Source organism: Vidua macroura, chromosome 14 (genome assembly GCF_024509145.1).
Source record: "Vidua macroura isolate BioBank_ID:100142 chromosome 14, ASM2450914v1, whole genome shotgun sequence".
Lineage (NCBI taxonomy): Eukaryota > Metazoa > Chordata > Aves > Passeriformes > Viduidae > Vidua > Vidua macroura.
The window spans coordinates 4,547,288-4,615,704 of NC_071584.1; the positions used below are offsets into that span (position 1 = coordinate 4,547,288).

Genomic DNA, 68,417 nt, shown 5'->3' on the forward strand with positions numbered 1-68,417 from the left:
TGCCCAGAGCCTCAGCCCCTGAGCCCCCTGGCAAACCCCTGGCACAGCAGGGCACCGGGAGGCCCCAGGGAGGCAGGGCTGGCACTGTGGCACCTCCCAGCAGGCCCACGACTGTGGATTTGCCCAGCAGGGACAGTGGCTCTTTCCAGAGCCATGAGCCCATCCAGGCCTCTGGAGGAAGCCAGGAGGATGGAGGGAGGGAGCGGGGTACATCCCTCTCCCCAGGGATGCACAACAGGAAGAGCAGGACAACATAGAAATAGTCCAAACCAGTGTTTAAAAAAAATATTTGCAGGTCCTGGCAGCTTGAACACTTCACAAGTGAGCCCAAGAGAGGCTGGGATGGGATGGGATGGGATACCTGGCACTCCCAGCAGTATCCACCACCTGGGAAGGGCAACAGCAGGGCTGACCAAGTTCTACCTGCAAGGAGAAGAGAGGCACCCACAGGAGCCATGTCCTGGGCACTTGGACCCCTCCAGGGCCTCAGCCAGCTCAGTGTCCCATGCTGGCAGTGGCAGCACCAGGAGATCTGGACTTCTGCCCTACTCCAGATTCCAGAAGCTACCTTGGCCAATTTATCTGTCTGCAGTTCCCTGGGTTCTGACTGCACAAGACACCTGAGAGCTCCTTGTTTGTAACCCGCCACCTCATGGGATGGGTTTTCATCCTTATCCTCTCCATCCTTACCCTCACCCTCCAAGAAGCTCCAGTGAACAGCCTGAGTGTGTTTGTGGTCACAGAGAGGGAGTGATTTCTGAGAAAATCTCGAGAATCCTTTGCTTCCCAGAAATCTCTGGAGTACTCAAAAGCCCACCCATTATTCAGGAGTGTCAGGGTCTGGGTGGATAATCAGAAATATTTCCAGACTGGGGATTAAATAGAGCAGACAGCAAATCCTTTGAGCCTCCAGGGTGGCAGAGCAGCCTCTTACAAGAGAGGCTGGAATAGTACCCTGAGCTCTCCTACTTCTCCAGCTCACTTGGATCCAGCCAAGGATAAATTTGGGCTTGTAGAGAGAAAATATTGGCTGGAGCAAGGGGGCCACCCCAAGAGGGGGCTGGAGGCATCTTACCAACAGTTTTCACATGAGTTCTCCCTTCTCCGGCACCAGACGAAGACACCTGGGGACAAAGCAGCAGCATCAGAAAATCCCAGAATCCCAGAACCGTTTGGGTGGAGGGACCTTCAAAGCCCATCCAGTTCCAACCCCTACCATGGACAGGAACACCTTCCACTAGCCCAGGCTGCTCAGAGCCCCACCACCATCATCATCCAGCATGACCTCCTTGGACTGGGGACAACCTGCTGGAAACAGCAGCTGTCACAAAACCCAGCCCCTGCCCATGGGATGCCAGGGTAGGAGAGCCAGGTCCTGGCAGGGATGTGCCACATGGGACCCTTTCACCCACCTCTGGTGGCCACAGCAATTGCCATGGCACCCACCAGCCAGAAACAGGGCAAAGAGTCACCTCAGCACCCACCTGCCCACCCCAGCACCCACCTGCAAGTGAGCCGATGACAACACAGGTCAGGACCACAGGCAGCACCACGTTGGTAGAGTCTGCAAAGGGGAGAACACAGACCCTCTGCACCAGAGCAAATTTAACCTGAATTTAACTCACCCACAGCCTCACATCAAACCTGCCTGTTCAGCACAGGCAGGGAGAGAGAATCCCTTTCTTGGAGCGGTCCCCCCGTTTTTTTCCTGGACAGGGAAGGAATGCACTCACGGTGGACCTTGAGTAGGAAGGAGGTCTCATTCTGGCTCACGGCGTTGCTCACCACGCAGGTGTAGTAGCCGCTGTCGCTGATGGACGCCCGCAGGATGCAGAGCGTGGTGTTCTCCACAAACTTGATGTGCTCACTTTCCACGAGCAGCTCCCCATTTTTCTTCCACCAGTAGGCATCTGCCTTCCCTTGCAGCACTTTGCAAAGCAGTTTGGTGTTGACTCCTGCCTTCACCAAGGAGTTGCCCACAATTTTTGGCTGGGACAGCGGCTCTAGGAGAGGCAGAGGCAGCGTCAGCGCTCAAACCTGTGGCAATCCCAGCTCCCAGCCACAGAGGAGGGTTCTCCGTGGCACCACTCACCCACAACGTGCAGATGGAACCAGGTCGTGGCCTCCTCCAGGGCCCTGAGGCGGTAGAGGCGGCTGTCCCCGTGCTGCAGCACCACCTGCAGCGACAGGTTGGACTCGTTGAACGTCGCACGGTTCTTGTAGAGCTGGGACATGTTGGGGGGGTGACGGAAGCCATAGCTGAGGATGACCCCCTCCTCCGAGCCCAATCGGTACTCCCAGGACACGGCCCTGCTGCCCCGTAGCACAGGGGCAGTCAGCAGCACGGTGCAGCCCACGGCCGACACCAGGCTGCCCGTGGCCGGGCGCAGGTCGGCCAAGTAGCAGGGAGCGAGAGTGCGGGCTGGAAGAGAAAGCAGGAGTCACCCCACAGCCGCAGGGATCCCACTTCATCCACCTGGGAGGTGCTGCAGGAGCCCTTCCTGCCTCAGCTGCAGAGGGAATTATTTATAGAATCATGAATCATGGAAGGGTTTGGTTTGGAAGGGACCTGAAAGATCACTCAGTTTCATGGGCAGGGCTTCCACTATCCCGGGCTGCTCCAAGCCACAATGTCCAACCTGGCCTGGAACACTGCCAGGGATGGGGCAGCCACAGCTCCTCTGGGAAACCTCTGCCAGGGCCTCACCCCCCACACAGGGAAGATTTTCCCCCAGTATCCCATCTAACCCTGCCCTCTGGCAGTAGGAAGGCATTTCCCCTTGTTCTGCCCCTCCATCCCTTGTCCCAAGCTTTCCTGGAGCCCCTTCCGGCCCTGGAAGGGGCTCTGAGGTCTCCCGGGATCCTTCTCTTCTCTGAACACCTCCAGCTCTCACAGCCTGGCGCCAGAGGGGCTCCGGGCCTCAGAGCAGCTCCGTGGCCTCCTCTGGGCTCTGTCCAGCAGCTCCAGGTCCCTCCTGAGCTGTGCCGAGGGTTGGGGCAGCTCTGCAGGTGGGCTCTCACTTGAGGGGGCAGAGGGGCCCAATCCCCCCCACCCACGCTCTGGGGCTGAAGCTGCGTTGGACAGGCCCTGCTGAGCTTCTCACCCACCCACACCCCCAAATCTTTCAGCAGGGCCATGGAAATGCTCCTTCCTGCTTTGGGGGGCACAGACGGAGCTGCGGGACCCCCAGGCACAGCCGCCCCCCGCCCCGCGGGCCCCTGCCGGGAACCCGCGCTGAGAGCCGAGAAAAGCCGCAAGTCCCTTCCCGACCTTCCCCTAAAAGCTTTACTCCGGGATTAAGGCGTGCCCGAGCCTGGAGTCGGCGTCGCGTGTTAAATCAGGCGCCAGGAGAAGATTCCCAAAGCCAAAGCCGGGAGTGGCTCCATGAGGGGGGCCCAGGAGGTCCCGCCCGCCTCCCCCCGCGGCCCAACTCGGCCCAGCTCGTTCAAACCTTCCCAAAACGGCCAGGGCAGACCGTCGGGCACCCGGCCCGGGACCGACCCGGCCCGGCCACCCCTGGCCCCGGGGCTAACACTCGCCTGTGACCCCCGGGGCGACCGCGGCGCTGCCGGGGGCGAGGAGGAGGGGGAAGGAGGAGGGGGACGGGGAACATCTGCGGGGCCGCCAGGCGACAGCTCCGCCACCAGCCTCGGGCAGCTCCTCTGGGCGGGACCCGCGCGGCGCCTGCCCTCCTCCCTCTCCTCCTCCTGCTGCTCCTCTTTTTCGTCCCCCTCTCCTCCCCTCCCCTTCCCTCCTTTCCCTCCCTTTCTTCCCTTCCCCTCTTCGTCTCCTCTCCTCCTCTTCTCTCTTCTACTCCTCCTCTTCTATTTTCCTCCTGCTCTTCTCTTCTCTTCTCTTCTCTTCTCTTCTCTTCTCTTCTCTTCTCTTCTCTTCTCTTCTCTTCTCTTCTCTTCTCTTCTCTTCTCTTCTCTTCTCTTCTCTTCTCTTCTCTTCTCTTCTCTTCTCTTCTCTTCTCTTCTCTTCTCTTCTCTTCTCTTCTCTTCTCCTCTCCTCTCCTCTCCTCTCCTCTCCTCTCCTCTCCTCTCCTCTCCTCTCCTCTCCTCTCCTCTCCTCTCCTCTCCTCTCCTCTCCTCTCCTCTCCTCTCCTCTCCTCTCCTCTCCTCTCCTCTCCTCTCCTCTCCTCTCCTCTCCTCTCCTCTCCTCTCCTCTCCTCTCTCCTCTCTCCTCTCCTCTCCTCCTCCTCTCCTCCTCCTCTCCTCCTCCTCTCTTCCTCCTTCCCCTCCATCCCCTCTCCCCTTTCCAGGACTTCCAAACGCAACACACAGAGCCCCCCCCCCAAGGCGCTGCCTCCTGCCGTCTCTCCTGTCCCTCCTCTACCTGTCACGGTGTAAAACCCTCAAATCCCAGCTCGGGGGCACTGGGGGAATGGCCTCACCCTGTCCCCTCTCCTCAGGATCCCAGCTCAGCCACAAAAACTGGGGGTTTAACCATTTCCTGGAGCAGCTCTTTCAGCTCCCGACAGGGCTGTGGGAAGGACAGGACATGGCTGGGATGCTGCTCCTGCAGGATATTCACCTCGGAATGTTCCAGGCGGGATCGGGACAATGTTTTTTTCCTTCCCCAGGAGGTTGGGCAGCTTGGAAAGTGCTGGGGGCTTTGTGGCAGCAAAAAACAAAAATCCCATGGGGAGGAGGACGAACGGGGACACAGGTGTGGCCAGGCAGGAGCCCACGCAGCCATCCCAATCCCACTAGAGGGAGCGAGGAGATCAGCTGTGCCCGGAGCCGCGGAGGCGCTGGGACCGGGGAGCCCAGCCCAGGGAAGGAGCTGCAGCAGAACTTGCCTCTCGTTGTCTGTCATTGTCTGTCCTGTCATTATCTGTCATTGCCTGTCGTCCATCGCCGGAGCGCGGGGACGCTCCTGGCCGGGGCGTGGATGTCTCGGGAGCTGCTGTCCTGCCTTGGGATGTTCAGAGGCTGCTGCTCCTCATCCCTCCTGGGAAAGCTCCCGGGTTCAGGGATTTATGGGGCTCCTCCACCCATCCCTTCCCTGCCAAACTCCCGCCAGCAGCACAAGGAGCACCCCTGGGTCCCACACAGAGCCTTTCTGCTCCTCTTTTCCCTTTCTCCCTACACCTCGGCTCCCAACCTCCAGAAGCCATGAAGGGCTGTGAGGACCAGCTTGTGCCCATCCAAGCCAATGTCCTGTCCCACCTGGGTGACCACCCATCCCTCCATCCCTCCAGCTGGCACGTGTAAGGCTGGAGCAGCTCTGGAGAGGCAGGGAATGTATCCACCCGCTCTGTGATAACAGGGACAAACAAACGCTGGACCCAGCCCACGGGCAGGAGACAGCCAGGAAGGGCTGGGGTGCTCCCAGGGTTGGAGGGAGGAGGCTGGACACCGGACCCTCCCACTGGAAGTACGGTGTGATGAGGAAGAGGTTTTTTCCCAAAAAACATCTCAGCACAGGAACTGATGGGTTCCAATCGAAAGACAAATATCTGAGGGCACATTCCAGGGAGGTTACGGCAGCTCCTGAGCCGCACGCGATGACTTCATGCCGCAGGGGCTGCTCTTTCCTCAGGGAGGACCGTGTGGTCAATCCTGTTTGGAGTCATCAGCTGCCGGAGGCCAGCGCCGGGCTGGGCTGGGCTGAAAGGAGTAGCGCGGGGAGCTGAGAGCCAGCCCTGGGACCTCCCCTGGGGGGAGCATCCTGCACTGACCCAGCTCAGGGGGTCTGCCTTGGCCATCCCAGGAAACATGGAAAACAACTAAAATTGCACGTTCCACTATCCTGCCTGAAGCAAACTGAAGCGAATCCAAGGGACAGGCTGGGAAATCCCAGACACAGCTCCATGTCCGAGTCAGCATCTCCTGCCGAGTTTCCCCCATCCCAGCCTCACTGAGAGCACCGGGAAACCCTAGCAAGATCCTCTCCTACTCCCCTGCACTTGCTCTGCACCACAGGCACTGAGGAAACACATTTCCAGGTTCTGCCTGACCCAGCTCACCCAGTGCACAGACCAGGAAACATTAGAAGTGAAAAACAACTCCTCAGCCAGGATTGAGGCACGCTTTTCCCCCTGGCTCCCACCCAATTTTCTCTGCACAGCTCCAGTTCTGGTCCTGCCCTGACTCACAGACAAACTTTCTCTCTCCAAGAGGGCAGCCCCAGGCTCTGGGGTTCTGATTGCTCCTGGTTTCCCTCTGCTCCTCAGCAGAGCTCAGCCATGCCTCTGTGCCATCCCAGGGAGCAGCACAGAGAGCAGTGGTCTCAGGTTCCTTCAGTACAAACTTCTATGCCCCAAATGGCAAATCATAGAATCGTGGAATGGATTGGTTTGGAAGGGATCTGAAACCCATCCCATTCCACCCCCTGCCATGGACAGGGACACCTTCCACTAGACCAGGCTGGCAGCTGCTCCCCAGATGTGCCCTTTGCAGCTCTTCCCCCCCTCACCTGGCTCAGCAGGTCCTCAGACCTTTTCCTGAGAAAAAACAGGAGGGTTGAGTTATCACGGGATTTTTTTTAGACATAATTAATCACCTCCCTCCCAGATCCCAGACTCCAAGGAAGACACCTGGCCTGGGGAAACTCCATGGAAAATCTCCATGCCAGGACATTGGTGGGGCTCTGGCACTGGGTAGACACTGAGCTGGCAGAGAAGCAGGGAAATCAGTCCTGGGCCTGGCAGATGCTTTGGGGTGGGAGATCCCCTGCTCTAAGCCCCAAGGGGTCAGAGGAGCCCTGGCTTCATGGTGCTCCTGGGGACACTGCAGGGTCGGTGGGGAGGGGATGGCCCATAGGGCAGCCACCTCCTTGATAGTCTGGGGGCGGCTGAGCTGGCTGGAGTCTGGGCTGAGGCCACCCACCCTCCCCAGGGCCCAGGGGACAGGAGAGAGCGGTTCTGCAGGGACACCAGTGCTCCTGTGCTTTCTCAGGTCTCACTTTCATTTCACAGGTGAGCCACAGACTCACCTGAGTGCCACGGCAGCACCAGGGAACAGCAGCTTGTCCCACCTTTCTGCTTTCCAACCTGCTCCACGTTTCTATTGTGGAGCAATGGGAATGTGAGCCAGCAGCAGGACAGAGCCTGGGGCTCAGCAGGGCTGGGCAGCCCTGTGCCCAGTCCAGGAGGGCAGGGTGGGCACAGCCCCCCCCCGCAAGGCCTCCAGGAGATGCTCAGCAGCTCTTGCCCCCCGTGCTGTAAACCTGCACCTCTCTGAGCCTTTTGCTGGTGGCCAGAGCTGACGTGAGGCCCATCACCTAAATCCAGCTCAGGTCATGTCCCTCCAGCCCTGAGACTCTCTCTTCTCAGCCCAGGGACACTGGGGTCTTCTCGCCTGGGGTCACCCCAGCAGTTCCCACACTGTCCTGTGATGGTGGCATGAAAAATATTCATAAATCATGGAATGGCTTGGGTGGGAAGGGACCTTAAAGCTCACCAAGTGCCACCCCCTGCCATGGGTCACCTTCTACTGTCCCAGGCTGCTCCAAGCCCCAGTGTCCAACCCGGCCTTGGGCACTTCCAGGGATCCAGGGGCAGCCACAGCTTCCCTAGGCACCCTGTGCCAGAGCCTGCCCACCCTCGCAGCAGAGAATATGTTCCCAAATATGTTCCCAATATCCCATCTAACCCTGCCCTCTGGCAGAGTGAAGCCATTCCCTGTGTCCTGTCGCTGTGTACCCGTGAAGTGACACTCTGGGGCTCCCTGGGGACACGCTCTGTCCCCGCGACACCGTTGCCTCCCGAATCACAACCCCGAGACCGCCACCGCTCCCGGTGTCCCCTCGGTGGCTACGAGAGACCCCGCCCCTTCGGTCACAGGCCACACCCCCAAACCCGCCCCCCCGCCCCGCCCCGCCCGTCCGTCCGTCCCGCCGCGCTCGGGCCCGGGGCAGCGGGACCGGGACCGGGCCGGGCCATGGCCCCGCACCCGCCCAGCGCCGGGCAGTACCTGCGCTCCGACAGCGGCGGCTCCGACACGCCTATGCTGGCCGAGGGTCCCGCTGCCGGGCCCGTTCCCGGTGACTGTCCCGGTCCCGGTGCCGGTCCGGACGGCGGCCCCGGTGCGGCGCGGGGGCAGCGGCGGCGGCGATGCGGGCCGCTGTGGGGTAGCGTGGCCGTCATGGCTATCCTGGCGCTGCAGATCGCCTCCACTACCGGCCTCTTCGTCTACTTCACCATGGCCATCTCCAAGGTGAGCTTTACCCCGGGACCGGCGGCGGGGCTGCGGCCCCGGGAGTCCCGGCTGCTGCCAGAGGGCTCTGCCCGCTCCCGCCCCTCGCCTCTGCCCGCCGGGCGCGGCAGCGACCGGGTCCGGTGCGCGCTGCGAGGTGGACACTGCCCCAGTTCCCCAAGGAGCCGCGGGGCCAGATGTGGATTGGGGGGTGGACACTGCCCCAGCTCCCCAGGGAGCCGCGGGGCCAGATGTGGATTGGGGGGTGGAAATTGCCCGAGCTCCGCCCGGAGCTGCAGATCCAGCTGTGGAGGCGTGGGCGGAGGCGTGGACACTGTCGCCGATGCAGATGTGGAGAGACGGCGCCTTTGTCCTGGGCCCCGCCTGGGGCTGATGTTTGCGCTGGGAGAGGGGGGCTCTGCCCTGGGATCCCATCGGAGTTTCCAGCCCCATATGGGGGTGCGGGGGGACTTCCCTGGGCTCCAGGCCCCACTGAACCCTGGTTCTGGCTTCATCTCTCCCTCCTCCCATTCCCATCTCCTCCACACTCCAGGACCCCCAAATCCTCCTCACCCCCTTTGTGAGATGCTGGGACCCCCATTCCAGCAGCTCTTTGCTTGCTCCAGTGCAGCCCCACCAACTGTGCTGGAATCCTGCCATTCCCACGTCCCACGGGGTCAGTCGAGCAAAACCACTCCCAAACTTGGCCGTGACGGGTCTGATCCTTTCAACAGCCTCGCCAGCCCCTCCCCTCATCTGCTGATTCCGACCCACAACAACCCCTCAGCAGCGGGAGGGAAACGCCAGTCAGGAGATCCAAACACACCAGAGACGGGGAAGAAGGAAAAGCCCTGCCACGGATGCAGGGGGAATAAACAGCCCGTCTGGATCCAGCGGAGGATCCTTCGGAGTGGGCTCCAGCCCTCCTTCGGGCTTTGTCTCCATCCCTGGGTCACATGAGGTCCCGCTGTGAGGGATTTACATGAAAGGCGGGGAGAGGAGGGGAATGGGGAGATACAGCCCCAGGGAAGAGCCGGAGGGAGGAGAAAACCACTGTAGTGGAACAATTTGGGCTAATTTCAGCGGCCGGTCACTGGATCTGTGCTGGGAGTAGGGAGTCAGTCTCCTGCAGCCCCTTTAGGCCCTGGAAGGGGCTCTGAGCTCTCCCTGGAGCCTTCTCCAGGTGAACACCCCCAGCTCTCCCAGCCTGTCTCCAGGGCAGAGCGGCTCCCGCCCTCGGAACATCTCCGTGGCTTTTCCTAGAGCCTCTCCAGCAGCTTCCCGCGCCGGGCTGGCCCCGGTTCCGCGGACGGGCGCACGCCGCAGTCAGACCGGAGGAGCTGCGCGGGCGGCCCTGCCCGGACACGCACCCGCCGCGGGCATTCCAAGGGAGCAGCCCCATCCCGGGGGGATTCCCTGCCTTGGCAGCACCCGGCACTCCCACCTGGGCGGGCAGGTGTGCACAGGAACAGCCTGCGAGCCCTCCCGCAGCCCTCCCGCGGGGAATGGCCAGGGGCAGGGCCGGCCGGGGGACCTGGAGGGCAGAGATGAACCCAGTCCTTTCAATATGACCTCATAGGATCGTACTGGTCCTATGGATCCTGCGGATCCTGGCTGTCCTGTGGATCTAGAGGCTGAGCTGATCCCAATATCCTGGTTGTTCTCTGAGTGCCCAGGTGCTGGAGGAGCCGGGCTGAAGGCAGCTGCCCCTGCTCACATCCCAGCAGGATCCAGGCTGCTCCCTTGCTCTGTCCCAGTTTGCCATCACTCTCTGTTTCCATCCCAGCTGAAATCCCAGGCTCTGGGCAATGTGGAGGAGCTGCGGTGTCTGCAGGTGCTCAATCAGCAGCCTGAGGGCTCCAGCCTGGAGAAGCTGAGCAGCAGCCAGGGCTGCCTCAAGCTGGCCAGCACCATCAAAGCCTATGTGGCCACGGTGAGCCCGGGACCAGGGGAGGATGGGAGAGCTCCTGGTTGTCCCTGTGCCTCACCAGAGCACACCTCACCAGACCAGTGGGAGGGGGGAATAGCCAGGATGGTTCAAGGTGGGAGTGGGACTCAAGCCCTTCACAGCGAGGAGGTGGTGGGGCCCAGAGACAGCGTGACAGGGAAGGTGATGGAGGCTTGGAGTAGGAGCTCAGGCATGGGGAACCCCTGTGTCACCTTTAACCAGGGAATTTTCTCTTCTCTGTGGCACAGGTGACCGAGGACATCATCCGCAGGAGCATGGTGAAGGGTGAGTCCCTCCTGGGACAGAGCCTGATCCATGGGAGCTGTGACCCACTGGAGCTGTGACCCATGGGAACTGTGGTCCAGGGAGCTGGGATCCATGGGAGTTGTGATCCAGGGAGCTGGGATCCACAGGAGCTGTGGTCCAGGGAGCTGGGATCCATGGGAACCAGGATCCTGGGAGGCCAACAGGGGGTGGGGGGGGCAGTCACTCCTGCGGCAAACTCCAGTGCTGTAAGCTGGGCAGGAGAGGGGAGAACCAGGATTATCACTCGCCATGACAAGCACAAGTTCTGGGAATGGGCCGGGGGACAGCCACGTTCATTTGTCCAGAGGCTGGGGAAGCAGGGCCATGGCACACACAGATGTGTTGGTTGATGATTGACGAGACATTTCCATCCCTCGATAATCTTTTGCTCTGGTGGGTCAGTGGGGCATTTTCTGCCCTGCTGGCATGGGGCCGGGTGTCCCCACACTGTTCTTACAGCATCTGTCCCTTTCCTGCAGAGGCCTGGCGGAGCTACTTCAACACCTCGGAGGGGCAACTTCCTCCCAAAATAGCTGGGAAACCCTCAGCACATCTCACCCTCCGCCCACAGAACCTGGCTCAGGATGGTGAGTTGGGGAATCCCTCTGGGCACTGCTGGGTCTCCAAGATGGGAACAGGAGAGATCAAAGGGCAGGGGGCCAGGATGGGGGCAGCTGATGGGGAGAGGTGTCTCCTGTTCACTCCAAAAACACTAAGCTCCACCCTCTGAGCTGGATGACTGGGAAGGAGTCAGAGCCACCCCCTCCCCTCCGTGTGACCGTGTCAGGTCGCTCTCCTCAGTGACTGTCCCTTCCCTCAGGACGCTCCCAGCGCTCCGGGAATCTCTCCCAGTCGTGCCGCCACGCCATCACGCACTGGGGGCACAGCAGCCTCCTCTCCCACGTGCAGAACATGACGTACCGGGCCGGGCGGCTGCGCGTGGAGCAGCCAGGCAAGTACTACGTGTACTCACAGATCTACTTCCGCTACCGTGGTGCCGGCCGCGACTCGGGCCCTCAGCTCGTGCAGTGCATCCAGTGGCAGCCGGCCCACAGCCCGCCCGTGCTGCTGCTCAAGGGCGTGGGCACCAAGTGCTGGGCGCCCGAGGCTGACTACGGGCTCCACGCGCTCTACCAGGGGGGACTCTTTGAGCTCAAGGCTGGGGACGAGCTCTTCGTCTCCGTCTCCTCCTTGGCCATCGACTCCAGTGACGCAGCAGCCAGTTACTTTGGGGCCTTTCGGCTCGACCTGTGACACCCCCTCCGCTCCCACCTGGCCCCTGGACAGCGGCCAATGGCCCGGGGTGGCGCAGGGCTCTTATGGCTGCCTTGTCCTTTGTGGTGAGGGATGAGCCAAGAAGGGCACAGGGGTGGCTGCCCACAGGGCCCTGCTGTGCTCCGTGCCACCCTCCACGTGGGAGGCAGCTGTGAACCAGGAAGGGTCTCCGAGGGCCTACAGGGGACATGCACGAGGAGGGACATCCTAGCCCTGGTGGCACAGAACCTCCCAACGGCTCCCTGCAGCAGGAAAGGCACCAGGGCCACACCTGCCACTGCAAGACAGCGTGTCCCCATGGCAGGGTGAAACCCATGAGTCTGACCCCACCTTGAGCAGGGCTGTGGGTGCCAGGACCTGGGGCTGGAAGCACCCTGGGACACAGGGCTGGCACCCCTGGGGCACACGTTGTGGGGATGGGTGCAGTGTCCGCCTCTGGAAGGGAATGAAGGCGTTTCAGTTTGGGAGATGAAAGCCTGGGACAACAGCACCGGTAGTTGCAGGGAGGGCAAAGGGCAGGACCGTGACACCGCAGCAGTCACCAGTCCTGGCACCACACCCAGCACGTGGCACTGGGGCACGTGGTGACTGAGCCAGGCTGCACAGGACCAGGAGCTCAGCATGGCTGCTGACGCAGCACCTCTTCCCGTGTGGATTTTGTCCCGCCCAGCCCTCATGGACAGCACAGTCCCCACTTCCTCACACCTCCAGCCCTGGCAATCCCTGCAGGATTCCAGCTCTGGGAGAGCCCCATGGTCACAGCAAGACCTTGGAGGGACCAAACCAGCCCTTGGGTGATGTGATGGAGCCACTCCAGAGGCCAAAGGTGGGTTCAGGCAGGGCAGAGCAGGGCCCAGCTGGCTCAGCCCATGGACACTGGGTGGGCACAGCCCCCTTTTCCAACTCTCCCTGTACTCTCTGTATCCTACTAAGCCTGGGGGGATTTACACAGTGGCAGCCTGGGCTGCCACAGGCATGGGGCTCCCAGGGAGGATGGAATAAAGCCTTGTACTCCAGCACAGGTCTGGCCCCTTTGAACCAGGGTGGGCCTGGACAGGGTGGGCCTGGAGCCAGGTGGAGCAGGGCTGGGCCACTGCCAGAGCCCAGCAAAGTCTCCTGCTCATCCTGCACCCACAGCACCTCCAGGGGCTCTGCAGCTGCCAGCCCCCATGGGCACCCAAGGTAGTCCCAAGGGGATGTGTTCCTGCTTCTCAGCCCAGAGCCTTCATTCCCATTGGGCTCAGCTCCTGCAGAGACCCCATGAGATCTGAGCCCATCCCAGCTCCTCCCCTGCACCCATCAGCTCCCAGGGGGTCCCAGTGCTCCTCCTCTTTGAGTTTGGGATTGCTAAGCCCAGCCCAGGACACAGCCAGTCCTGACTCTTGGCCCTCCACATCCAGCCAGGGCTGGGGGCTGAGCCAGGCAGTTCCCACATCACCCCCACCCCCAGCTGCTGGGCATTCCCACTCTCCAGCCCCCATCCCCTGCAGGCTCCCAATCCAGGGGGGTTGGTACAACCCCCACAGGACACGGTGCCACCCTGGCACCTGCACACAAGCAGCTGGACCGGCCCCAATGCAAGGGAAGATTCCCCAGCTCATCCAGAATCTCCAAAAGCTCATCCAAAGCCAGAGAGCACCAAGAGCCGCCTCCTGCAGCCTCCAGGGGGGTGACAGGGCTGATCCCTCCATGGCAGGGCTGCAGTCCCATTTCCCCAGCAGGGCTGAAGCAGGGAGCTGGGGCTACAGGAAACGCAGCAGGTGGTTCCAAGATTTCCTTTGAAAGGGAGTTGAACATGGACATGGCCCAACGGGGCCAGCAGAGGCTGTGGTTGCCATGGAGGAAGCAGGGAAAGCAGTGAGTGGGGAGAGCCGGGCTCGGCACCAGCGGGCAATGGCCCACCCTGCTTTCCTGGAAAGGAGAAGGCTCATGGGTGGGTGGATGGGAGAAGGAGAACTCCAGCAGCATCAGGGCAAAGGGCAGCCTCACCCTGTCTGGGGAGAGCCCAGCCGGAATTCCTCACTGAGAGGAACTGGCACAGGTTACCCCGAGAGCTTCAGCCCATGTGGCCCCTCTGCCTCCTCCATGGTCCTCCCTGTCCCAGTGCTTCCAGCAGAAGGGCTGGACACCCCCAGCCTGGCCAGGGCTGGGCTCCCACCTGGACAAGTGGATTGGCCACCAGCAGGAGAACCCAGCAGCATGAAAACCCAGCCTCCATAAAAACTGCCTGAGGCACCTGTGCCAACAGTACCTGTCCCAGGATGTGCTCCAGGAAAGAAAGAACCAAGTGTGGAAAGACCTGGATGAGGACACACCACTTTTCTCTGACTAAGGAAACAAAATCTGCTGTGCAAATGGAGCAAAGTACTGAAGATTTCTCATACAACTTTTCTGTTGTTGTTAAAATTGTTTATTAGAAATTACAACTCACTATTTTAACGTGTGTATTGCTGACAAGTTCATTGTAACTCCTGCTAGAAAGCGAAGTCAATGGTCCCTAAACCAACTCTGCAGCCCCTCACACAGCCTCCTCTGCCAGCACCTCCCTCAGCTGGGGAGAGCCACAAGAATAAACAAGTCCCCATTATCCCTTCTGACCCTGTCCCCCAAAACTGAGAGCTCCAGCTCCCCAGGCAGCACACCCCTACAGTGTCCCTACAGTGACAACTCCGGAGCTGTGGCTGCCGAGCTGTGGCTGGATCCCTGGCGGTGCCCAAGGCCAGGCTGGATGGGGCTGGGAGCAGCCTGGGACAGTGGAAGGTGTCCCTGCCATGGCAGGGGATGGAGCCGGACAAGCTTCATGACCCTTCCAATCCAAACCATTCCAGAATTCTGATTCCCTCCTGCTCTAACCCAGCCTAGGAGCTGGGGGGGGGGGGGTGACTGCAGCACTAATAAAATCTCCACACTGACCTGATTTCCCATGGCCTCATCCTGTGGATTCAATCCAGACAAAAACTGCTTCCTCCAGCCGCTGCCAAAGGATCCTCTTATCTCCACTGCTGAGGAGCTGCTTCTACCTCAGCCCAGGGCGTTCACGGCCCTGAGCCTTCATCTCTAAATAAATCCTGGGCCAAAGGCTCTTTTTTTCCCTCTTTGTTGTTATGAACCAGCTCCCACTTCCAAGTCTCCATCCCTGCCCAGACACGATCTCATTTTACTTTCAAATCCCCAGCCTGGCTCGAATTCACAGAAGGGAGAGGAAATCCACGCCGAAATCCACATCACCCCGGCAGGAAATCATTCCTTGGGACACTGTAAATAAAGCACACAAAGAGAGGCAGCGGGGTGTGGTGAGAGCCCAGCAGCGCCCCTCGCTCTGCCCCAGGGGCACCTCACCAGCCACAGCTCCCCCCAGGCAGGAATTCAGCCTGGAAAAAAGAGGGAAACAAAACAGAAACCTCTTTCCTACAGCACGAAGAATTCGCGGGATGCTCCTTAAACCCTCAGGAAGGCATTGATGCTGGGGCGCTGTGAGCGAGCAGGGGGGCCCGGTGCTGCTGCAGGCAGGAGGCTCAGCTCATCCCTTGAGGAATCCCAGATGGTTTGGGTCGGAAGGACCTTTAGAGGCCATTTAGTGCAATCTCATCCCAGCTGCGCTGCTCCCAGCCCGTTTCCCACGGCCCCACTGAGAGTCCAGAGGAAAGAAGGGGATTTCTCTCCTCTCCAGGAGCAGTTGTCTTTCCCCTGCAGCCCATGGCTCCCAGCAGCAGCGGAAGCCCGGTTCCCTCTCGGTCTCAGCAGCTCCGACCCCAGCTCTGCCCACGGGCTGAGTGAGCTGAGCACAAGGGAAGCGCTGAGCCAGCTCCAGCCGGGTGCACGGGCCTCCCGCACCACTCACACACGCCTTTCCCCTTTTATTCCCCCATGAGACAAGCTGGAGACATCGGAAGGAATAATTCCACATTTAAAGAAAATTCCTCCTTTTGTGTCCTGTTCAAACCCCTGCACTATTCCACAGAACCAAGAAATCAGACTGGTTTGGGTTGGGACCTTAAAGATCAACTCAGTGGGAGGCTCAAAGTCGGCTCCCTCCAGTCCCATCCAGCCCTTCAAGCATCCGACAGCCTTGTCTCAGAGAGGTCCCCAAAGTCATGGGCCATAAATGGGATATTGCAACCCCCCCCGGTCCTTCTGGGTCGCTCATGCAGTGGATGGACCTCCCCGGCTGCGTCCTGCATCCCCGTCTGTCTGCCGAAGGGAACCACAGGGCTCCTCCTGGAGTGAAGCAATGGAAGAGCAAGAGCTGGCCTGGGCAGAGCCCTTCTCAGGAGCTGGAAGTTTGGCACCGTGAGGACTCCAGATCCTGCCGGCACCCAAAGTGAGCCTCCCTAAAGCCCGGCCCTACTGGGCTGTTCCTGCCCTTCCCACTCCCATCCTCCTGGACTGGACTTTCTCCGGACAGCATCCCCAGGAAACCTCTCCCACTGAAAAAAACATCCACGGGACAGACACAGCAGCAGCTGAGGAGAGCCAGGAACTGCTGGGCAGATGTTTCCTGCCCCAGGCTCCCATCCCCATTCAGCAGAACAGCTGCAATTCCCTGTGACAGCTGCTCCCTGCCCTCCTTCCCCAGGAGCAGCTGGAATGAGCCACCAGCCAGCTGGGATGGTCCATCTGGGAGAACCCTGCACAAGGGTTTCCCTTTTGGCACCTTACCTTTGCACTGGGCTGCTGCAGCCTTCCCACAAGGAGAAGAATCCTCTCATGGATCTAATTGAAACAGGACCACATTTCCCAAGCTGGGACCCTCCTGAGGATGATAAGGTGAGCAGAAAATAGAAAAGCTTTGCGTTTCTGGTATTCCAGGTGTGCCACAGGAAGAGAAGCATACAGGACAAGCATTCCCAGAAAGGAGCTCCCAGGGGACTGGGAGAAGGCAGCTTCTTCCCTGAACTCAGCCCCAGCTCCCAGGAGCATCCACCTGCCCTCCAAAGAGAACAAAAAAGGACATTTAAAGGCAAAGCTGCTGCTGGCACGGGCTGAGGCAAAACATGGAGAATTCCAACCATCTCCTGCTGCACAAAACCACCACAGACCAGTCCAGGCATTTATTTTCCAAGCAGAAAGAACTGGATCCATCAGTGACACCTCAGGTTGAAGCAGCTTTGAGCTGTACAAGGATTGAGACATCAGGTGGAAGCAGCAGAGCAGAGACTGGCTGCTGAATGGCTTTGGAAGATCAAGAATCTGGCTTTTGCTCCTTGGAAAGACAAGGAATTTGTTTGTATCAGAGAGATTTTGAGAGGGACCCAGCCAAGTCAAGCCAGAAGTCCCCACTCCCCACAGACATCAAACAGCTGAGGCCAGGATGAAGAACATCAGTCTCCCAAGGCATCCAGAAGCCTCCCAAATTCCAGTAAATGGGCACAGTTTTATTAACAGGAAAATCATTTGGTCAGTGCTGGGACAGGGACTGAGGAACAAAGGGGGCCATGGTGGGAAGGGTTTCTTGCATAGTTGTTGGCTAAAAGAGACCTGGGAATTCCCTGCTGGGAATCCTCCAGATGGGATCCAGGGACAGGAGGGATCAGGGAACAGCATTCGTGTGCCAGGCACCAGGCTCTCCAGTGGGACAGGGTGAGGAGGAAGCCACCTGTGCCATGTCCAACACCACCAGGGTTTGGGGAAGGGCACGAATTTAGGACTCAGCCTCTGGCATTTTAGTGACATGCCCAGGGGAAATCAAGGAGAAGGAATCCTTGGGAATGGATCAGAGAAAGGCAGCAGGATGGGAAGACACCTGTGAACTCTTCCTACCTCCTCCTTGGGGTTCTCCTGACAAGGCAGTGGTAGAGTAATTAATACATTCACTAATTAATCAAAACCAACATCTTCCCAATTAGATTCTGGGCCAAATTTTAAGGAGATCTGACTGGGGGGAGGGTTGGTTTGCTGGGTTTTTTTTTTTCCTTCTTTCATCCAAGCAGCCTCAGCCGGCCAAATTTTTCTTTTTCTCTCCCCTATTTTGGCTTCCCAAGGTTGTGATTTTTCCCAAGTGGACAACTGGAAATACACAACCCTGAGTTCAGCCCTGTCCCCCTGCCACCACCTGAATACTGTGTGCAAAATCATCCTGCTCCTTCCACACCTCTGGAAGTGCACAAACACCTTGGCTTTTCCTCCCCACATTTGTAACAGCAGTTCCAATTAAAGAAGAGAAGGAAATACAATTCTCTAACATTTTGCTTTTACTCCTTCATGGAATCTTTCCAACGCAACTTCACAAAAGCAATGTAAATAAAGTCTCTTTTTTTTCTTCTAAAAAGAAGATCATGTTCCACAGATTCCGTAGTGCAATTCGTTATCTGGTAGAAAAAAAATATCTTCTTCAGCTCCATGGAGGAAAATGCTGGAAACAGTTCCATGGTCTCAATAAAAATAGGAAAGTCTACCCAGGATGGGCTAGAAAGTTTCAGGTATGTGGGACACACAATCCCTACAGTCTGCCTCTAGTTGAAGAGGATGGAATCAGGATCCTGGTTGGCCATCTGTGCAATGTGCTTTAGTACATCCTTTTTGGTAATGATCCCCAGTAGCTTCCTGGAAAATGAAAAAATGCTTTTAAGGCACCAACACCGTCAGAAGGGACCCTGGCAGGGCCACTTGAGTCCCTTGCAGCTGCTGAAGAGTCTTTTGGGATTCAAAGTGACACCCCACAGAAAGTATTGCACCCTCTGAGGGTGGTAAAACACTGACACAGGCTCTCAGAGCAGCTGTGACTACCCCATCCCTGGAAGTGTGCCGGGCCAGGTTGGACAGGGCTTGGAGCTGGGCTGTCACAAGCACCTTTACCAGGCAAGAACTGCTGCAGTATCCAGCCCCAGATGGATCCCAGTCCCCTCTGCCCTGGGAGCAGAGGAGGTTCTGACCCCAGGCCCCGGGCTCCTACCCGTTGTGAGTGACCAGGCACTGGCGCAATCCCAGCTTGCGGAAAATGTCCACCACGATCTCCATGGGCGTCTCGTCTGTCACCGTGAAGGGACTGAGGTCCAGGATGCTCCTGAGCTTCAGCACAGACGGGGAGCTCGGAGGCAGGGGGGGACAGTAGTCAGTGAAACAAATAACTGAGGTGCTTACAATCCCATCCTGCTTCTTACAGGCATTTTCTGAAAAGAGAAATATTTAAATCAATATCAGCACTCTTTTCCAAACAGAGGAGCGTTCCTGTTCCTCAGCTCACATTTAATGGCCTTAGAAATCCTCTCCTTCCCTTTGCCAGAGCTGTTCCCATCCAAGGAGGGCGTGATAGGTTTCCAGCCTTTCTTCTAAGGGAACCATGGAATCATTAATGTTGGATCAGATCCTTAAGACCATCCAGTCCAACTGTCGACCAGCACCACCACCATGGTCACCACAAACCCATGTCCTAAAGTGCCACATCCACACATTTTTTTGAACACTTCCAGGGATGGTGACTCCAGGACAGCCTCTGCCAGGACTGGACAACCCTTTCCATGAAAAAATTTTCCCCAATATCCAACCTAAACCTCACCTGGGCACAGCTTCAGGTCTTGTCCTGCCACTCGTTACCTGGGAGAACCTCCAAGATCTCCCAAGTTCCACTGCAGGATCAGCACATCAGCTTTGCCCAAAGCCAAGGTTGTTGCATCTCATTGTACTCCGGCCAGGTAAATACAAGTTCTGGAGACCTTTTAACTTCCCAATTTTTAGAGGAGGTAAATAAAATGCTTTGTACCTTTATGAGTCACTGATTTGGGTCCCATGCAGAGCAGTTAAAGGACTATTTTTAAGCATTCAATGATTGGCACAGGCTCCATGGACGTCATCAGGGTCAGGAATGGAGAACAAGTCAAGTACTGGCCATCCCTCAGACCTTCACAGCAATGCACACAGAGATACTGTGGGTACCTACCACACTGCAATCTGATATCAGCATTCCAAGGCTTCCTGGGAAGGGCCAGGTCCAGCAGCCCAAAAACCAGCTGGATATTCAGAATACTTCAGAATATTTGGGATATTTGATCATGAAAACCCAAATCCCATCCTGTGCCTCACTGTGCACAGCTTGGGGACAGGACCACTCTTAATGAATCCCTGGAGATTCCAAGGAACCCAAGTGCAGAAACTCAAGTGTACAACAGAAGGCAGGCAATGCACATAAATATCCTGATGCCCTTGTTCCTGTATTTTATTCCATATTGTCCCAGACAACCAGTGACAGGGCAATAGGACACAGCCTCAGGCTGTGCCAGGGGAGGTTCAAGTTGGACATCAGCAGGAATTTCTTCACAAGAAAGCTTGCTAACATTGGAAGAGGCTGTCCAGGGAGCTTGAGTCCCTATCCTTGGAGGTGTCCAGGGAAGGCCTGGATGTGGCACTCAGTGCTCTGGGCTGGTGACAAGGTGGAGATCGGACACAAGTTGGACTCAATGATCCTGGAGGGCTTTTCCAACCTAAATGATCCTGTGACAAGCCACCCTGTCCTTCACATCCAAGGCAAGCAGAGCCCACCCACACTGCTCAGGGATGCACCAGCTGGCCCAGCCACCAGCACCAGGAGTGTGTGACCTCCCCAGGTCAGTGACAGCTGGCATTAATGACATCACCTTCACCTGGGCAGTGCCACCCCTTACCGATGGAAATTATGAGGTCTCTCCTGAGGACAAAGCCCACCAGGCGCTGGGACGTCCGGGACACCACCACAGGGTAGCCGCTGTAGGTGGTGCTGGTGACAATGGTCTCCACATCCTCCACGGTCATGGAGTCCTGCGTGATGACCGTCAGGGGAGGGTCGTTCTCGCACAGCCGCATCACGTCCATGGCCCGCGTCTTGTGCGAGAACTCCTCCTTAGCCTCCAGGAAGGGGTACCCGTTCAGGCGGATGTGGGCGTCGTAAATCCCCTCCCGGCCGATGGCGTCGGCCACCCACTTGCTGGTCATGGCTGCTGCCATTAGGGGCACGATGTACTCCAGGCCCCCGGTGAGCTCGAACATGATGACCACCAGCGACACGGTCATCCGGGTCACACCCCCTGCCAACACAGCTCAGGTCACTCTGGGATTGTGTCACACCAGTCCCCACCTCTAGAGAAGGGTGGTGCCAGCACAGCTGGACTGCCCCGTTCAGCAGCGCCAAACACAATCAGAACAGCACCAAAACCTCTGTCCCTGCCACAGCACCAGGCCCTGGCACGGAGCTCAGGGTCTCTGCGGAATTTTCTCTTGGCATGTTTTAATTACACTTTTAAGATTCAAGTCCTAAAACTACTCCCAAATGTTTTACAGGAGTTTTGTTCCAATACCCATTCCCCAAAGGGGCACAGACCCTTCAGTGCTGCCCAGCAGCAAACAGAACCATTAATGAAGTCAAAGTGTATTTATCTTCCATCAATTACATGCAAACAATCCCAGAAAGGTCTGGGTTTGAAGGAACCTTGAAGTCTATCTCATTCCAACCCCTGTCACAGGCAAAGACACCTCCCACTAGACTGGGCTGCTCAAACAAGGTGTATCCCCTCTAAAAAGGCCAAAGATGGGGTTTGGTGGCATGTTTTTAGAGGTGAGTTTCTCCTGATAAAGTAGTCCATTAGGACTCCTGTACTATTCCATGGATGAAGGGACTGGGAATTGTAAAAGTGAAGTTCAGTCATGTGCACCCAGTCTCTCCAACTCAGCCAAGAGGAAGAAGTGTTACCAAAAAACAGAGCACTTAAAAGCAGAATTGCATCACAAGATTTAAGGCCAAAACAGGAAGTAAAATGAATTAAAACCTCAGAGGAAAATTCAAGTCCCTGGGCAGCCTCAACTGTTCTGGCTCCCACTCAGGAGCTCCCCACTGCAGCTGCCCTGCCCAGCACCAGGCTGGAGACAGCAAAAGAACACCACCAGGGTGAGGAACACATGGCACGCTCTGTGACAGAGTTTCCTGAGGTGACACCAGCTCTGATGATCGGCCACAACCACAGCTCTTCAGCCACAGAATCGCTAGCCACAGAATCGTCACAGAATGAGATAGTCTTTAAGATCCCTCCCAGCCCAAACCATTCTGTGGTTCAATGATTAAGGCAGGGATAACCTCTAAGATCAGGGAGTCCAACCATTCACCCACCACACCACCTCTTCACGTGGCCAACCAAGGCCCAGCCCCAGCATGGCCCCAGGCAGCCCCAGCTTACCCAGACAGGCGGCGGCGCCCACCATGGCATAGAGGCCAGGGGTGATGCAGTCGGCCCCCTGGCTGCACCAGCCGCTGAAGATGGCCCAGTCGTGGTAGAAGGCCAGCTGCTCCACGGCCACCCCCAGCAGCCGGCCCACAATGGCCCCCACGGCCATGCTGGGGATGAAGAGCCCCGAGGGCACCTGTGGGAACACGGGGCAGTGAGCAGCAGAGCCCAGGGACTGCACAGAGGAGTGGTGGAACTTCAAACCAGAGTGAGGCAGAGGCTTTGCTGGAGCTGAGCTGGAAGGGACATTGGAAAAGTCATCTAGTCCAACCCCCCTGCAATGAGCAGGGACATAAAAACTGTCCACCAGCTCCATCCACTGCAGGAAAGCTCACACCTGGGAACTACACCTGCAGCTCCAGAGGCTGCACCAAACAACTTCCAAACCCTCTGAGCAAGGAACGGCTCCAATTATGCATTAACAAATTAAGACACTGATTGCTTTGCAATTAGCTCTTTCATCTAAATCACATATTTATCAAAAAAGCTTGAGGCAGGACAATTTAGGAGCGTTCTGTGTCTGGAAAATGGGATGTGGAGCCCTGAGGCGGCAGTTTTGTGACTGCATTTGGTGCCCACAGTCAGACTGGAAGGTTTCTACTGCCCTCAGATCCAAGCAGCAGGACAAACAACTGCAGTCTGTCCCCTTCTGACAGAGCTTGGGAGACACATGTCTGGTTAGGGAGGAAATAAAACTTTAAGGGTCCTGAAGAGCATGGGAAGAACATGAGCTCCTTTACAGGCAACCCTCACCTTCATGCCAAAGGTGAAGATGGTGATGAAGACCTTCATGATGAGGGCCAGTGCCAGCTGCCACATGGCCATGTATATGCCAGGGCCAGCAGCGCGGTCAGGCAGATCGTCCCCCTTGGTGCTGTTGAAATCGTTCACGTACTCGCAGAGCTTGGACGAGTCCAAAATCCCACAGTCATTGAAGAGCTCTGAGATCAGCTCACTGGTGCTCATCCTGGTGTACTTGTTGGGGAAGGCCAGGATGGCCGTGATGGCCATCACCACAAACACCTCCAGAACCGGGTACTTGCCCAGACGCATTGTCTTGCGCCGCCTGCACCAGGCAATGTTGCTGCAGATGAAGCTCCCCAGAGCCCACCAAATATTCCCAGCAGGATGAAGGGCACCAGCTCCAGCAGATACCATGGCATGTGGAACTCCACGTAGAAGAGCACGAGGCGGCTGTTGCCAAAAGGGTTGATAGAACGCAGGGTGAAGGCAGCAACCAGCGCAGCAAAGAAGGAGCGCCAGAGGGTCTTCAGAGGGAAGTAGTAACTCACCTGAAGAGGAGAACAAAGCACATTTGGTCACCTGAGCACTTAACACAACCCCACTGCAGGGAGTAAAGCCAGGACAGAGATCCATGAACACTGGCTCATTCCCTGCTCTGCAGCCAAGCACCCCAGGCTTGCTCTGGAGCTCCAGTTCAATGAGGACTTCAGTGAGTGGGATCCGTCGTGGCCTGCAGCACATGCATGTGTCCTCTGTGATCCCTGGAGCAACTCACTTGGGTAATACAACCTGTTACACATCAGCCATGAGCTGAATTGAGAGAATTTTGTGGCTCTGCAAGGTCCAAAGTACCAAACAGCAGTGCCTGCCATCACTGCCACCAACTATTGGCCTGCTGAGCAAATCCATCCCTGCCTTCCTCTGAAATCCATCCTGGTACTCCCCTGAGCTAAACAGCAATAGTCCTTTCACATCCAGATCAACAGATTAAGGATTAGGTCCTTGGGAAAAAAAGAGGATTGATAAACCAGAAAAGTTTGTTCCCATGTGTAGATGCAGAAGAAGAGATTACAAGTTACCTCACCCCTGATAAATCACAGTTGTACTAATTACCAAAGAAGAACAGCCTCGCCCTTAATGGGTTGCAGCTGTGACTACTTAAGATAAGTGTGATAGAAGGGGTGGGTTGGGCAGTCACGGAGAGCCTGGAGGAAGAGGACCTTGAGGAGGCAGAGGAGCCCTGAGGAAGAAGGAACAATCCAAAGAGAGACAAAGAAGAATGAAACAAGGAAGAGAGTTGCTGCTGCAAAAGATCTGCTGTGAGATCAGTCTGGGTCTGATAGACTTAGAGCCTGCTGTTGGAGCCTGCAGTCGTAGTGCACCTAGGTAAAAGCCTGTGGTCAGAGGCAGCAAGGAAATACTTGCAGTCATATTCCAGCAGGAAATAGCCAGCAGTCAGTCTGTCAGAGAAGCCAACAGCAGGAGTTTGCTGTAGTCAGTCATGATGGCTAAAGTGTAAAGAAGAATAAACTGGGACCCTTTTCATGTTGTTAAATGAGAGTCTGTGTCTTGGCTCATTTTTACCCCTAACAAGAGGTCTGCTGTAACACCCAGGTACCCTGGGACATAGCTGTCAGGAGAGTAGACAAGGGAAAATGGCCTCAAGCTGTGCCAGGGGAGGGTCAGGTTGGACATCAGGAGGAATTTCTCCACAGGCTGTGTTTCTAACCCACAGCATTCCAAGGTTACCTCCTCCAGGCTGAAGAGCACTCCTCCAATGGGAGCTCCAAAAGCCACAGACACACCGGCAGCAGCAGCTGCTGACAGCACCTGAGGGACAGACAGAGGCACTCAGACTTCTCAGCCCTCCAAACGACCCCCCTTTTTTGGTGGTACGTCTTCACTTAAATTTGCACAATGTTTATCTACAGCACAGTCAGCTAGGTCTGACCTGCTTTAAGACAGCAGGGAAAAGGTGGAGTGAGCCAATTCCACGAGAAGGAGCTCCAAAAAAAAAAATCAGTTAGCATAACAGGACCATTTACCCCAAAACAGAACCATTTACCCTCAGCCCCAGAACCCCAAGCCCACTTGACCTCCCCAGGCTGGAATCCCCATGCACCTCCCTGCGCTTGGCCTTGTTCTTGCGGTACTTGGTGAAGAGGTGGCACAGGATGCTCCCAGAGCAGCAGGCCACGTGGACCAGGGGCCCCTCCTTGCCCAGGCTCAGCCCCGAGGACATGGCCAGCACCAGGGTGATGGTTTTGATGACCAGCGTCCACTTGCCCAGGTAGCCTCTAATGATGAAACCACTTAAGATAGTTTTGATCTGGAAGTCAAGCACACAAAGCTCTACAGGCTTTCATTCAAGCCCTGGTCAGAGCTCCTGATTTACTGAACATTCTCAATCCTGCCCTTTCCTACAGCTTTCAAGAGTCCCCCTGAGCTATCAAAAGTGAGAGTCCATAAAAATATCTCTCCACACAAAGGCAGGAGCAGCCATCTGAGTCCTTCCCTGAGGGCCACTATCCCTGCTGGAGGAACACCTAAGCAGTACCTCCTGCAGCAACACCAAAACATCTGATTTTCCAAGGGACTGCATGAAGACTTTAGTATTAGACATGTTTCAAACAGCTTGGAAAAACACCTACTATGAAGCCATCATCTAAAGTGGAATATATTATTCCATAACATGCATGTGTAAATTTTAGGTGGTGGATCCCACCTGAAAAACAACCCACTCTCGTTCTCACTCACCTCTGGGATCCCTGAGCCACAGGCATAGGGAGCAAAGCCCTTCACCAGGAGCACAGCAAGGAGGGAGAACATCAAGGCCCAAATAATGTACATTAAGTAGTTGAGGATATATGCAAAGGCCTCCTGAAACATAGAGGAAATTGCTAAAATCAGATGGTTTCAACTGAAACCACATCAGACCTGGGCACTGAAGTGAGCACGGGGAATCAGCAGGACACCACACAGAGTTATCAGCTAAAAATGGAGAGACCTGCCCTAAGTCTGACCTTTCAAGGCCAAGTTCCATTTGCTGGGTTAGCAATCATGGCATTCCCCAGAATGGGCAAAATACCCTCCAACAGCACATCCTGGACACACCAGTGGCACACTGCACCTGTAAATGTGGCAGTGTTTTGCCTTCCCACATCCCCTCCAAGGACAACACCCATATAACCTGTTTATTGACGCTCCTTTAGCGCCCCAACAATGAACCACTGAACCACTCAGAGCTTGGACTTCTGGCATCCACATCACCCCAGGGATGTTACAGGCTGGGCAAACAGGGAATTCAGCACCAAAAGCAGCTCCAGGTGCCCATCACCTCTCCATGGCCAAGGATCAGCTGGGACCAGCTCTTCCACTCAGGACACTTGTCCCTGTCAGTGAAGGTGGTGTTGGATTTCCAGCAGCAGTGCTCATGGTTGAACCAGAACCCTGCCAAACACACTCCTTCCTTCAGATCTGTCATCCAGTGGGCAGAGATGTCGATCAGACCTGCCAAGGAACCTGGTTTAAAGGGAAAAAACCCCAAATAATTTAATGAGCAGACTAAAACACCTGAAGGTCACAGCCTGCCCCACCAATTTTGGACTCACCTCCCAACACATAGAGCAGTGTGGTATTTCTGCCTACAAATCACTTTTATTCTATCAAGAGCTAAATGAGAGGATTTGCCTAGTTTTGAATAATTTCAATATATTGAAAAGAGCAAGTCAGGAAACAGAGCATGGCTGATGATGCTTCAAAGGTTGACTGTGTCCAAACCCTCCCCTGCATCACCAGCAATTAATTCTTCTCAGTAACTGTTTGTTAAATACAGCACAGCAGCAGTGGGAGGGCAGAGAGAGATGTCCCACATTCCTGGGGGACTCAGACAAAATGTGTCACCAGGATTCAGGAGCTGTACCAACAACAGCAACACTGTGACAGGAATAACTCTGAATTTGGAGAAAACATTTCCAACCCTAATTCAAAAAAAGAAAAATAAAGGAGGGGAAAGTTACAACTGTGCCAAGTAAAACAAGGCAAGCAGAGCCAGCACAGAAGGGAAGTCAGGTTTTAAGAGGAATCTTCAAGTCACTTTTGTTAATAACTCCTCCAATCCCAAAACCCCCACACCAAGGCAGAGGCCAGGGACCTCTGATCCATAGAAGCAAGTGGCAGCACAAGCTCAGAGGCTGCAATAAACATCCAGCAAATCCCCCAATTAATGACCAACTGGCCAGCAGCCTTCCGGGTAAACATTAACACGAGATTTCACCCCATCCCCCGTGACAGATGCTTGCTGCTTCCTATCGGGAAGATTTGTATCCAAGTGATTTATTCCTGCTGCCCTGGGGCCAAAGTTTGTTTCTAAGTAATATAAAAGGTCTCAGCCAGCTGAATTCTGAAAGACACCTGATTTCCAAGCAATACCTCTCCCTTTTTATATCTAAGTATAGATGGAAAAACATCAAACAATAAGAAACTCTTGCTGGCAGTCCCTGGCATTAATCCCTTCAGTACTCATGAGGAGCATTCAGCACAGACACTTCCAGTGTTTCAATCAGCTCTGCTTTAATGAATGTTTTTTATTCATTTCAGAATTCTATGCCAGCAGCAGGCCCAGAGCAGTGTCCAGGACATCTCTCAGCCTCAGTTTTGTATTTTGGTTTTGCACAAACACAGGCTGAAAGCACTTAAAAATGTCAGCACAAGTCCTCACTCCAAAATCCTGCTGCTCCAAGGATCAGCCAGGCCTTGGGGAGGAATGGATCCTGATGCTGCAGTGCAGGAATTAGTTTTACCTGGAGGTTTGTCCTCACCTGCCAACAAACCAATAAGGAGCATCAACAGCCAGCCAGAGAAGGCATCGTTCACGCTGTGCAGCAGGGCCCAGGTGGACTCTTTGCTTCTGTTGGTGATCTGGGAAAGGGTTTGCAGAAAGAAATAAAAACCTGTGAGGACTCTGATCCACTGTGGTGTAAATGCTCTAAAACTACTTGGTGACACTGTGACTCTGCTTTGAGGAGGGAGAGAAAAAGCATCTGACAGTGGCTGCTCCTACAGCTCGGGGTATGGGCAGGAGAATGGATCAAGGATCATGGAATCACAGAACGGGCTGGGTGGGAAGGGACCTTAAAGATCACTTAGCACCACCCCCTGTCATGGGCAGGGACACCTTCCACTATCCCAAGCTCCATCCAACCTGGTCTGGAACACTTGCAAGGATGGGGCAGCCACAGCTTCTGTGGGCACCTGTGCCAGAGTCAGAACAATACAGACAGAGATTGGGGTCTCAGATTTAATGCCAGCAGAGAGGAATGGTCCAGCTGGGAAGTGGGCACTGGTGGCACTGGGAAGTGGGACTCAGCCCTGTCCCAGATGCCCAGGATGGCTGAGGCCTGTCAGTCTCACTGCTCCTGACAGGCAGACAAAGGATGACAGAACAGCCATTGTGTGCCCAGCTGCCTCTTCCAAGGGAAACATTCCAGCTCCCCACTGTTATTCCCTGTGAGGAAGCAAGGCAGGAGCAGGCTGGGGACATGGGTGTTCAGCTAAAACCCCCATTTGCATTCTGAGCAGATTCCTTTAATTGCAGAGTGAAGTCCTGGGAAGGAATTCTGGAAGAACTGAACCCAGTCTCCTCAAACAAAAAAATTCCAATAGAAAGAGCACCATTCACCAGTGCAAATGTGAGAGCAGAAAATCAGGCTGGTTGTGTTCTCCAAACCCCCATTTGGAATAAATCAAAACCTTCAGAAGAGAAGTAGCAACCAAAGAAACGGCAACAAGTTTGATTTAGTGCTCTTTTTCCTCAAACTGAACTCTCAGCCCCCATCCTAAGGGCAATCCCTCCACCCCAGGGGTCTCCAAGAAGAGCCTCCCTACCCCAGCAAGAGTCACACGTTAATTATCCTGCAGTGAGGAGGAGGAGGGATTTTTACCTCCCTGTGCCTGTCTCGATCCCTGGACTTCTCTCGCACCCAGTCTATGGTGTTAAAATCTTCGTAGGCGCCCACACCAGGCAGAGGCTCCTCCAGGAAATCCGTCATGGTGCTCGTGCCATTCATCCCTCCTCCATTATATGAGGAGAAGCCTGGTGGGGGAGGAAGGGGGAAAATTGAGCATTTCTTAGTTTTCCCTCTTTTTATAAAAAACCAAAACTCATATAGGAGGAAAACCAAAGATTTCAATGGAAATAAAGAGCTACTGAGGTGTTTCCTGAGCTGAATACCATGGGTACATGCTCCCAGGTGATCTGTGCCAGGTACACCCTCCCCAGCTTCAGCAGATCACCTGGAGATGGGGTTGCTCCTAGAAATGACTGTTCAGAGCAAAGTAAATCACCATCAGCATCTAGATGGTGCCTTTTCCCCAAATCCAGGACTTGCCAGGAGGATATTTTGCCATTTGAGGCAAACAGATGGGAGAGGGAGAGGATAAAAGGAATATATAAGACTTCCAACAGAGCTGAAGGGTATCCCAGGTGGATCTGGCAAGGATGAGAGCAGGATGGGCAGGAAGGCATGGATGGGAGCAGGGATACAGGGAAAGCAAAGCATCCAGTGGGGCCTGGAAAGCAGAAAATGGTACCAAATGGGGGCTTGGCAAAACACCAAACTGGGACTTGCAGCCTCCCTCAGGTGAGAACTCAGCCAAACCACTGGGCTTCCAGTTTAACCTGCTCCAGCCCATGGAAAACAATAGCTTGGGTATACGTTCCCAAAATTCTGGTTCTGGAAGACACTGAGTGTTTGCAGTCATTCAGAGGGAAAAACAGAAGAGCGAAAACCAAAATCCAGTCAAAACTGGAAGGTGGGGGGAAGAGGAGGGTTAAAACTCCCAGACAGAAGGATAATAGTTGATACTTGAGCATATTTAGCTTGCAGATATCATGGGTGCAAAGGTGTCTCCAAATGGGAAAAAGAAGGAATTCAAAGAGCTGCCCTCTGCCCCATCATCTGAAGCAGGAAGGGAAAAGAGCTGTGAAGTCTTCCCAAGCCCATCTCCCAGATTGCCACAGCTGCAGGAAAACAACATGAGTCATGTACAGAAAAATAACCCACTTAAAACAGCTCCTCGCTTCACCTGGGACAAATAAAAAAAAAGGTGGAGTTCTGCAGAGTTCTTCCAAATGCTGACTGCACAGGCTGTGAGGCTCAACTGCACTGGGAGGAAAATGAGGCACATTTTCTGTGAGGAATCCCTGGTTTTAACAGCATTTTTGAGACCAGAAGCTTGGAAATGCAAAATTAGTATCAAGGCTTCCAGAGATTTCCCCCATGGAAATATCCCCACAGGAAATCCTAGATGCTGCTCTCTAAATCTGATGGATCAGAACCTCCTGGAATAAACCATCCTGACAGCAACATGAGCAAGGGGAGAACATGGAACACTGAAGTGCCTGGAACTCCTCCTGGCACCTGGCTGGTGCTGCTCCAAGGACATGAGAGCTACCTGGCACAGGTATCCAGGGAACAAACAGAGGCCTCATCCTCGTCACCTGAACAAGTCCCACCTGCAGCCCAGAGCAGGAGCTGGGTGTGCTCCCACAGGAATGACCACCTCTCCCAGAAGCACCCCAATCATCCCTGACTCTGTGCTGCAGACAGAAGGCTCTCTCTGGCTATTCCCTTTTTTTTTTCTGTTCCCTAGCTACCAAATCTTTCCTAAAGATAAAAGATACAGCTGTCTTAAAGAAAAGTATTAATGAAGGAGAATTAACCAAGCTGATAGAACACCCTGAGAAGTATTTTCTGCAAGAAGATGAGATCAAGCACATTCCATGCTCACTCTCCTGGAATAACAGCCCAGACCAGTGACTTTGAGCGGTCCTGGGAACACTCTCCCAGCTCAAAGGTTGCCCTGGAGCACCAGGAACCAGACCCTGAGGCACAATGCAAGCACAGAGCTGCAATGACAGAGGGGCTGCAAGTCCTGGTACCGCCAGTAAGGCCCTGATGGCAGCTGCAGGATCCCTCAGGCACAGCCCCTGTGATCCCATCCCATCCACAGCCCCAGTGAGTCCACGGGCAGATGGGATGGGCTGATCCCACTCCAGACCAGGCAGGTGCAGGTTGGAGCCTGATCCTGCTCTCCAGGATCCCTGCTCAGCCCAGCCTGCCCTCCTACACCACCAGGATTTCTATTCCCAAAGGAGAATCTCGAGGTCTCCAGCCACATACAATTGTTCATTTGACAGATGATAATGAGAAAACATCTTTATATTTTTTCCAGGGGTAATCCAGAACTATGAAATGGCTGACAGCCATAAATATTTATAAATATCATGTTTCCTGCCTCAGCTTGCTGCAAATCAAGGATCCTAGGATTCCCAGATAGGAATAAAGGAGGAAAATGAGCTCCGTGATGCCCTGCCAAAACACATCCAAGATGATTGCACAGATCTCCTGTTGTAGATGTCGGTGAACCCAATGGGAAGAATGATGATGTCTAACTCCATTTCAGAAGGCTGAATGATTGCTTTATTATAATTATGTTATAATACATTAATATGCTATATAAAAGAGGATACTAAATACTACATGCTACTTTCTCTAACTATCATATCTAACTAACTCACAACTCGTGACCCTGTTCGCCAGAGTCCAGACACAGGTGGATCCGATTGGCTCTCAGACCCAAACAATCCACCATGGTCCAACCAAGCGCTCACTCTGGGTAAACAATTCTCCAAACACATTCCACAAGAGAAAAAAAAGGAACAGAAATAGAAATTGTTTTCTCTTTCATTTCTCTCTGTGCACCTCAATAAAAAATCCTGAGAGAGAGAGAAATGTGCTTGCCACAATCTCCCTGTTTGTAACATCCAGATCTCCAAATCAGAGACAGTGAGTGAAAAGTGACCCTGTTACAGCTCATTTCAAACAGAGTTTTCTCAGTGTTCTGATCACTCCCTGGAAGGGGTTAATTAATGCTCCACTTCAGACCTTGCCGGGCTTAGGAAAACCAGGTTGCACTTGGTGAAGTTCCAGGCTGTGCCATGTGCCACCCTACAAAGCCACAGCGTTTGCTGACTGTCCTGCCAGTGGCAAGGGGACAGCCATGGCACCTGGAGAGCTCCGTGGCTGCTTCCCTGCTCCAGCAAATCCCAGAAATGCAGGGGGTTCACAGGACAGTGAACAAACAACCATTACACAGCAGAAATCCCACAGCCCACCCAGCCGGATCCACCACCCTCATCCTGGCTCTGCTGCCCCACAGCGTGCACGGACACAGGAGACACATTCCCCTTGGCTCACATCTCCTTTTCCTCCCTGGAAGGGTCTCCTCACCCTGGCTCAGCCACTCCCCATCCCGCAGGAGCAGCTCTGGGGGTCTGTCCGTGCCGTGGCCGGGCGCAGGGGGACATTCCCGGGGCTCACAGCGGTACTTCGCGCATCCTCCTCCTCCGGGCTCTGCCGGGCCGATCCCGCAGCGCTGCTGGGCCCTCCCCGCCCCTGGCGTCACCGGCACCGTCACCAGGGCCAGCCCCTGCAACTGCCGGGGACACCGTCACCAGGGCCAGCCCCTGCAACTGCCGGGGACACCGTCACCAGGGCCAGCCCCTGCAACTGACTGCCGGGGAGACCGTCACCAGGGCCAGCCCTTGTAACTGCCGGGGAGACCGTCACCAGGGCCAGCCCCTGCAACTGACTGCCGGAAACACCGTCACCAGGGCCAGCCCCTGCAACTGCCAGGGGACACTGTCACCAGAGCCAGCTCCTGCAACTGACTGCCGGGGACACCGTCACCAGGGCCAGCCCCTGCAACCCATCAGGGGGACACTGTCACCAGAGCCAGCCCCTGCAACTGCCAGGGGACACTGTCACCAGAGCCAGCCCCTGCAACTGACTGCCGGGGACACCGTCACCAGGGCCAGCCCCTGCAACTGCCAGGGGACACTGTCACCAGAGCCAGCCCCTGCAACTGACTGCCGAGGACACCGTCACCAGGGCCAGCCCCTGCAACTGCCAGGGGACACCGTCATCAGAGCCAGCTCCTGCAACTGCCAGGGGGACGCTGTCACCAGGGCCAGCCCCTGCAACTGCCAGGGGGACACTGTCACCAGGACCAGCCCCTGCAACTGCCAGGGGGCACCGTTACCAGGGCCAGCCCCTGCAACCCATCACGGGGACAGCATCACCAGAGCCAGCTCCTGCAACTGCCAGGGGGACACTGTCACCAGGGCCAGCCCCTGCAGCTGCGGGGACACTGTCACCAGGGCCAGCCCCTGCAGCTGCCAGGGGACACTGTCACCAGAGCCAGCTCCTGCAACTGCCAGGGGGACACTGTCACCAGGGCCAGCCCCTGCAACCCATCAGGGGGACACTGTCACCAGGGCCAGCCCCTGCAACTGACTGCCAAGGACACCGTTACCAGGGCCAGCCCCTGCAACCCATCAGGGGGACACCGTCACCAGAGCCAGTTCCTGCAACTGCCAGGGGGACACCGTTACCAGGGCCAGCCCCTGCAACCCATCAGGGGGACAGCATCACCAGAGCCAGCTCCTGCAACTGCCAGGGGGACACTGTCACCAGGGCCAGCCCCTGCAACCCATTAGGGGGACACTGTCACCAGGACCAGCCCCTGCAACTGCCAGGGGGACACTGTCACCAGGACCAGCCCCTGCAACTGCCAGGGGGCACCGTTACCAGGGCCAGCCCCTGCAACCCATCAGGGGGACACCGTCACCAGAGCCAGTTCCTGCAACTGCCAGGGGGACACTGTCACCAGGGCCAGCCCCTGCAGCTGCGGGGATACTGTCACCAGGGCCAGCCCCTGCAGCTGCCAGGGGACACTGTCACCAGAGTCAGCCCCTGCAACTGCCAGGGGACACCGTTACCAGGGCCAGCCCCTGCAACTGCCAGGGGACACTGTTACCAGAGCCAGCCCCTGCAACTGCCAGGGGACAATGTCACCAGGGCCAGCCCTGCACCCCACCAGGGGACACCGCTGGACCCACTCCCATGGCTCCAGCTCCTTCCTCTGCTGGGCCCCAGGGCTGGGGCAGCTCTGCAGGTGGGGTCTCACCTAAGCAGGGCAGAACCCCCCCTTCCCTGGTACCCATGCTGGGCCATCAGCCCAGGGCACCGGGGGTTTCAAGCATCATGGCCAGGGCAAGTTGAGCTTCTCCTCCACCAACAGCCCCAAGCCCTTCTCCTCAGAGCTGCTCTCCATCCATTGTGGCCCCAGGCTGGATTTGTTCCTGCGATTACCCCGACCCAGCTGCCAGTTCTGCTTCACCCGACAGCCCAGCCCCAAAGATCCACCAAACCCGACCCTTAACCATGGAGGGACACCCAGCACTCTGCTCACCATCTCCTACATGGGATGCTCCTGGCACCCCAGACTGGGACACTCCCTGCTCTGCAGCCCATTCCCAAAGCTCTGGCCCAAGTCATGATGCAGCACAGGAAAGCACATTTATCAGCAGTCTCCTGACAGTGGTGGGTCAGTCACTGATGTACTGACAGACAAACCCCTTTCTTTTCCCACCAGCAGACATTTTCCTTACTTAATCACTCCCAGGAACGCTCTTTGCTCACTGTCTTTCCAGCAGGCAGGCACTGGATTTTCCTTTTGTCCTCTGGGCACAGTCAGACTTCAAAGGCTCTCCCAACACATGAGCAACCTTTATCTCACCTTTATTCAATGCACACAGAGCTCAAAGGGGGTGGTGATTAAGTTGCTCGGGCTCCAGTTTGCTGGTGATAACTTGTCATTCAGACATTGTCTGGGAGGCTGAAACTCTGCACACTCCCCACATTGACTTTAGTCTCCCTGATAAAAGCTACTGGGTTCTGTGTGAGGTCAAGGAGGAAGGCGGATGAAGAAACCAGGGGAGATGAGCCATCTCAAGGCTCCCACTTCAGTTTTAATTTATTTTTAATTTAAGATGGAGAATAACTCGCTCTAAATCCTGTTTCTCCTTATAAGCACCAGGGAGTCATTCAGAGTAAACTGGGCACACAGACCTCTGATCATGGAGTCACAAACAGGTTTGAGTTGGAAGGGACTTAGTGTGGCAAGCACATTTCTCTCTCTCTCAGGATTTTTTATTGAGGTGCACAGAGAGAAATGAAAGAGGAAACAATTTCTATTTCTGCTCTATGTTTTTCTCTTGTGGAATGTGTTTGGAGAATTGTTTACCTGGAGTGAGCTCTTGGTTGGATCATGGTGGATTGTTTGGGCCTGAGAGCCAATCGGATCCACCTGTGTCTGGGCTCTGGAGAACAGGGTCACGAGTTGTGAGTTAGTTAGATATGATAGTTAGAGAAAGTAGCATGTAGTATTTAGTATCCTCTTTTATATAGCATATTAATGTATTATAACATAATTATAATAAAGCAATCATTCAGCCTTCTGAAATGGAATTAGACATCATCATTCTTCCCATTGGGTTCGCCGACATCTACAACAAGTGGTGACCCCGAACGTTGGATGAAGAACCAGGACCTGGATCGGTCCACAGCCGTGATTTAACACGGGAAAGGAGGTGAACCCTCTTGAAAAGGCATGTCCGACGTCCCTGCGAGGGATAGGGGAGGTAAGACGCCGTGGGAACCCTTTCTATTGGACCAGGTGCAGCCCCGAGCAGTTTGCCGTAACTGGATGCCTCTGCCTTCCTTTGAAAGGTACTGATTTTCTCATAATAGTACTACCCCGATCTAGGGTGGACTTTAACCTTGGGAAGAGATGTCTGCAGATTTCGACATTGGTTTGTCTTGTGTACATGGCCCTATACTTGCCCTCTGGAGAGATTTGGCTCGGGTCAATGGAATTTCTATCCCTGATGATGATTTTTTGGAGTTTCTTGAATATGCAGACACTCGTGTTTTTTTCGGGGATCTGGCTTTTTCCCTGAATACAGAGGCTTGGAGATCCCTGTATTTCCTCATCAGGCAAAGCATCATGCGAGATCTCTGGGCGTTTCGATACATGAAAGTTTATTTAGATCTTCTTCCGATAGTCCAGAAATGGACCCCTTTTCCGATAATCCAGTCTTTGCTGCAGGTGCCCCCCCGCGAAAAGGGGGGGGCAGAGCCTTTGTCCGTGGCTCAGAAGTTTTCTTCTGCTTCTGCGCAGAGGGAGCATCCCCCACCTCCTCCTCCTCCTCCTCCTGCAGCGTGTGAGCCCCGCCTCCACGTCCCTTCGGAGGGTGCGGGGCCGCTCCCGGCGGAGGCGGAGACGCCGCTCCGCCCGCCGGTTTCCCCGCCTGCAGCCGTGCCTCCTCCTCCTCCTGCCCATTCGGAGCTGGGAGACACAGCCGCCGCTGAGAGCCAGCCTGAAGCCACCTCGGCAGGGGCGGAGACGCCGCCTGCGCCGGCTCCCGCGCCGGCCCCTGCCTCGGAGTTGTCAGCCCCGCCTCCGGCACCGCCCGTCATCGCTCCCGCGGCGGCGGCTGCGCCCCCTGTGCCAGCGGCTGATCCCTCCACAGCGGTCGGTTCCGCCGCGCCGGTGGTCCCGCTCGCCGGCTCGGAGCCTGTTCCCGATGCGAGCTGTGATGATATAGAAGACCCCCAGCCTGCGGCGCCGGCCGATGACCTCCCCGCGCCGGCTCCGCCGCCGACATCGGCTGTGATGCGCGCCTCGCCGCCCGCACCGGCCCCCGCGCCGGCCCCGCTGGTCCCGGCTGCCCCGCCGCCTCCCGCGGCTTTCGCCGGGTCGCCAGGCGCTGCCAGCAGCAGCGAGCAGCAGCAGCCTGGGGCCGCGTTGGAGCGGACCCCGCCGTTTCCAATCAGCCCGGGGTCCCCTCCCAGCCTGTTCTCTGCTGCTGGCGCTCCTCGGCAGCTCCTTGCAGCTGCCGCGAAAGTGAAAGTTATGAAGTTTAGTGCCTTTCTGGGGAACAGTGTTTTTCTTGGTCCAATTCTTGCTTGGGTGGGGGATTCTCGCCGGAGCTCGAGGCCCCTCGCCCCTCCCGCTCCCGTTTGGGGGGCGGGGGGGATGAGTTCCGGGAATGCTGCCGCTGGCATTGTGACCGGAGAGCGTGGGGGTGCTGCGGCCAGGGGTCAGAGAGCTGCGTGGCGGCCCAACCGTGCCGCAGGTCCTGAGAATCAACACTTCTCTGGGAAAAACACCTTCTCTGCTGAGCCCTGGGGCAGTTCTTGTGCCATGCCCTCGTTTGAGGAGCGGGGTCAACCGCGTCCTGAGAGGCTGTGGCTGCGGCCACGGCCAGGCGCGGTGCGGGATGAACACAATGCTGGAAGACTTGCCGTGACACTGGCCGCGTGGTGGGGGCGGGCTGTGAAGATGAAGATCCCGCCCCGCCGGTCGGGCTGGGACCGATTGGTCCAGCCCCCGGCCGGAGGGCCCCGTGTGCCCCTCGGCCGGGTTTGGGATCTTGGCTCCGCCCGCATGGACCGGGGCCGCCAGCTGCGCAGGGTCTTAAAGCCTGCTACTTGCTGGGCATTCTGATTCCGAGATTAAAAAAAAAAAAAAAAATTTGGTGATGGTTTTTGCACAAGAAAGGTATGTTTGCATGGTTGACAATCAGCCCAGAGTTGGTTTTATCAGTTGTTGCAGTCTCTGGGATGACATTCAGTGTTTTGGTATTAGATAATTATATGATGTCACATTTGGTTTTTGTTTATGGGTTTTTAATTGTTGTTTGTACTTTCTTCAGTTGTTTTGTTTCAGGATTCAGCAGTTCTCTGTTTCAGCATTGAGAAGGACTTTTGAGGATGTCAAGATCAACGTTTCCAATCAATGGACACCTTCTCCCGAGAATCAGTTGTTTGGACTTGAAATTTGAGCATTATTTTAATTGTTGTTTGGGTTTTTATGTTGTAAGTTTTGTTTTAGAGATTTGATAGATGGTTTGCAGGTAAAGGATCTCTTTGAACATTCCACATCAGCATTTGATTTGGCTTTTGATTGATAACTAGCAAATTGATAAGGGGACCTCTTGAGATGTGTTTGCTCTCTTTTGTAGGACCCTGCAGAAGAATTGCAGATGCATTTTTTTTTTAATTTAATTTTTTTTAAATTTATACTAAAATGGTGATATGTGGCAAGCACATTTCTCTCTCTCTCAGGATTTTTTATTGAGGTGCACAGAGAGAAATGAAAGAGGAAACAATTTCTATTTCTGTTCCTTTTTTTTCTCTTGTGGAATGTGTTTGGAGAATTGTTTACCTGGAGTGAGCTCTTGGTTGGATCATGGTGGATTGTTTGGGCCTGAGAGCCAATCGGATCCACCTGTGTCTGGGCTCTGGAGAACAGGGTCACGAGTTGTGAGTTAGTTAGATATGATAGTTAGAGAAAGTAGCATGTAGTATTTAGTATCCTCTTTTATATAGCATATTAATGTATTATAACATAATTATAATAAAGCAATCATTCAGCCTTCTGAAATGCAATTAGACATCATCATTCTTCCCATTGGGTTCGCCGACATCTACAACAACTTAGATCTTATCTGCTTTCACCCTAGCCAGGGGCAGAGACACCATCCCCGATCAGGGCCTCAGCTACCTCAAGTGACCCTAGTCCGGGCCGCAGTTGACCTCAAGTGACCCCAATTGACCTCAAGTGACCCCAGTCAGGGCCTCAGATAACCTCAAGTGACCCAAAATGACCTCGAGTGACCCCGGTCACGGCCTCAGATGACCTCAAGTGACCCAAAATGACCTCTAGTGACCCCACTCAGGGCCTCAGGTCACCTCAAGTGAACCCAATCAGGGCCTCTAGTGACCCCAGGCAGGGCCTCAGATGACCTCAAGTGACCCCAGTCAGGGCCTCATATGACATCAAGTGACCCAAAATGACCTCTACTGACCCCAGTTGGGGCGTCAGGTGATCTCAAGTGACCCCAAATGACCTCAAGTGACCCCGGTCAGGGCCTCAGATGAACTCAAGTGACCCCAAATGGCCTCAAGTGACCCCATTCAGGGCCTCATATGACCTCAATTGATCCCAAATGACCTCAAGTGACCCCAGTCAGGGCCTCAGATGCCCTCATGTTTCCACAAATGACCTCAAGTGGCCCCAGTCAGGGCCTCAGATGATGTCAAGTGAACCAAAATGAACTCTAGTGACCTCAGGCAGGGCATCAGATGACCTCAAGTGACCCAAATCAGGGCCTCAAGTGACCCCGGTGAGGTCCTCAGATAACCTCAAGTGACCAGAAATGACCTCAAGTGACCCCACTCAGGGCCTCAGGTCACCTCAAGTGACCCCAAATGACCTGAAGTGACCCAAGTCAGGGCCTCAGATGACCCCAAGTCACCCCAAATGACCCCAGGCAGGGCCTCAGGTGACCTCAAGTGACCACAGTCAGAGCCTCAGGTGACCTCAAGTGACCGTGGTTAGGACCTCAGATGACCTCAAGTGACTCCAAATGACCTCAAGTGACTCTGGTCAGGGCCTCAGATGATTTCAAGTGACCCCAAATGACCTCAAGCGTGCCTAGTCAGGAACTCAGATGACCTCAAGTGACTCCAAATTACCTCAAATGACCCCGGTCAGGGCCTCAGATGACCTCAAGTGACCCCAGTCAGGGCCTCATATAACCTTAAGTGACCCCAAAAGACCTCAAGTGACCCCGGGCAAGGCCTCAGATAATCTCAAGTGACCAAAAATGACCGTAAGTGACCCCAGTCAGGGCATCAGGAGATTTCAAGTGACCCCAAATGACCTCAAGTGACCCCAAATTACCTCAAGTTACCCGAGTCAGGGCCTCAGGTGACCTCAAGTGACCCTGGTCTGGGCCTCAGATAACCTCATGTGACCCCAAATGACCTCAAGTGACCCCGGTCTGGGCCTCAGATGACCTCAAGTGACCCCAAATATCCTCAAGTGACCCCAGTAAGGTCCTCAGATGACCTCAAGTAACCCCAAATGTCCTCAAGTGACTCTGTTCAGGGCCTCAGAGGACCTCAAGTGATCCCAAATGACCATAAGTGTCCCAGCCAGGGCATCAGATGACCTCGAGTGAAACTAAAAGACCTCAAGTGAACACAGTCAGGGCCTCAGATGACTTCTAGCGACCCAAAATGACACCAAGTGACCGCGGTCAGGGCCTCAGATGACCTCATGTGAACCCAGTTGACCACAAGTGACCCCAGTCAAGGTCTCAGGGGACCTCAAGTGACTCCAAATGACCTCAAGTGACCCAAGTCAGGGCCTCAGATGACCTCAAGTGACCCCAAATAACCTCAAGTGACCCCGGTCAGGGCTTCAGGTCGCCTCAAGTGACCGCAGTCAGGACCTCAGATGTCCTCAAAAGACCCTAAATGACCTCAAGTGACCCGAGAAAATGCCGGTCAGGGCCTCAGATGACCTCATGTGACCCAAATGACCTCAAATGAAACCGGTCAAGCCCTCAGGCGACATCAAGTGACCTCGGTAAGGGCGCCAGGTGACCTCAAGTGACCCCAAATGACCCCAAATGACCTCAAGTGACCCCGGTCAGGGCCTCAGATGTCCTCAAGTGTCCCAAAATGACCTCAAGTGACTCCGGTAAGGGCTTCAGATGACCTCAAGTGATCCCAAATGACCTCAAGTGACCACAGTCAGGGCCTCAGATGACCTCAAGTGACCCAAATGACATCAGGTGACCCCATTCAGGACCTCAGATGCCCTCAAGTGACCCCAAATGACCTCAAGAGACCTGTTCTTCTTTACCCGCCTTCCCTGCCTGCAACCCCACGGCGGGTGGCAGCGCCTGGCTGAAGCGGGCAACAGTGCTGCCGCCTTGTGGCCAGAGTTTAATAATGCAGCCCTCCACCGAGATCCTCCTGCAGCCGCCATCTTGGGAGTGTCTTGGCTGGGACGCTTTTGACCTTCTCAAAATGTCACCAAAAAAGAAAAGGCGGGAAATTCGCCTCAGGTGCAATCAAGTGACCTCAAATGACCTCTAGTGACCACAGTCAAGGCCTCAGATGACCTCAAATGACCCTAAATGACCTCAAGTAGCCCCGGTCAGGGCCTCAGCTGTCCTCAAATGACCCTAAATGACCTCAAGTGACCCCAAAACACACCAGTCAGGGCCTCAGGTGACTACAAGTGACCCCAAATTTCTTCAATTGACCCCGGTCAAAGCATCAGGTGAACTCAAGCGACCCCAAATGACCTCAAATGATGGAACTCAGGGCCTCACATGACCTCAAATGACCCATATCAGGACCTCAGGTGACCTCAAGCGACCGTGGTCATGACTTCAGATGTCCTCAAATGACCCTAAATTACCTCATGTGACCCTAAAAATCACCAGTCAGGGCCTCAGAGGACCTCATGTGACCCCAAATGACCGCAAGTAACCCCGGTCAAGGGCTTAGGTGACCTCAAGTCACCCCAAATGTCCTGAAGTGACCCAAGTCAGGGCCTCAGATGACCTCAAGTATGACCTCAAGTGACCCCGGTCAGGGCCTCCGGTGAACTCAAGTGACTCTCAATGACCTCAAGTGACCCCGGTCTGGGCCTCAGGTGACCTCAAGTGATCCCAAATGACCTCAGGTTCCCCCAGCCAGGGCTTCAGATGACCTCAACTGAAACCAAATGCCCTCAAGTGACCCCAGTCAGGGCCTCAGCTGACCTCATATTTCCCCAAATGAACTCAAGTGACTCTGGTCACGGCCTCAGATGACCTCGTGTGACCCCAATTGACCACAAGTGAACCCAGTCAAGGCGTCCAGGCACCTCAAGTCACCCCAAATGACCTGAAGTGACCCAAGTCAGGGCCTCAGATGACCTCAAGTGACCCCACATACGCTCAAGTGACCCCGATCAGGGCTTCAGGTCACCTCAAGTGACCGCAGTCAGGACCTCAGATGTCCTCAAATGACCCTAAATTACCTCAAGTGATGCGAGAAAACGCCGGTCAGGGCGCCAGGTGACCTCAAGTGACCCCAAATGACCTCAAATGAAACCAGTCAAGGGCTCAGGCGATGTCAAGTGACCCAAAATGACCTCAAGTGACTCCAGTCAGGGCCTCAGATGACCTCAAGTGACCCAAATGACCTCAAGTGACCACAGTCAGGGGCTCAGATGACTTCAAGTGCCCCCAAATGACCTCAGGTGACCCCAGTGAGGGCTTCAGGTCACCTCCAGTGACCGGAATCAGGACCTCAGTTGACCTCAAGTGACCCTAAATGACTTCAAGTGACCCGAGTAAACGCCGGTCAGGGCCTCAGATGACCTCATGTGACCCCAAATGACCTCAAATGACCCCGGTCAAGGCCTCAGGCGATGTCAAGTGTCCCCAGTCAGGGCCTCAGATGATTTCAAGTGACCCCAAATGACCTCAAGTGACCCTAGTCAGGGCCTCCGGCAACGTCAAGTTACCCTGGTCAGAGCCTCAGGTGAATTCAAGTGACCCGAAATGACCTCAAGTAACCCCAAAATACGCCGGTCATGGCCTCAAGAGACCTGTAGTGACCTCAGATGACCTCAAGTGACCCCAAATAAAGTCAAGTGACACCAAATGAAACCAAGTGACCCCGGTCTGGGCCTCAGGTGACATCAAGTGTCCCAAAATGACCTCAAGTGACCCCAGGCCGGTCCTCACATGCCTTCATGTGACCCCAATTGACCACAAGTGACCACAGTCAGGGCCTCCGGTGACCTCAAGTAACTCTCAATGACCTCAAGTGACCCCGGTCTGGGCCTCAGGTGACCTCAAATGATCCCAAATGACCTCAAGTCTCCCCAACCAGGGTCTCAGATGAACTCAAGTGAAACCAAATGACATCTAGTGACCGCGGTCAGGGCCTCAGATGACCTCATGTGAACCCAATTGACCACAAGTTAACCCAGTTAAGGTCTCAGGGGACCTCAAGTCACCCCAAATGACCTGAAGTGACCCAAGTCGGGGCCTCAGACGACCTCAAGTGGCCCCAAATAACCTCAGGTGACCCCGGTCAGGGCTTCAGGTCGCCTCAAGTGACTACAGTCAGGACCTCAGATGTCCTCAAATGACCCTAAAAGACTTCAAGTGACCCCAGAAAACGCCGGTCGGGGCCTCAGATGATCTTAAGTGACCCAAAATGACATCAAGTGACCCCAGTCAGAGCTTCAGATGACCTCAAGTGACACTAAATGACCTCAAGTGACCTGTTCTTTTTTGCTCCACTCCCCTGCCTGCAGACCCATGCCGGGCGGCAGCGCCTTCCTGAAGCGGGCATAAGTGCTGCCACCTTGTGGCAACAGTCCGGTATTGCAGCACTCCACTAAGGTCCTCCTGCAGCCGCCATCTTGGGAGCGTCTTGGCCGGGACGCTTTTGACCTTCTCAAAATGGCGGAAAAAAAAAAAAAAAAAAGGGGAAACTGGTCTCAGGTGCAATCAATTTAACACAAATGACCATTAGTGACTTCAGTCAGGGCCTCAGATGACCTCAACTGACTCCAAATGATCTCGAGTGACAAACATCCTGTTCTCTGCATCTCGGAGCCTCAGGGGAGCAGCAAGAATTTCCAAGGAGGGATGCAGCAGGACTACGTCAAAACCCAGGAAAGTTGTCCTGGAACACCTTCCACTCGCATGCCCAGAGTGAATTCAAGAGGCAGGAGAGCGGCAGCCACCGTCCTGCAGCAGTCTGCAAGCTTCGCGCAAAAGCCCTCTTCTTCGCGGCTTCGTTCTTCGCCTCTTGCAAGCTACCGCGATCTCTGGCTGCCGGAGGCGAAGAATCGGCTTTTTGGCGCACAGCTGACTGGAGCGGCAGCGGTGCCCTCCGGAGCGCCGCTTCTGCCGAAAGACGCCGGGAAGCGGCACATCTTATCGGCCAGCGCCGGAGCTCCGTATTCTGCCTCTCTAGTCGCCTACATCTTAGCGAAAAGCTTTCCAACTCCATTTCTCAAGGTGAAAGTGTACCAGCACTGCTCACTTCCCCCGGACTTGCCAAGAAATTGGATTTGCTGCACATTCCAAGGACACTGCACTTTCCTGGGCAAGCCGCAAACTGCTGGCATATGAGCGTGCTCTCTGCCCACTCCTGCCCAGCTCTGGGTAGTAGCGGGCACGTTGCAGCCTGGAGAAGGCAAGAAACCTGGAGAGCTGTCACAGAGCAGAAGGGCAGCTGAGATGCTGAAAAGCAGCCAAGCTGAACAGCCTGCCCCAGCTTCAATCCTGTGCAATTGACTGAATGCAGAAAAACCAAGCAGCAGAGCAGCGGGCTTCTGTGCGCACTGCAGGCAATTGCAAGAATGCAGCAGCTGCTCCTTGCCAAGCACAGGCAGCTGCCTATATTCTTGTTTCTTGACAAACTCACTGCTGCCCTTCTTTTCAGCAGCTGCCATCGTGTTCTCTGCATCTCGGAGCCTCCGGGGAGCAGCAAGAATTTCCAAGGAGGGATGCAGCAGGACTACGTCAAAACCCAGGAAAGTTGTCCTGGAACACCTTCCACTCGGATGCCAGAAGTGAATTCAACAGGCAGGAGAGCGGCAGCCACCGTCCTGCAGCTGTCTGCGAGCTTCGCGCACAAGCCGGCTTCTTCGCGGCTTCGTTCTTCGCCTATGCAAGCTACCGCGATCTCCGGCTGCTGGAGGCCAAGAAGCGGCTACTTCGCGCACAGATGACTGGAGCGGCAGCGGTGCGCTCCGGAGCGCCGCTTTTGCCGAAAGACGCCGGGAAGCGGCGCTTCTTATCGGCCAGCGCCGGAGCTCCGTATTCTGCCTCTCTAGTCGCCTACATCTTAGCGAAAAGCTTTGCCACTCCATTTCTCAAGGTGAAAGTGTACCAGCACTGCTCACTTCCCCCGGACTTGCCAAGAAATTGGATTTGCTGCACATTCCAAGGACACTGCACTTTCCTGGGCAAGCCGCAAACTGCTGGCAGATGAGCGTGCTCTCTGCCCACTCCTGCCCAGCTCTGGGTAGTAGCGGGCACGTTGCAGCCTGGCGAAGGCAAGAAACCTGGAGAGCTGTCACAGAGCAGAAAGCAGCTGAGATGCTGAAAAGCAGCAAAGCTGAACAGCCTGGCTCAGCTGCAATCCTGTGCAATTGACTGAATGCGGAAAAACCAAGCAGCAGAGCAGCGGGCTTCTGTGCGCACTGAAGGAAGGCAAGTGCAAGAATGCAGCAGCTGCTCCTTGCCAAGCACAGGCAGCTGCCTATATTCTTGTTTCTTGACAAACTCACTGCTGCCCTTCTTTTCAGCAGCTGCCATCGTGTTCTCTGCATCTCGGAGCCTCCGGGGAGCAGCAAGAATTTCCAAGGAGGGATGCAGCAGGACGAGGTAAAAACCCAAGAAACTTGTCCTGGAACACCTCCCATTGGCATGCCAGAAGTGAATTCAACAGGCAGGAGAGCGGCAGCCACCGTCCTGCAGCAGTCTGCGAGCTTCGCGCACAAGCCGGCTTCTTCGCGGCTTCGTTCTTCGCCTATGCAAGCTACCGCGATCTCCGGCTGCCGGAGGCGAAGAAGCGGCTACTTCGCGCACAGATGACTGGAGCGGCAGCGGTGCGCTCCGGAGCGCCGCTTTTGCCGAAAGACGCCGGGAAGCGGCACTTCCCTTCGGCCAGCGCCGGAGCTCCGTATTCTGCCTCTCTAGTCGCCTACATCTTAGCGAAAAGCTTTCCAAGTCCATTTCTCAAGGTGAAAGTGTACCAGCACTGCTCACTTCCCCCGGACTTGCCAAGAAATTGGATTTGCTGCACATTCCAAGGACACTGCACTTTCCTGGGCAAGCCGCAAACTGCAGGCACATGAGCGTGCTCTCTGCCCACTCCTGCCCAGCTCTGGGTAGTAGCGGGCACGTTGCAGCCTGGCGAAGGCAAGAAACCTGGAGAGCTGTCACAGAGCAGAAGGGCAGCTGAGATGCTGAAAAGCAGCCAAGCTGAACAGCCTCCCCCAGCTTCAATCCTGTGCAATTGACTGAATGCGGAAAAACCAAGCAGCAGAGCAGCGGGCTTCTGTGCGCACTGAAGGCAAGTGCAAGAATGCAGCAGCTGCTCCTTGCCAAGCACAGGCAGCTGCCTATATTCTTGTTTCTTGACAAACTCACTGCTGCCCTTCTTTTCAGCAGCTGCCATCGTGTTCTCTGCATCTCGGAGCCTCCGGGGAGCAGCAAGAATTTCCAAGGAGGGATGCAGCAGGACTACGTCAAAACCCAGGAAAGTTGTCCTGGAACACCTTCCACTCGCATGCCAGAAGTGAATTCAACAGGCAGGAGAGCGGCAGCCACCGTCCTGCAGCTGTCTGCGAGCTTCGCGCACAAGCCGGCTTCTTCGCGGCTTCGTTCTTCGCCTATGCAAGCTACCGCGATCTCCGGCTGCCGGAGGCGAAGAAGCGGCTACTTGGCGCACAGATGACTGGAGCGGCAGCGGTGCGCTCCGGAGCGTCGCTTTTGCCGAAAGACGCCGGGAAGCGGCACTTCCCTTCGGCCAGCGCCGGAGCTCCGTATTCTGCCTCTCTAGTCGCCTACATCTTAGCGAAAAGCTTTCCAACTCCATTTCTCAAGGTGAAAGTGTACCAGCACTGCTCACTTCCCCCGGACTTGCCAAGAAATTGGATTTGCTGCACATTCCAAGGACACTGCACTTTCCTGGGCAAGCCGCAAACTGCTGGCATATGAGCGTGCTCTCTGCCCACTCCTGCCCAGCTCTGGGTTAGTAGCGGGCACGTTGCAGCCTGGAGAAGGCAAGAAACCTGGAGAGCTGTCACAGAGCAGAAGGGCAGCTGAGATGCTGAAAAGCAGCAAAGCTGAACAGCCTGCCCCAGCTTCAATCCTGTGCAATTGACTGAATGCAGAAAAACCAAGCAGCAGAGCAGCGGGCTTCTGTGCGCACTGAAGGCAAGTGCAAGAATGCAGCAGCTGCTCCTTGCCAAGCACAGGCAGCTGCCTATATTCTTGTTTCTTGACAAACTCACTGCTGCCCTTCTTTTCAGCAGCTGCCATCGTGTTCTCTGCATCTCGGAGCCTCCGGGGAGCAGCAAGAATTTCCAAGGAGGGATGCAGCAGGACTACGTCAAAACCCAGGAAAGTTGTCCTGGAACACCTTCCACTCGCATGCCCAGAGTGAATTCAACAGGCAGGAGAGCGGCAGCCACCGTCCTGCAGCTGTCTGCAAGCTTCGCGCACAAGCCGGCTTCTTCGCGGCTTCGTTCTTCGCCTATGCAAGCTACCGCGATCTCCGGCTGCCGGAGGCGAAGAAGCGGCTTTTTGGCGCACAGCTGACTGGAGCGGCAGCGGTGCGCTCCGGAGCGCCGCTTTTGCCGAAAGACGCCGGGAAGCGGCACTTCTTATCGGCCAGCTGCGGAGCTCCGTATTCTGCCTCTCTAGTCGCCTACATCTTAGCGAAAAGCTTTGCCACTCCATTTCTCAAGGAGAAAGTGTACCTGCACTGCTCACTTCCCCCGGACTTGCCAAGAAATTGGATTTGCTGCACATTCCAAGGACACTGCACTTTCCTGGGCAAGCCGCAAACTGCTGGCACATGAGCGTGCTCTCTGCCCACTCCTGCCCAGCTCTGGGTACTAGCGGGCACGTTGCAGCCTGGCGAAGGCAAGAAACCTGGAGAGCTGTCACAGAGCAGAAGGGCATCTGAGATGCTGAAAAGCAGCAAAGCTGAACAGCCTGCCCCAGCTTCAATCCTGTGCAATTGACTGAATGCGGAAAAACCAAGCAGCAGAGCAGCGGGCTTCTGTGCGCACTGAAGGCAATTGCAAGAATGCAGCAGCTGCTCCTTGCCAAGCACAGGCAGCTGCCTATGTTCTTCTTCCTTGACAAACTCACTGCTGCCCTTCTTTTCAGCAGCTGCCATCGTGTTCTCTGCATCTCGGAGCCTCCGGGGAGCAGCAAGAATTTCCAAGGAGGGATGCAGCAGGACTACGTCAAAACCCAGGAAAGTTGTCCTGGAACACCTTCCACTCGCATGCCCAGAGTGAATTCAAGAGGCAGGAGAGCGGCAGCCACCGTCCTGCAGCTGTCTGCAAGCTTCACGCACAAGCCCTCTTCTTCGCAGCTTCGTTCTTCGCCTATGCAAGCTACCGCGATCTCTGGCTGCCGGAGGCAAAGAAGCGGCTTTTTGGCGCACAGCTGACTGGAGCGGCAGCGGTGCGCTCCGGAGCGCCGCTTTTGCCGAAAGACGCCGGGAAGCGGCACATCTTATCGGCCAGCGCCAGAGCTCGGTATTCTGCCTCTCTAGTCGCCTACATCTTAGCGAAAAGCTTTGCCACTCCATTTCTCAAGGTGAAAGTGTACCTGCACTGCTCACTTCCCCCGGACTTGCCAAGAAATTGGATTTGCTGCACATTGCAAGGACACTGCACTTTCCTGGGCAAGCCGCAAACTGCTGGCAGATGAGCGTGCTCTCTGCCCACTCCTGCCCAGCTCTGGGTAGTAGCGGGCAAGTTGCAGCCTGGCGAAGGCAAGAAACCTGGAGAGCTGTCACAGAGCAGAAGGGCAGCTGAGATGCTGAAAAGCAGCCAAGCTGAACAGCCTGCCCCAGCTTCAATCCTGTGCAATTGACTGAATGCGGAAAAACCAAGCAGCAGAGCAGCGGGCTTCTGTGCGCACTGAAGGAAGGCAATTGCAAGAATGCAGCAGCTGCTCCTTGCCAAGCACAGGCAGCTGCCTATGTTCTTCTTCCTTGACAAACTCACTGCTGCCCTGCTTTTCAGCAGCTGCCATCGTGTTCTCTGCATCTCGGAGCCTCCGGGGAGCAGCAAGAATTTCCAAGGAGGGATGCAGCAGGACTACGTCAAAACCCAGGAAAGTTGTCCTGGAACACCTTCCACTCGCATGCCCAGAGTGAATTCAACAGGCAGGAGAGCGGCAGCCACCGTCCTGCAGCTGTCTGCAAGCTTCGCGCACAAGCCCTCTTCTTCGCAGCTTCGTTCTTCGCCTATGCAAGCTACCGCGATCTCTGGCTGCCGGAGGCAAAGAAGCGGCTTTTTGGCGCACAGCTGACTGGAGCGGCAGCGGTGCGCTCCGGAGCGCCGCTTTTGCCGAAAGACGCCGGGAAGCGGCACATCTTATCGGCCAGCGCCGGAGCTCGGTATTCTGCCTCTCTAGTCGCCTACATCTTAGCGAAAAGCTTTGCCACTCCATTTCTCAAGGTGAAAGTGTACCTGCACTGCTCACTTCCCCCGGACTTGCCAAGAAATTGGATTTGCTGCACATTGCAAGGACACTGCACTTTCCTGGGCAAGCCGCAAACTGCTGGCAGATGAGCGTGCTCTCTGCCCACTCCTGCCCAGCTCTGGGTAGTAGCGGGCACGTTGCAGCCTGGCGAAGGCAAGAAACCTGGAGAGCTGTCACAGAGCAGAAGGGCAGCTGAGATGCTGAAAAGCAGCCAAGCTGAACAGCCTGCCCCAGCTTCAATCCTGTGCAATTGACTGAATGCGGAAAAACCAAGCAGCAGAGCAGCGGGCTTCTGTGCGCACTGAAGGAAGGCAAGTGCAAGAATGCAGCAGCTGCTCCTTGCCAAGCACAGGCAGCTGCCTATATTCTTGTTTCTTGACAAACTCACTGCTGCCCTTCTTTTCAGCAGCTGCCATCGTGTTCTCTGCATCTCGGAGCCTCCGGGGAGCAGCAAGAATTTCCAAGGAGGGATGCAGCAGGACTACGTCAAAACCCAGGAAAGTTGTCCTGGAACACCTCCTATTGGCATGCCAGAAGTGAATTCAACAGGCAGGAGAGCGGCAGCCACCGTCCTGCAGCTGTCTGCGAGCTTCGCGCACAAGCCGGCTTCTTCGCGGCTTCGTTCTTCGCCTATGCAAGCTACCGCGATCTCCGGCTGCCGGAGGCCAAGAAGCGGCTACTTCGCGCACAGATGACTGGAGCGGCAGCGGTGCGCTCCGGAGCGCCGCTTTTGCCGAAAGACGCTGGGAAGCGGCACTTCCCTTCGGCCAGTGCCGGAGCTCCGTATTCTGCCTCTCTAGTCGCCTACATCTTAGCGAAAAGCTTTGCCACTCCATTTCTCAAGGAGAAAGTGTACCTGCACTGCTCACTTCCCCCGGACTTGCCAAGAAATTGGATTTGCTGCACATTGCAAGGACACTGCACTTTCCTGGGCAAGCCGCAAACTGCTGGCAGATGAGCGTGCTCTCTGCCCACTCCTGCCCAGCTCTGGGTAGTAGCGGGCAAGTTGCAGCCTGGCGAAGGCAAGAAACCTGGAGAGCTGTCACAGAGCAGAAGGGCAGCTGAGATGCTGAAAAGCAGCCAAGCTGAACAGCCTGCCCCAGCTTCAATCCTGTGCAATTGACTGAATGCGGAAAAACCAAGCAGCAGAGCAGCGGGCTTCTGTGCGCACTGAAGGAAGGCAAGTGCAAGAATGCAGCAGCTGCTCCTTGCCAAGCACAGGCAGCTGCCTATATTCTTGTTTCTTGACAAACTCACTGCTGCCCTTCTTTTCAGCAGCTGCCATCGTGTTCTCTGCATCTCGGAGCCTCCGGGGAGCAGCAAGAATTTCCAAGGAGGGATGCAGCAGGACTACGTCAAAACCCAGGAAAGTTGTCCTGGAACACCTCCTATTGGCATGCCAGAAGTGAATTCAACAGGCAGGAGAGCGGCAGCCACCGTCCTGCAGCTGTCTGCGGGCTTCGCACACAAGCCGGCTTCTTCGCGGCTTCGTTCTTCGCCTATGCAAGCTACCGTGATCTCCGGCTGCCGGAGGCGAAGAAGCGGCTACTTCGCGCACAGATGACTGGAGCGGCAGCGGTGCGCTCTGGAGCGCCGCTTTTGCCGAAAGACGCCGGGAAGCGGCACTTCCCTTCGGCCAGCGCCGGAGCTCCGTGTTCTGCCTCTCTAGTCGCCTACATCTTAGCGAAAAGCCTTCCAACTCCATTTCTCAAGGTGAAAGTCCACCAGCACTGCTCACTTCCCCCGGACTTGCCAAGAAATTGGATTTGCTGCACATTCCAAGGACACTGCACTTTCCAGGGCAAGCTGCAAACTGCTGGCATATGAGCGTGCTCTCTGCCCACTCCTGCCCAGCTCTGGGTAGTAGCGGGCACGTTGCAGCCTGGCGAAGGCAAGAAACCTGGAGAGCTGTCACAGAGCAGAAGGGCAGCTGAGATGCTGAAAAGCAGCCAAGCTGAACAGCCTGCCCCAGCCTCAATCCTGTGCAATTGACTGAATGCGGAAAAACCAAGCAGCAGAGCAGCGGGCTTCTGTGCGCACTGCAGGCAAGTGCAAGAATGCAGCAGCTGCTCCTTGCCAAGCACAGGCAGCTGCCTATATTCTTGTTTCTTGACAAACTCACTGCTGCCCTTCTTTTCAGCAGCTGCCATCGTGTTCTCTGCATCTCGGAGCCTCCGGGGAGCAGCAAGAATTTCCAAGGAGGGATGCAGCAGGACTACGTCAAAACCCAGGAAAGTTGTCCTGGAACACCTTCCACTCGCATGCCAGAAGTGAATTCAACAGGCAGGAGAGCGGCAGCCACCGTCCTGCAGCTGTCTGCGAGCTTCGCGCACAAGCCGGCTTCTTCGCGGCTTCGTTCTTCGCCTATGCAAGCTACCGCGATCTCCGGCTACCGGAGGCGAAGAAGCGGCTACTTGGCGCACAGATCACTGGAGCGGCAGCGGTGCGCTCCGGAGCGCCGCTTTTGCCGAAAGACGCCGGGAAGCGGCACTTCTTATCGGCCAGCGCCGGAGCTCCGTATTCTGCCTCTCTAGTCGCCTACATCTTAGCGAAAAGCTTTCCAACTCCATTTCTCAAGGTGAAAGTGTACCAGCACTGCTCACTTCCCCCGGACTTGCCAAGAAATTGGATTTGCTGCACATTCCAAGGACACTGCACTTTCCTGGGCAAGCCGCAAACTGCTGGCATATGAGCGTGCTCTCTGCCCACTCCTGCCCAGCTCTGGGTAGTAGCGGGCACGTTGCAGCCTGGAGAAGGCAAGAAACCTGGAGAGCTGTCACAGAGCAGAAGGGCAGCTGAGATGCTGAAAAGCAGCAAAGCTGAACAGCCTGCCCCAGCTTCAATCCTGTGCAATTGACTGAATGCGGAAAAACCAAGCAGCAGAGCAGCGGGCTTCTGTGCGCACTGAAGGAAGGCAAGTGCAAGAATGCAGCAGCTGCTCCTTGCCAAGCACAGGCAGCTGCCTATGTTCTTGTTTCTTGACAAACTCACTGCTGCCCTTCTTTTCAGCAGCTGCCATCGTGTTCTCTGCATCTCGGAGCCTCCGGGGAGCAGCAAGAATTTCCAAGGAGGGATGCAGCAGGACTACGTCAAAACCCAGGAAAGTTGTCCTGGAACACCTCCTATTGGCATGCCAGAAGTGAATTCAACAGGCAGGAGAGCGGCAGCCACCGTCCTGCAGCTGTCTGCAAGCTTCGCGCACAAGCCGGCTTCTTCGCGGCTTCGTTCTTCGCCTATGCAAGCTACCGCGATCTCCGGCTGCCGGAGGCGAAGAAGCGGCTACTTGGCGTACAGATGACCGGAGCGGCAGCGGCGCTCTGCGGAGCGCTGCTTCTGCCGAAAGACGCCGGCAAGCGGCACTTCTTTTCGGCCAGCGCCGGAGCTCCGTATTCTGCCTCTCTAGTCGCCTACATCTTAGCGAAAAGCTTTCCAACTCCATTTCTGAAGGAGAAAGTGTACCTGCACTGCTCACTTCCCCCGGACTTGCCAAGAAATTGGATTTGCTGCACATTCCAAGGACACTGCACTTTCCTGGGCAAGCCGCAAACTGCTGGCAGATGAGCGTGCTCTCTGCCCACTCCTGCCCAGCTCTGGGTAGTAGCGGGCACGTTGCAGCCTGGAGAAGGCAAGAAACCTGGAGAGCTGTCACAGAGCAGAAGGGCAGCTGAGATGCTGAAAAGCAGCCAAGCTGAACAGCCTGCCCCAGCTTCAATCCTGTGCAATTGACTGAATGCGGAAAAACCAAGCAGCAGAGCAGCGGGCTTCTGTGCGCACTGCAGGAAATTGCAAGAATGCAGCAGCTGCTCCTTGCCAAGCACAGGCAGCTGCCTATATTCTTGTTTCTTGACAAACTCACTGCTGCCCTTCTTTTCAGCAGCTGCCATCGTGTTCTCTGCATCTCGGAGCCTCCGGGGAGCAGCAAGAATTTCCAAGGAGGGATGCAGCAGGACTACGTCAAAACCCAGGAAAGTTGTCCTGGAACACCTTCCACTCGGATGCCAGAAGTGAATTCAACAGGCAGGAGAGCGGCAGCCACCGTCCTGCAGCTGTCTGCGAGCTTCGCACACAAGCCGGCTTCTTCGCGGCTTCGTTCTTCGCCTATGCAAGCTACCGCGATCTCCGGCTGCCGGAGGCGAAGAAGCGGCTACTTCGCGCACAGATGACTGGAGCGGCAGCGGTGCGCTCCGGAGCGCCGCTTTTGCCGAAAGACGCCGGGAAGCGGCACTTCCCTTCGGCCAGCGCCGGAGCTCCGTATTCTGCCTCTCTAGTCGCCTACATCTTAGCGAAAAGCTTTCCAACTCCATTTCTCAAGGAGAAAGTGTACCTGCACTGCTCACTTCCCCCGGACTTGCCAAGAAATTGGATTTGCTGCACATTCCAAGGACACTGCACTTTCCTGGGCAAGCCGCAAACTGCTGGCATATGAGCGTGCTCTCTGCCCACTCCTGCCCAGCTCTGGGTAGTAGCGGGCACGTTGCAGCCTGGCGAAGGCAAGAAACCTGGAGAGCTGTCACAGAGCAGAAGGGCAGCTGAGATGCTGAAAAGCAGCAAAGCTGAACAGCCTGGCTCAGCTGCAATCCTGTGCAATTGACTGAATGCGGAAAAACCAAGCAGCAGAGCAGCGGGCTTCTGTGCGCACTGAAGGAAGGCAAGTGCAAGAATGCAGCAGCTGCTCCTTGCCAAGCACAGGCAGCTGCCTATATTCTTGTTTCTTGACAAACTCACTGCTGCCGTTCTTTTCAGCAGCTGCCATCGTGTTCTCTGCATCTCGGAGCCTCCGGGGAGCAGCAAGAATTTCCAAGGAGGGATGCAGCAGGACTACGTCAAAACCCAGGAAAGTTGTCCTGGAACACCTTCCACTCGCATGCCAGAAGTGAATTCAACAGGCAGGAGAGCGGCAGCCACCATCCTGCAGCTGTCTGCAAGGTTCGCGCACAAGCCGGCTTCTTCGCAGCTTTATTCTTCGCCTATTCAAGCTACCGCGATCTCCGGCTGCCGGAGGCGAAGAAGCGGCTACTTGGCGCACAGATGACTGGAGCGGCAGCGGTGCGCTCCGGAGCGCCGCTTTTGCCGAAAGACGCCGGCAAGCGGCACTTCCCTTCGGCCAGCGCCGGAGCTCCGTATTCTGCCTCTCTAGTCGCCTACATCTTAGCGAAAAGCTTTGCCACTCCATTTCTCAAGGTGAAAGTGTACCTGCACTGCTCACTTCCCCCGGACTTGCCAAGAAATTGGATTTGCTGCACATTCCAAGGACACTGCACTTTCCTGGGCAAGCCGCAAACTGCTGGCACATGAGCGTGCTCTCTGCCCACTCCTGCCCAGCTCTGGGTAGTAGTGGGCACGTTGCAGCCTGGAGAAGGCAAGAAACCTGGAGAGCTGTCACAGAGCAGAAGGGCAGCTGAGATGCTGAAAAGCAGCAAAGCTGAACAGCCTGCCCCAGCTTCAATCCTGTGCAATTGACTGAATGCGGAAAAACCAAGCAGCAGAACAGCGGGCTTCTGTGCGCACTGCAGGAAGGCAAGTGCAAGAATGCAGCAGCTGCTCCTTGCCAAGCACAGGCAGCTGCCTATATTCTTGTTTCTTGACAAACTCACTGCTGCCCTTCTTTTCAGCAGCTGCCATCGTGTTCTCTGCATCTCGGAGCCTCCGGGGAGCAGCAAGAATTTCCAAGGAGGGATGCAGCAGGACTACGTCAAAACCCAGGAAAGTTGTCCTGGAACACCTTCCACTCGGATGCCAGAAGTGAATTCAACAGGCAGGAGAGCGGCAGCCACCGTCCTGCAGCTGTCTGCGAGCTTCGCACACAAGCCGGCTTCTTCGCGGCTTCGTTCTTCGCCTATGCAAGCTACCGCGATCTCCGGCTGCCGGAGGCGAAGAAGCGGCTACTTGGCGCACAGATGACTGGAGCGGCAGCGGTGCGCTCCGGAGCGCCGCTTTTGCCGAAAGACGCCGGCAAGCGGCACTTCCCTTCGGCCAGCGCCGGAGCTGCGTATTCTCCCTCTCTAGTCGCCTAATCTTAGCGAAAAGCTTTCCAACTCCATTTCTCAAGGTGAAAGTGTACCAGCACTGCTCACTTCCCCCGGACTTGCCAAGAAATTGGATTTGCTGCACATTCCAAGGACACTGCACTTTCCTGGGCAAGCCGCAAACTGCTGGCTGATGAGCGTGCTCTCTGCCCACTCCTGCCCAGCTCTGGGTAGTAGCCAGCAGGTTGCAGCCTGGCGAAGGCAAGAAACCTGGAGAGCTGTCACAGAGCAGAAGGGCAGCTGAGATGCTGAAAAGCAGCCAAGCTGAACAGCCTGCCCCAGCTTCAATCCTGTGCAATTGACTGAATGCGGAAAAACCAAGCAGCAGAGCAGCGGGCTTCTGTGCGCACTGCAGGAAATTGCAAGAATGCAGCAGCTGCTCCTTGCCAAGCACAGGCAGCTGCCTATATTCTTGTTTCTTGACAAACTCACTGCTGCCCTTCTTTTCAGCAGCTGCCATCGTGTTCTCTGCATCTCGGAGCCTCCGGGGAGCAGCAAGAATTTCCAAGGAGGGATGCAGCAGGACTACGTCAAAACCCAGGAAAGTTGTCCTGGAACACCTTCCACTTGCATGCCAGAAGTGAATTCAACAGGCAGGAGAGCGGCAGCCACCGTCCTGCAGCTGTCTGCGAGCTTCGCGCACAAGCCGGCTTCTTCGCGGCTTCGTTCTTTGCCTATGCAAGCTACCGCGATCTCTGGCTGCCGGAGGCGAAGAAGCGGCTACTTCGCGCACAGCTGACTGGAGCGGCAGCGGTGCGCTCCGGAGCGCCGCTTTTGCCGAAAGACGCCGGCAAGCGGCACTTCCCTTCGGCCAGCGCCGGAGCTCCGTATTCTGCCTCTCTAGTCGCCTACATCTTAGCGAAAAGCTTTCCAACTCCATTTCTCAAGGTGAAAGTGTACCAGCACTGCTCACTTCCCCCGGACTTGCCAAGAAATTGGATTTGCTGCACATTCCAAGGACACTGCACTTTCCTGGGCAAGCCGCAAACTGCTGGCACATGAGCGTGCTCTCTGCCCACTCCTGCCCAGCTCTGGGTAGTAGCGGGCACGTTGCAGCCTGGAGAAGGCAAGAAACCTGGAGAGCTGTCACAGAGCAGAAGGGCAGCTGAGATGCTGAAAAGCAGCAAAGCTGAACAGCCTGCCCCAGCTTCAATCCTGTGCAATTGACTGAATGCAGAAAAACCAAGCAGCAGAGCAGCGGGCTTCTGTGCGCACTGAAGGAAGGCAAGTGCAAGAATGCAGCAGCTGCTCCTTGCCAAGCACAGGCAGCTGCCTATATTCTTGTTTCTTGACAAACTCACTGCTGCCCTTCTTTTCAGCAGCTGCCATCGTGTTCTCTGCATCTCGGAGCCTCCGGGGAGCAGCAAGAATTTCCAAGGAGGGATGCAGCAGGACTACGTCAAAACCCAGGAAAGTTGTCCTGGAACACCTTCCACTCGCATGCCCAGAGTGAATTCAACAGGCAGGAGAGCGGCAGCCACCGTCCTGCAGCTGTCTGCGAGCTTCGCGCACAAGCCGGCTTCTTCGCGGCTTCGTTCTTCGCCTATGCAAGCTACCGCGATCTCCGGCTGCCGGAGGCGAAGAAGCGGCTACTTGGCGCACAGCTGACTGGAGCGGCAGCGGTGCGCTCCGGAGCGCCGCTTTTGCCGAAAGACGCCGGCAAGCGGCACTTCCCTTCGGCCAGCGCCGGAGCTCCGTATTCTGCCTCTCTAGTCGCCTACATCTTAGCGAAAAGCTTTCCAACTCCATTTCTCAAGGTGAAAGTGTACCAGCACTGCTCACTTCCCCCGGACTTGCCAAGAAATTGGATTTGCTGCACATTCCAAGGACACTGCACTTTCCTGGGCAAGCCGCAAACTGCTGGCAGATGAGCGTGCTCTCTGCCCACTCCTGCCCAGCTCTGGGTAGTAGCGGGCACGTTGCAGCCTGGAGAAGGCAAGAAACCTGGAGAGCTGTCACAGAGCAGAAGGGCAGCTGAGATGCTGAAAAGCAGCAAAGCTGAACAGCCTGCCCCAGCTTCAATCCTGTGCAATTGACTGAATGCAGAAAAACCAAGCAGCAGAGCAGCGGGCTTCTGTGCGCACTGAAGGAAGGCAAGTGCAAGAATGCAGCAGCTGCTCCTTGCCAAGCACAGGCAGCTGCCTATATTCTTGTTTCTTGACAAACTCACTGCTGCCCTTCTTTTCAGCAGCTGCCATCGTGTTCTCTGCATCTCGGAGCCTCCGGGGAGCAGCAAGAATTTCCAAGGAGGGATGCAGCAGGACTACGTCAAAACCCAGGAAAGTTGTCCTGGAACACCTTCCACTCGCATGCCCAGAGTGAATTCAACAGGCAGGAGAGCGGCAGCCACCGTCCTGCAGCTGTCTGCGAGCTTCGCGCACAAGCCGGCTTCTTCGCGGCTTCGTTCTTCGCCTATGCAAGCTACCGCGATCTCCGGCTGCCGGAGGCGAAGAAGCGGCTACTTCGCGCACAGATGACTGGAGCGGCAGCGGTGCGCTCCGGAGCGCCGCTTTTGCCGAAAGACGCCGGGAAGCGGCACTTCTTTTCGGCCAGCGCCGGAGCTCCGTATTCTGCCTCTCTAGTCGCCTACATCTTAGCGAAAAGCTTTCCAACTCCATTTCTGAAGGAGAAAGTGTACCTGCACTGCTCACTTCCCCCGGACTTGCCAAGAAATTGGATTTGCTGCACATTCCAAGGACACTGCACTTTCCTGGGCAAGCCGCAAACTGCTGGCAGATGAGCGTGCTCTCTGCCCACTCCTTCCCAGCTCTGGGTAGTAGCGGGCACGTTGCAGCCTGGCGAAGGCAAGAAACCTGGAGAGCTGTCACAGAGCAGAAGGGCAGCTGAGATGCTGAAAAGCAGCCAAGCTGAACACCCTGCCCCAGCTTCAATCCTGTGCAATTGACTGAATGCGGAAAAACCAAGCAGCAGAGCAGCGGGCTTCTGTGCGCACTGCAGGAAATTGCAAGAATGCAGCAGCTGCTCCTTGCCAAGCACAGGCAGCTGCCTATATTCTTGTTTCTTGACAAACTCACTGCTGCCCTTCTTTTCAGCAGCTGCCATCGTGTTCTCTGCATCTCGGAGCCTCCGGGGAGCAGCAAGAATTTCCAAGGAGGGATGCAGCAGGACTACGTCAAAACCCAGGAAAGTTGTCCTGGAACACCTTCCACTCGCATGCCCAGAGTGAATTCAACAGGCAGGAGAGCGGCAGCCACCGTCCTGCAGCTGTCTGCAAGCTTCGCGCACAAGCCGGCTTCTTCGCGGCTTCGTTCTTCGCCTATGCAAGCTACCGCGATCTCCGGCTGCCGGAGGCGAAGAAGCGGCTACTTGGCGCACAGATGACTGGAGCGGCAGCGGTGCGCTCCGGAGCGCCGCTTTTGCCGAAAGACGCCGGCAAGCGGCACTTCTTTTCGGCCAGCGCCGGAGCTCCGTATTCTGCCTCTCTAGTCGCCTACATCTTAGCGAAAAGCTTTCCAAGTCCATTTCTCAAGGTGAAAGTGTACCAGCACTGCTCACTTCCCCCGGACTTGCCAAGAAATTGGATTTGCTGCACATTCCAAGGACACTGCACTTTCCTGGGCAAGCCGCAAACTGCTGGCAGATGAGCGTGCTCTCTGCCCACTCCTGCCCAGCTCTGGGTAGTAGCGGGCACGTTGCAGCCTGGAGAAGGCAAGAAACCTGGAGAGCTGTCACAGAGCAGAAGGGCAGCTGAGATGCTGAAAAGCAGCAAAGCTGAACAGCCTGCCCCAGCTTCAATCCTGTGCAATTGACTGAATGCAGAAAAACCAAGCAGCAGAGCAGCGGGCTTCTGTGCGCACTGAAGGAAGGCAAGTGCAAGAATGCAGCAGCTGCTCCTTGCCAAGCACAGGCAGCTGCCTATATTCTTGTTTCTTGACAAACTCACTGCTGCCCTTCTTTTCAGCAGCTGCCATCGTGTTCTCTGCATCTCGGAGCCTCCGGGTAGCAGCAAGAATTTCCAAGGAGGGATGCAGCAGGACTACGTCAAAACCCAGGAAAGTTGTCCTGGAACACCTTCCACTCGGATGCCAGAAGTGAATTCAACAGGCAGGAGAGCGGCAGCCACCGTCCTGCAGCTGTCTGCGAGCTTCGCACACAAGCCGGCTTCTTCGCGGCTTCGTTCTTCGCCTATGCAAGCTACCGCGATCTCCGGCTGCCGGAGGCGAAGAAGCGGCTACTTGGCGCACAGATGACTGGAGCGGCAGCGGTGCGCTCCGGAGCGCCGCTTTTGCCGAAAGACGCCGGCAAGCGGCACTTCTTTTCGGCCAGCGCCGGAGCTCCGTATTCTGCCTCTCTAGTCGCCTACATCTTAGCGAAAAGCTTTCCAACTCCATTTCTCAAGGTGAAAGTGTACCAGCACTGCTCACTTCCCCCGGACTTGCCAAGAAATTGGATTTGCTGCACATTCCAAGGACACTGCACTTTCCTGGGCAAGCCGCAAACTGCTGGCAGATGAGCGTGCTCTCTGCCCACTCCTGCCCAGCTCTGGGTAGTAGCGGGCACGTTGCAGCCTGGAGAAGGCAAGAAACCTGGAGAGCTGTCACAGAGCAGAAGGGCAGCTGAGATGCTGAAAAGCAGCAAAGCTGAACAGCCTGCCCCAGCTTCAATCCTGTGCAATTGACTGAATGCAGAAAAACCAAGCAGCAGAGCAGCGGGCTTCTGTGCGCACTGAAGGAAGGCAAGTGCAAGAATGCAGCAGCTGCTCCTTGCCAAGCACAGGCAGCTGCCTATATTCTTGTTTCTTGACAAACTCACTGCTGCCCTTCTTTTCAGCAGCTGCCATCGTGTTCTCTGCATCTCGGAGCCTCCGGGGAGCAGCAAGAATTTCCAAGGAGGGATGCAGCAGGACTACGTCAAAACCCAGGAAAGTTGTCCTGGAACACCTTCCACTCGCATGCCCAGAGTGAATTCAACAGGCAGGAGAGCGGCAGCCACCGTCCTGCAGCTGTCTGCGAGCTTCGCGCACAAGCCGGCTTCTTCGCGGCTTCGTTCTTCGCCTATGCAAGCTACCGCGATCTCCGGCTGCCGGAGGCGAAGAAGCGGCTACTTCGCGCACAGCTGACTGGAGCGGCAGCGGTGCGCTCCGGAGCGCCGCTTTTGCCGAAAGACGCCGGGAAGCGGCACTTCTTATCGGCCAGCGCCGGAGCTCCGTATTCTGCCTCTCTAGTCGCCTACATCCTAGCGAAAAGCTTTCCAACTCCGTTTCTCAAGGTGAAAGTGTACCAGCACTGCTCACTTCCCCCGGACTTGCCAAGAAATTGGATTTGCTGCACATTCCAAGGACACTGCACTTTCCTGGGCAAGCCGCAAACTGCTGGCATATGACCGTGCTCTCTGCCCACTCCTGCCCAGCTCTGGGTAGTAGCGGGCACGTTGCAGCCTGGCGAAGGCAAGAAACCTGGAGAGCTGTCACAGAGCAGAAGGGCAGCTGAGATGCTGAAAAGCAGCCAAGCTGAACAGCCTGCCCCAGCTTCAATCCTGTGCAATTGACTGAATGCGGAAAAACCAAGCAGCAGAGCAGCGGGCTTCTGTGCGCACTGAAGGAAGGCAAGTGCAAGAATGCAGCAGCTGCTCCTTGCCAAGCACAGGCAGCTGCCTATGTTCTTGTTTCTTGACAAACTCACTGCTGCCCTTCTTTTCAGCAGCTGCCATCGTGTTCTCTGCATCTCGGAGCCTCCAGGGAGCAGCAAGAATTTCCAAGGAGGGATGCAGCAGGACTACGTCAAAACCCAGGAAAGTTGTCCTGGAACACCTTCCACTCGCATGCCCAGAGTGAATTCAACAGGCAGGAGAGCGGCAGCCACCGTCCTGCAGCTGTCTGCGAGCTTCGCGCACAAGCCGGCTTCTTCGCGGCTTCGTTCTTTGCCTATGCAAGCTACCGCGATCTCCGGCTGCCGGAGGCGAAGAAGCGGCTACTTGGCGTACAGATGACCGGAGGGGCAGCGGCGCTCTGCGGAGCGCCGCTTCTGCCGAAAGACGCCGGCAAGCGGCACTTCTTTTCGGCCAGCGCCGGAGCTCCGTATTCTGCCTCTCTAGTCGCCTACATCTTAGCGAAAAGCTTTCCAACTCCATTTCTGAAGGAGAAAGTGTACCTGCACTGCTCACTTCCCCCGGACTTGCCAAGAAATTGGATTTGCTGCACATTCCAAGGACACTGCACTTTCCTGGGCAAGCCGCAAACTGCTGGCAGATGAGCGTGCTCTCTGCCCACTCCTGCCCAGCTCTGGGTAGTAGCGGGCACGTTGCAGCCTGGCGAAGGCAAGAAACCTGGAGAGCTGTCACAGAGCAGAAGGGCAGCTGAGATGCTGAAAAGCAGCCAAGCTGAACAGCCTGCCCCAGCTTCAATCCTGTGCAATTGACTGAATGCGGAAAAACCAAGCAGCAGAGCAGCGGGCTTCTGTGCGCACTGCAGGAAATTGCAAGAATGCAGCAGCTGCTCCTTGCCAAGCACAGGCAGCTGCCTATATTCTTGTTTCTTGACAAACTCACTGCTGCCCTTCTTTTCAGCAGCTGCCATCGTGTTCTCTGCATCTCGGAGCCTCCGGGGAGCAGCAAGAATTTCCAAGGAGGGATGCAGCAGGACTACGTCAAAACCCAGGAAAGTTGTCCTGGAACACCTTCCACTCGGATGCCAGAAGTGAATTCAACAGGCAGGAGAGCGGCAGCCACCGTCCTGCAGCTGTCTGCGAGCTTCGCACACAAGCCGGCTTCTTCGCGGCTTCGTTCTTCGCCTATGCAAGCTACCGCGATCTCCGGCTGCCGGAGGCGAAGAAGCGGCTACTTGGCGCACAGATGACTGGAGCGGCAGCGGTGCGCTCCGGAGCGCCGCTTTTGCCGAAAGACGCCGGGAAGCGGCACTTCCCTTCGGCCAGCGCCGGAGCTCCGTATTCTGCCTCTCTAGTCGCCTACATCTTAGCGAAAAGCTTTCCAACTCCATTTCTGAAGGAGAAAGTGTACCTGCACTGCTCACTTCCCCCGGACTTGCCAAGAAATTGGATTTGCTGCACATTCCAAGGACACTGCACTTTCCTGGGCAAGCCGCAAACTGCTGGCAGATGAGCGTGCTCTCTGCCCACTCCTGCCCAGCTCTGGGTAGTAGCGGGCACGTTGCAGCCTGGAGAAGGCAAGAAACCTGGAGAGCTGTCACAGAGCAGAAGGGCAGCTGAGATGCTGAAAAGCAGCCAAGCTGAACAGCCTGCCCCAGCTTCAATCCTGTGCAATTGACTGAATGCGGAAAAACCAAGCAGCAGAGCAGCGGGCTTCTGTGCGCACTGCAGGAAATTGCAAGAATGCAGCAGCTGCTCCTTGCCAAGCACAGGCAGCTGCCTATATTCTTGTTTCTTGACAAACTCACTGCTGCCCTTCTTTTCAGCAGCTGCCATCGTGTTCTCTGCATCTCGGAGCCTCCGGGGAGCAGCAAGAATTTCCAAGGAGGGATGCAGCAGGACTACGTCAAAACCCAGGAAAGTTGTCCTGGAACACCTTCCACTCGGATGCCACAAGTGAATTCAACAGGCAGGAGAGCGGCAGCCACCGTCCTGCAGCTGTCTGCGAGCTTCGCACACAAGCCGGCTTCTTCGCGGCTTCGTTCTTCGCCTATGCAAGCTACCGCGATCTCCGGCTGCCGGAGGCGAAGAAGCGGCTACTTCGCGCACAGATCACTGGAGCGGCAGCGGTGCGCTCCGGAGCGCCGCTTTTGCCGAAAGACGCCGGCAAGCGGCACTTCCCTTCGGCCAGCGCCGGAGCTCCGTATTCTGCCTCTCTAGTCGCCTACATCTTAGCGAAAAGCTTTCCAAGTCCATTTCTCAAGGTGAAAGTGTACCAGCACTGCTCACTTCCCCCGGACTTGCCAAGAAATTGGATTTGCTGCACATTCCAAGGACACTGCACTTTCCTGGGCAAGCCGCAAACTGCTGGCAGATGAGCGTGCTCTCTGCCCACTCCTGCCCAGCTCTGGGTAGTAGCGGGCACGTTGCAGCCTGGAGAAGGCAAGAAACCTGGAGAGCTGTCACAGAGCAGAAGGGCAGCTGAGATGCTGAAAAGCAGCAAAGCTGAACAGCCTGCCCCAGCTTCAATCCTGTGCAATTGACTGAATGCAGAAAAACCAAGCAGCAGAGCAGCGGGCTTCTGTGCGCACTGAAGGAAGGCAAGTGCAAGAATGCAGCAGCTGCTCCTTGCCAAGCACAGGCAGCTGCCTATATTCTTGTTTCTTGACAAACTCACTGCTGCCCTTCTTTTCAGCAGCTGCCATCGTGTTCTCTGCATCTCGGAGCCTCCGGGGAGCAGCAAGAATTTCCAAGGAGGGATGCAGCAGGACTACGTCAAAACCCAGGAAAGTTGTCCTGGAACACCTTCCACTCGCATGCCCAGAGTGAATTCAACAGGCAGGAGAGCGGCAGCCACCGTCCTGCAGCTGTCTGCGAGCTTCGCGCACAAGCCGGCTTCTTCGCGGCTTCGTTCTTCGCCTATGCAAGCTACCGCGATCTCCGGCTGCCGGAGGCGAAGAAGCGGCTACTTCGCGCACAGCTGACTGGAGCGGCAGCGGTGCGCTCCGGAGCGCCGCTTTTGCCGAAAGACGCCGGCAAGCGGCACTTCCCTTCGGCCAGCGCCGGAGCTCCGTATTCTGCCTCTCTAGTCGCCTACATCCTAGCGAAAAGCTTTCCAACTCCGTTTCTCAAGGTGAAAGTGTACCAGCACTGCTCACTTCCCCCGGACTTGCCAAGAAATTGGATTTGCTGCACATTCCAAGGACACTGCACTTTCCTGGGCAAGCCGCAAACTGCTGGCATATGAGCGTGCTCTCTGCCCACTCCTGCCCAGCTCTGGGTAGTAGCGGGCACGTTGCAGCCTGGCGAAGGCAAGAAACCTGGAGAGCTGTCACAGAGCAGAAGGGCAGCTGAGATGCTGAAAAGCAGCCAAGCTGAACAGCCTGCCCCAGCTTCAATCCTGTGCAATTGACTGAATGCGGAAAAACCAAGCAGCAGAGCAGCGGGCTTCTGTGCGCACTGAAGGAAGGCAAGTGCAAGAATGCAGCAGCTGCTCCTTGCCAAGCACAGGCAGCTGCCTATGTTCTTGTTTCTTGACAAACTCACTGCTGCCCTTCTTTTCAGCAGCTGCCATCGTGTTCTCTGCATCTCGGAGCCTCCAGGGAGCAGCAAGAATTTCCAAGGAGGGATGCAGCAGGACTACGTCAAAACCCAGGAATGTTGTCCTGGAACACCTTCCACTCGCATGCCCAGAGTGAATTCAACAGGCAGGAGAGCGGCAGCCACCGTCCTGCAGCTGTCTGTGAGCTTCGCGCACAAGCCGGCTTCTTCGCGGCTTCGTTCTTTGCCTATGCAAGCTACCGCGATCTCCGGCTGCCGGAGGCGAAGAAGCGGCTACTTGGCGTACAGATGACCGGAGGGGCAGCGGCGCTCTGCGGAGCGCCGCTTCTGCCGAAAGACGCCGGCAAGCGGCACTTCCCTTCGGCCAGCGCCGGAGCTCCGTATTCTGCCTCTCTAGTCGCCTACATCTTAGCGAAAAGCTTTCCAACTCCATTTCTGAAGGAGAAAGTGTACCTGCACTGCTCACTTCCCCCGGACTTGCCAAGAAATTGGATTTGCTGCACATTCCAAGGACACTGCACTTTCCTGGGCAAGCCGCAAACTGCTGGCAGATGAGCGTGCTCTCTGCCCACTCCTGCCCAGCTCTGGGTAGTAGCGGGCACGTTGCAGCCTGGCGAAGGCAAGAAACCTGGAGAGCTGTCACAGAGCAGAAGGGCAGCTGAGATGCTGAAAAGCAGCCAAGCTGAACAGCCTGCCCCAGCTTCAATCCTGTGCAATTGACTGAATGCGGAAAAACCAAGCAGCAGAGCAGCGGGCTTCTGTGCGCACTGCAGGAAATTGCAAGAATGCAGCAGCTGCTCCTTGCCAAGCACAGGCAGCTGCCTATATTCTTGTTTCTTGACAAACTCACTGCTGCCCTTCTTTTCAGCAGCTGCCATCGTGTTCTCTGCATCTCGGAGCCTCCGGGGAGCAGCAAGAATTTCCAAGGAGGGATGCAGCAGGACTACGTCAAAACCCAGGAAAGTTGTCCTGGAACACCTTCCACTCGGATGCCAGAAGTGAATTCAACAGGCAGGAGAGCGGCAGCCACCGTCCTGCAGCTGTCTGCGAGCTTCGCACACAAGCCGGCTTCTTCGCGGCTTCGTTCTTCGCCTATGCAAGCTACCGCGATCTCCGGCTGCCGGAGGCGAAGAAGCGGCTACTTGGCGCACAGATGACTGGAGCGGCAGCGGTGCGCTCCGGAGCGCCGCTTTTGCCGAAAGACGCCGGGAAGCGGCACTTCCCTTCGGCCAGCGCCGGAGCTCCGTATTCTGCCTCTCTAGTCGCCTACATCTTAGCGAAAAGCTTTCCAACTCCATTTCTCAAGGAGAAAGTGTACCTGCACTGCTCACTTCCCCCGGACTTGCCAAGAAATTGGATTTGCTGCACATTCCAAGGACACTGCACTTTCCTGGGCAAGCCGCAAACTGCTGGCATATGAGCGTGCTCTCTGCCCACTCCTGCCCAGCTCTGGGTAGTAGCGGGCACGTTGCAGCCTGGCGAAGGCAAGAAACCTGGAGAGCTGTCACAGAGCAGAAGGGCAGCTGAGATGCTGAAAAGCAGCAAAGCTGAACAGCCTGCCCCAGCTTCAATCCTGTGCAATTGACTGAATGCAGAAAAACCAAGCAGCAGAGCAGCGGGCTTCTGTGCGCACTGAAGGAAGGCAAGTGCAAGAATGCAGCAGCTGCTCCTTGCCAAGCACAGGCAGCTGCCTATATTCTTGTTTCTTGACAAACTCACTGCTGCCCTTCTTTTCAGCAGCTGCCATCGTGTTCTCTGCATCTCGGAGCCTCCGGGGAGCAGCAAGAATTTCCAAGGAGGGATGCAGCAGGACTACGTCAAAACCCAGGAAAGTTGTCCTGGAACACCTTCCACTCGCATGCCCAGAGTGAATTCAACAGGCAGGAGAGCGGCAGCCACCGTCCTGCAGCTGTCTGCGAGCTTCGCGCACAAGCCGGCTTCTTCGCGGCTTCGTTCTTCGCCTATGCAAGCTACCGCGATCTCCGGCTGCCGGAGGCGAAGAAGCGGCTACTTGGCGCACAGATGACTGGAGCGGCAGCGGTGCGCTCCGGAGCGCCGCTTTTGCCGAAAGACGCCGGCAAGCGGCACTTCTTTTCGGCCAGCGCCGGAGCTCCGTATTCTGCCTCTCTAGTCGCCTACATCTTAGCGAAAAGCTTTGCCACTCCATTTCTCAAGGTGAAAGTGTACCAGCACTGCTCACTTCCCCCGGACTTGCCAAGAAATTGGATTTGCTGCACATTCCAAGGACACTGCACTTTCCTGGGCAAGCCGCAAACTGCTGGCAGATGAGCGTGCTCTCTGCCCACTCCTGCCCAGCTCTGGGTAGTAGCGGGCACGTTGCAGCCTGGAGAAGGCAAGAAACCTGGAGAGCTGTCACAGAGCAGAAGGGCAGCTGAGATGCTGAAAAGCAGCAAAGCTGAACAGCCTGCCCCAGCTTCAATCCTGTGCAATTGACTGAATGCAGAAAAACCAAGCAGCAGAGCAGCGGGCTTCTGTGCGCACTGAAGGAAGGCAAGTGCAAGAATGCAGCAGCTGCTCCTTGCCAAGCACAGGCAGCTGCCTATATTCTTGTTTCTTGACAAACTCACTGCTGCCCTTCTTTTCAGCAGCTGCCATCGTGTTCTCTGCATCTCGGAGCCTCCGGGGAGCAGCAAGAATTTCCAAGGAGGGATGCAGCAGGACTACGTCAAAACCCAGGAAAGTTGTCCTGGAACACCTTCCACTCGGATGCCAGAAGTGAATTCAACAGGCAGGAGAGCGGCAGCCACCGTCCTGCAGCTGTCTGCGAGCTTCGCACACAAGCCGGCTTCTTCGCGGCTTCGTTCTTCGCCTATGCAAGCTACCGCGATCTCCGGCTGCCGGAGGCGAAGAAGCGGCTACTTGGCGCACAGATGACTGGAGCGGCAGCGGTGCGCTCCGGAGCGCCGCTTTTGCCGAAAGACGCCGGCAAGCGGCACTTCTTTTCGGCCAGCGCCGGAGCTCCGTATTCTGCCTCTCTAGTCGCCTACATCTTAGCGAAAAGCTTTCCAAGTCCATTTCTCAAGGTGAAAGTGTACCAGCACTGCTCACTTCCCCCGGACTTGCCAAGAAATTGGATTTGCTGCACATTCCAAGGACACTGCACTTTCCTGGGCAAGCCGCAAACTGCTGGCAGATGAGCGTGCTCTCTGCCCACTCCTGCCCAGCTCTGGGTAGTAGCGGGCACGTTGCAGCCTGGAGAAGGCAAGAAACCTGGAGAGCTGTCACAGAGCAGAAGGGCAGCTGAGATGCTGAAAAGCAGCAAAGCTGAACAGCCTGCCCCAGCTTCAATCCTGTGCAATTGACTGAATGCAGAAAAACCAAGCAGCAGAGCAGCGGGCTTCTGTGCGCACTGAAGGAAGGCAAGTGCAAGAATGCAGCAGCTGCTCCTTGCCAAGCACAGGCAGCTGCCTATATTCTTGTTTCTTGACAAACTCACTGCTGCCCTTCTTTTCAGCAGCTGCCATCGTGTTCTCTGCATCTCGGAGCCTCCGGGGAGCAGCAAGAATTTCCAAGGAGGGATGCAGCAGGACTATGTCAAAACCCAGGAAAGTTGTCCTGGAACACCTTCCACTCGCATGCCCAGAGTGAATTCAACAGGCAGGAGAGCGGCAGCCACCGTCCTGCAGCTGTCTGCGAGCTTCGCGCACAAGCCGGCTTCTTCGCGGCTTCGTTCTTCGCCTATGCAAGCTACCGCGATCTCCGGCTGCCGGAGGCGAAGAAGCGGCTACTTCGCGCACAGCTGACTGGAGCGGCAGCGGTGCGCTCCGGAGCGCCGCTTTTGCCGAAAGACGCCGGCAAGCGGCACTTCTTATCGGCCAGCGCCGGAGCTCCGTATTCTGCCTCTCTAGTCGCCTACATCCTAGCGAAAAGCTTTCCAACTCCATTTCTCAAGGTGAAAGTGTACCAGCACTGCTCACTTCCCCCGGACTTGCCAAGAAATTGGATTTGCTGCACATTCCAAGGACACTGCACTTTCCTGGGCAAGCCGCAAACTGCTGGCAGATGAGCGTGCTCTCTGCCCACTCCTGCCCAGCTCTGGGTAGTAGCGGGCACGTTGCAGCCTGGAGAAGGCAAGAAACCTGGAGAGCTGTCACAGAGCAGAAGGGCAGCTGAGATGCTGAAAAGCAGCAAAGCTGAACAGCCTGCCCCAGCTTCAATCCTGTGCAATTGACTGAATGCAGAAAAACCAAGCAGCAGAGCAGCGGGCTTCTGTGCGCACTGAAGGAAGGCAAGTGCAAGAATGCAGCAGCTGCTCCTTGCCAAGCACAGGCAGCTGCCTATATTCTTGTTTCTTGACAAACTCACTGCTGCCCTTCTTTTCAGCAGCTGCCATCGTGTTCTCTGCATCTCGGAGCCTCCGGGGAGCAGCAAGAATTTCCAAGGAGGGATGCAGCAGGACTACGTCAAAACCCAGGAAAGTTGTCCTGGAACACCTTCCACTCGCATGCCCAGAGTGAATTCAACAGGCAGGAGAGCGGCAGCCACCGTCCTGCAGCTGTCTGCAAGCTTCGCGCACAAGCCGGCTTCTTCGCGGCTTCGTTCTTCGCCTATGCAAGCTACCGCGATCTCCGGCTGCCGGAGGTGAAGAAGCGGCTACTTGGCGCACAGATGACTGGAGCG

The 68,417-nt window shown here is 55.9% G+C and overlaps 4 protein-coding genes across 4 annotated transcripts; 2 read left to right on the forward strand and 2 right to left on the reverse strand.

Moving 5' to 3' along the window:
• Positions 1-260: 260 nt before the first annotated feature.
• Positions 261-7,892, reverse strand: LOC128814560 (uncharacterized). The gene is made up of 10 exons (XM_053990504.1): positions 7,809-7,892; positions 6,944-7,014; positions 6,425-6,452; positions 3,541-3,661; positions 2,093-2,422; positions 1,734-2,003; positions 1,505-1,564; positions 1,217-1,308; positions 1,076-1,124; positions 261-423 (listed from the first exon to the last, which is right to left on the reverse strand). The coding sequence occupies exons 1-8, from the start codon at positions 7,890-7,892 to the stop codon at positions 1,238-1,240; spliced, it is 1,035 nt and encodes a 344-aa protein (XP_053846479.1). The 3' UTR covers positions 261-423; positions 1,076-1,124; positions 1,217-1,237.
• On the forward strand, positions 7,835-14,117 carry LOC128814583 (tumor necrosis factor ligand superfamily member 10-like). Its single transcript, XM_053990550.1, has 5 exons — positions 7,835-8,166; positions 9,932-10,078; positions 10,342-10,378; positions 10,879-10,986; positions 11,220-14,117. The coding sequence occupies exons 1-5, from the start codon at positions 7,891-7,893 to the stop codon at positions 11,651-11,653; spliced, it is 1,002 nt and encodes a 333-aa protein (XP_053846525.1). The 5' UTR covers positions 7,835-7,890; the 3' UTR covers positions 11,654-14,117.
• Positions 14,118-17,842: 3,725 nt separating this feature from the next.
• LOC128814404 (H(+)/Cl(-) exchange transporter 5-like) lies at positions 17,843-32,118 on the reverse strand. Its single transcript, XM_053990214.1, is given in 13 exon segments — positions 17,843-18,217; positions 18,567-18,783; positions 20,272-20,670; positions 21,814-21,997; positions 22,615-22,958; positions 22,961-23,153; positions 24,355-24,435; positions 24,728-24,934; positions 25,363-25,485; positions 25,943-26,127; positions 27,426-27,525; positions 28,548-28,699; positions 31,899-32,118. Coding segments are annotated over 12 exon segments (2,250 nt in total). The 5' UTR covers positions 28,674-28,699; positions 31,899-32,118; the 3' UTR covers positions 17,843-18,126.
• A 3,099-nt stretch (positions 32,119-35,217) lies between these two features.
• On the forward strand, positions 35,218-37,949 carry LOC128814561 (uncharacterized). The gene is made up of 4 exons (XM_053990505.1): positions 35,218-35,240; positions 35,692-35,764; positions 35,860-36,423; positions 37,229-37,949. Exons 1-4 carry the CDS (start codon positions 35,218-35,220, stop codon positions 37,355-37,357), a joined length of 789 nt encoding a protein of 262 aa, XP_053846480.1. The 3' UTR covers positions 37,358-37,949.
• The last annotated feature ends 30,468 nt before the right edge of the window (positions 37,950-68,417 follow it).

Bases quoted from the DNA above. Each gene is read 5' to 3' on its own strand.
- LOC128814583 (XM_053990550.1), top strand. From the start codon at position 7,891: ATGGCCCCGCACCCGCCCAGCGCCGGGCAGTACCTGCGCTCCGACAGC. The intron at 8,167-9,931 runs GTGAGCTTTACC...TTTCCATCCCAG, and splicing joins TCACCATGGCCATCTCCAAG to CTGAAATCCCAGGCTCTGGG. The intron at 10,987-11,219 runs GTGAGTTGGGGA...CCCTTCCCTCAG, and splicing joins ACAGAACCTGGCTCAGGATG to GACGCTCCCAGCGCTCCGGG.
- LOC128814561 (XM_053990505.1), top strand. From the start codon at position 35,218: ATGCCTCTGCCTTCCTTTGAAAG. The intron at 35,765-35,859 runs GTGCGGGGCCGC...GCCCATTCGGAG, and splicing joins CCTCCACGTCCCTTCGGAGG to CTGGGAGACACAGCCGCCGC. The intron at 36,424-37,228 runs GTTATGAAGTTT...TACTTTCTTCAG, and splicing joins CAGCTGCCGCGAAAGTGAAA to TTGTTTTGTTTCAGGATTCA.
- LOC128814560 (XM_053990504.1), bottom strand. From the start codon at position 7,892: ATGGCCCGGCCCGGTCCCGGTCCCGCTGCCCCGGGCCCGAGCGCGGCG. The intron at 6,453-6,943 runs GTGAGTCTGTGG...GTTTTTTCTCAG, and splicing joins GGTGCTGCCGTGGCACTCAG to GAAAAGGTCTGAGGACCTGC. The intron at 3,662-6,424 runs GTGAGGGGGGGA...TCCCGCCCAGAG, and splicing joins CTGAGGACCTGCTGAGCCAG to GAGCTGCCCGAGGCTGGTGG.